The following is a 72,089-nucleotide window of genomic DNA, read 5'->3' as shown; positions in this document are numbered from 1 at the left end:
TGCTGAAGAAGCCAGACTGAGAGGTATCCAGAGAATTGTCACAGCTGTGAGGTTATTGCTTATTCCAGGACTTTGGGTGGGTAGGGTAGCAGCAAGATGGACCGGAAATTCTTGAGTTCTGATGGGTCGGCTGTGTGTTTCTTCAGAAGGGGGGCGGACTTCGGCGTGTTTCCAAACTTTAGGTAAGGTGGCTGTTTTGATAGAGCAGTTCAGCGTCTTGCGGAGCTCCGGAGCCATGGATGCACTGGCTCTATTGTAGATGTGGTGAGGACAGGGGTCTGTGGGAGCTCCAGAATGGATGCTGGGGAAACAGCCTTAACAACGCGGCTCGAGTCATGTTGTGCCTTTACAACGTGGCCTGAACCACTAATGCGTCTTTACAATGCATTCCTTTACCACTCATGTCATTACAACGACTTGCCTTAGGGAAAGTGTTGTTGGACTAATGTTGGACTTTAAGTCCAACACTTTCCCTACTGTGGCTTGACTGGAGTTGGAATAGTAAACTATACTATTTCAAAGTCCAGCGCTTTCCCCAAGGCAAGATGTTGTAATGACTTGCGTGGTAAAAGAATGCGTTGCAGAGACGCATTTGTGGTTTCGGCTGCGTTCTTAAGGCAGGCGTGCTAAAGACCTGCCTTGTTCCGACACACAACCGGATGCTGTTCATGATGATTTCAGTCTCTTCTATGGTGAGAGTGGACCAGCTGTGGACGGTTTGGGTGGGTTCTGGACGGCTGGATCAGTCGTAGGTTCTGAAGCTGGGTGGGTTCTACGGGAGAAAGCTGTCATAGATGTCCTTAATCTTGCGGTTGAAGAAAGTGGCCAATTTGTCACAGAGATCTTGTGACGGGGATGTTGGTGGCTTCAGAGGGAGGATTGGTGAATTTGTTGATTACCATAAAGAGTTCTCTCATGTGGGGAGGTGTTGATGCATTCACGGACTGCGATTATTTTTGCGTTCTTGATGCGTTGATGATGGGTAGCAGTGGCAGCTCTGAAGGAGACGAGGTCTTTGCTGGATTTGCTGTTTCTCCATTTCTTCTCTAGGCGCCTGCAGATGCATTTGGATTCTTGGAATTCAGTGGTGAACCAGCTGGCTTTTTTTGGGTTGCACTTGTCCAAAGTTGATCGGGGGGGCTGAGGAGTTGGCACATTTGGTGATCCGGGAGTTGAGGTTGCGTACTACGGCGTTGGCGTAGTCAGTGGGGGAGCGATTTGGCAAGGGTCGTGGTGAGTTGCTCGTCTGTGATTTTGTTCCATTTCCTGTGGGGTGCCCTGGGGATGCAGAGGCAGCTGTTGGGTGCGGTGATGGCAAAGTGTAGGCAGTGATGGTCGATCCAGTCTGGGGTGGAGGTATTCTTGATCGTAATCTGGTTGCTTGAGGTGAAAATGGGGTCTATGTGTGTCCTGCAGCATGCATGGGCATGGTGATCAGCTGTTTGAGGCCGAGGGTGGCGAGATTGTCACGTAGGGAAGTGGTGTTTCGGTCGCTGCGGTCCTCGAGGTGGAAATTCAAGTCGCCCCGGAGGAGGTAGTGCTGGAACTCAGGGGTTGGCGATGTCTACAATGGCATCATTGAAGGCTGGGTGAGGGCCGGGCGGTCTGTAGGCTAGGGTGCCGCAGAGGGAGGAGTTGTGAGTGGCGTGAATCAGGTAGTGAAGGTAGTGAAGGTGTTCCATTGTGGTGCAGTGTTCCTCCGTGTTGAACGTGATGTGGAGTGAGGACTTGTGTATGATGGTCAGTCCTCAGCCCGGACAGGAGGGCCGTTCCTGCCTTAGGATGTTGTAGCCGTCTGGGATTGCGATGGCAATGTTTGGTGCGGAGGTAGGGTTGGTCCAGGTATCAGTTAGGAATGCGATGTCTGGAAGGGCGGAGTCGATCAGGTCCCAAAGTTCGGTGGTGTGCTTATGGAGGGAGCATATATTCAGAAGGAGGCAGTTAATGAGGTTGTGGCAGGCGTCCAAGGTTTCAGGGTTGGGGTGTTCTGTTTGTTTGTTGTGGCTGAAACTGAGGTTGCAGTTCTGGCAGGAAAAAGGTCCGTGGGTGTCCTTAGAAGATGTGGTGCAGTAGGTGCTGAGACGTCCAGCAGTGGATGGTCTTGGTGTCGTAATTGAGGGTGGCCAGGGAATGGCTTATCGGACATTCAGGGTTCCTGACGCTGGGCGCAGTTCAGGCATGGACGGGCACAGACAGGCTTGCCTTTGGCACGCCCACTGAGCACAGCTGCCATTAAGAAGAGGATGTAGGCAGGGGGGCGGTCAGCTGGGAGGCAGGAGGATGGGAACAGTGCTTCGCAGGAGGACAATGGGGGGGCGCAGGGGCAGCAGTGGCTGGGGAAGGGGCAGGGGCAGCAGTGGCACAGTAGGGAGGAGGTGACAGAAGGGACAGAAAAGTAAGTGAAGAGACAGAAAAAGAAAAAATAGAAAACAAAGTGAAAACAGAGGTAAAAAGGAAGAACTATAAAAGCAGGAGTGAGGAGAGACAGAAGATACTTACTTATAGATGTCTATTCCTCACATACCCCAAGGCAACCATCACATCCTCTCAGCCCTCACATCCAGGTCAGACGTGTTGGTTCCCCTACACATTCGTACCCTGACAGTGACTCCCAGGCCTTCTCTCCAACATCTGAGGGCCATGCCAGTCCTGGTGAGGATCAGAGAGCCCTCAGGCACAATTTTCCTCCCTGCAACCTGCCACACCCTCAGCTGGTGGACCTGTCAGTTGCATCCAAGGCCGTCCCAGGCTGAGAGGGCTGGCAGATATTTATGGTGGAGAGTGGAAGGAGGATTTCTTCCAACAGCAGTCGGAAGTGAGGCAGGACATTTGTGCCATGTCCAACTCCCACAGTTGGTCCACAGAATGACCCAGGTATTGGAGAGGATGGAAACGTCTTGGCAAGACATGGTAAAGAGGTTAAATGATATCATGGCCATACAAGGGAAGAGAGTGCAAGACACCATGCACTGGCTATAAAGACAATGGAGGGCATACTTCACAGTCAATACATGGGGGGTGAGCCAATACATCTATATGCACCATGTCACACCCAGCCCCTGGTGACAAAACCTGCACAGTCCCCCACCAATCTCAAAGGCACCACTCCCTTTGCACATGTCCCCCACTGCACAGTCACCCCCCCCGTTCAGGTCCCCTACACAGGCACCACCACCCCTTGTCCAGGAACCTCCCCCACCTGTCCAGGCACCACCACCCTACCTGTAAAGGTACCACTACCTCCCGTCTAGGCACCTCACCCACCAGTACAGGCACTATCACCCCCTGTCCAAGCACTTCGCCACTGTACAGTCACCACCACCCTTTGTCCAGGCACCTCCCCCACCTATACAGGCACCACCACCACCCCCTTCTTAGGCACCTCCCCACCTGTACAGACACCATCACCCCCTGCTTAGGCATCTCCCCCCTGTACAGGTACCATCATCCCCAATCCAGACACTTCCCTCACCTGTACAGGCACTGCTATCCCTGTCCAGGCACCTCCCCCACCTGTACAGGTACAGACACCACTCCCATCTGCATCTCAGAACCCCAGGAAACGCACATACTCACAGCAATCCTTATCACCAAAATTGAAAAGTCACAAGAGAGACCCCCTATGAGCACTGTAATATATGTTTTCACAAAACTTTGTAAATAAAAGACATATTCCACATTTAAACTGAGTTGAGTAATAGTTGATGATGGTCAATTGCTTAATGTGTTTGTAGGCCATATATGTGTTGATAAACATGGGTAAGACATGTCTATTATTAGAACCAACTGTGTACAGAGGCATCATGTTGAAAGCATAGCTAAACCGCTCCGGACATATAGGTGGTCATTACGACCCTGGCGGTCAGAGACCGCCAGGGGTAATGTGGCGTCCGTACCGCCAACAGGCTGGCGGTACGGAGGCCCTTATTATGACCGCAGCGGTAGCGCCGCAGTCGCACTGCCGGGGCCGGTGGTTTCCTGCCGTTTTAGCCCCGGCGGTGATAATTGACACCTCTACCGCCAGCCTGTTTCTGGCGGTTTGCACCGCCAGGAAGAGGCTGGCAGTAAGGGGTGTCCTGGGGCCCCTGGGGGCCCCTGCACTGCCCATGCCACTGGCATGGGCAGTGCAGGGGCCCCCTAACAGGGCCCCGGCCAGCTTAAAAGCGCGACAGGTGCTACTGCACCCGTCGCACGGCCGCAACATCGCCGGCTCCATTAGGAACCGGCTCCTATGTTGCGGCCTCATCCCCGCTGGGCCGGCGGCTGCAAACTTGGTTTGCGTCCGCCGGCCCAGCGTGGATGTCGTAATGGGGGCCGCGGGAGTGCGGTTACCGCTTGGCGGGCGGCTAAGGTCGTAATGACCCCCATACTGCCATACTTTGATTCCAGAAAGTACAATAAACTACTTAAGACAGTGAGTTATGATTATAGAAATTATTAATACAAAATAGAGAAAAATAATGCTGTAAAATAACTGTATGCTGGGTATGTGGTAAGGAAATCAAATATTGGTCCTCATGCAGAATCAGTAAAGGGGCTTGGAGGGGGTTGGACAAAATAAATTAAACATATCAGGAAACGACAGGGGAGTCAGTCCATATAAAAGGGGTAAAACAAGTGTACAAACAAAGTCCTGTCACTCGTCATCCTGGTCATCCTCCTTTAGCACAATGATTAGATCCTCCGCCTCTGTGGCCTCCTCCTGGCTGGCCGGTGTAGGACCAGACACCCCATGGGAGTGTGACACATTAGGAGTACAAGGGGTACGAGTGGTATGAGGAGAAACAGTGTGGATAGACGTACAGGGAGACACATGGAGGGTGGTATGGGATGGATGCTGGGACATGGCAGACAATACCCAAAGAAGTGTGGTTGGCTTTGAGGGTAGCCATTTCTCAAGCATGTTCCTCTCGGAACCTGCGCAGTTCATCATGGATCTGCAGTTTGATCCAAGACGACATACCTGCCTCCCCCTCAGATGCCACCATCACTTCCTGGGATGCATCCACAGGGGTGACAATACAGGGAGGGGTTTGGGTCATACATGAAAGGTGTTGGGGAAAAGGATGCTCCTAGGGTCAACTGGGCAGGCACTTGGAGGGGGACTAGTGGCAGAGGGTGCAGCTGTGGGCCCCAATGGACTGGGGGCCTCAGGAGGGAGGGGTCAGTGGCAGGACCAGGTGTTGATTGGGCCTGCTCTGGGAACACTCAGCTGTGTCTTGTTCTTTTGTGCCAGGGGGGAAGAGTCAAATTCTTCCAACTTCTGGCTAGAGGGGTCCAGTTCGATGCTCTCCCTAAAGTGTCTTCAGCCTCCCCCCGGTCTGTAGCAGATGTTGTAGCAACTGTCCAGGTGGGCCCACTGCCCTTGCCTGATGGTGTACCACGTCCCTCCTCCTCCTCCTCTTCAGTGGATGAAGAAGGCCGTGTCTTCCGGCATCCTGAGGATGTCCTGCTCTGTCCCTGGCCCTATCCCTGGTGTTCCTTGCCATTCGGGGCTGCTGAAATAGAAGTAAGGACTTTATGTGGTTGGAGAACAAAGCACCTAACTACATGAAGCAAGTGCTGACTTTGTTCTCCTTTGATCTCACTAACCAATTAGATGTGACTTGAAGCCAAAATGTATGTGTACTATCATTGTGATGTCCTGACATAGCTCACACATTGACGTCTGTCACAATTGTGGAAGTATAAACTTTTGTAGTGACCAACCGCCATCTTTAGCATTATTGCAGTCATTGGGCCCAATTCTCAAAGGTAAACATAGATGTTTGTTCTAAACTGAGACCAAGGCCCATATTTATACTTTTTTAGCGCCACTTTTGCATCAAAAAGCGGCACAAATGCGGCGCTGAAAAAGTATAAATATGGGCCCCAATGTCTTAAGTCTACCTTTGTAAACTGCACCCAGTATTTCCTGTCCTTGCTGCATAGTCATCTTCCAATGCAAGTCTACAAGTGGAGATGGGACAGTCTGGATGGATATGTCCACACACACACACGCATGTACATATAATCATCCTGTAATGTGCAGTCCTGATAGTCTTACATTTACTATTGAATGTCATCTGATGTGTAGCATGGTCTGATACCACACAAATGCTAGATTGGATGTACATATATAAACCAGGCCTTGGATATGACTTTTGCTAAGATGTGAATCTATGTTTTGGAATATCCCTGACAACATCAGACAATCTATATGGCAAGTGCCACATATGGCATATCAATCCTGCTTGTTGATGCTGTACACTAGTAGGCATGTGTGCATAGTTAGTACAGCTAGCTAGACATTACATATGACATACAAGCCACTATTGGGAAGATGTGTGCATTTGGTGCCCTTTGGAAATGATCGCACCATTTTATGTGAGACAAGTATCCCAAAATCAACCTTTACTCCAAGGCACATGAAATAATATTTTACACTGATAAAACACACACAAAAAGCATGCATGATACAGCATTCAACACCCAAAGGCTTCTGGTCGCTACACTGGGCCTTGTCTGGCCCATTCCTTTGCCATTGCACACAGCAGTTATATGGCCCTTGTTACACCAGTCATGATGTTGGTATTGCATTTATTCATTCAGATGCAAGTGTGAGGCTGATTTCCCCTGTAGTGATCAGAACACTACAAGTCCCAGGATGCACTCTAGTTAGTGCATCCAATGTGCTCCAAAGAGGCATTGGCTTTATGACTATTGCAGCAGTTGCTCAGATTACGTGAAAGGAGACATGAGAGACACACAAAAAGCATGCATGATACAGCATCCAACATCCAAAAGCTTCTTGTCCACACAATGGACATTGTCTGGCCCATTCCTTTGCTATTGCATACATCAGTTATAAGTCCGTTGGTTCATCAGACATGGTGTTGGCATTGCATTTATTCTTTCAAATGCAAGTGTGAGGTTCATGTCCCCAGTAGTGTTCAGAATACTACAAGTCCCAGGATGCAATTTGGTTAGTCCATCCAATGTGCTCCAATGAGGCATTGGCCTTATGACTACTGCAGCAATTGCTCAGATTATGTGAACGGTGACATGAGACGAATGATGGTACAGCTCTGTCACCACTCACATCATACAACCAGTCACATTTTGAAGACCATGCACTTACCATGTCTCTGTTGCTCAAACTCCTCCAGCTGGGCATGGAGGGGCAGCCAGGCTGCCCACAGGACCCCCTCTACAGTGGTGCATGGCCTGTGCATGTGAACTGGGAGGACCTTAAGACAGGCCCATCGTTTTAGGTCCTCCCAGTGCTTGCAGCATTTCCTGGCAGCCCGGTGGTACACGGCCACTGGACTGCAGCCCTGAGCAAAGTTTATCCAGAGTCGAGCATGTGCTGCATCGATCAGCTTGTCCTCTGGACCCACATAAAGTTGAGGGTAATTTTCAAGCACCTACCACCTCCCCTGCCCCCACCCCTCCCCTGCTAGCTAATATGTCCAATTCAGCTTCACTGAAGGGAGGGGTCCCCTCTCATCAGGTCCCACAGCCATGTTGGGGGCATTTTGGAGAAACAGAGGATCTAATGTCGAGGTGGGGATGGCTAAGAATGACAATAAAATGGCTACCTGCAACTTCCTGTCATGAACTTCCTGACTTGTATTTCGTCTGTGTCATTTCCTGGATAAAAACATTGGGTTCCTACCTGTTTTCAGAATCTCTGCCCGAGTGTGGAGTACCTGCATTCAGGGCATACTCTCCACATACGAGGTGTAGACTTCGCACTCGGGACGAAAAACAAGGTCTAAGAAGTATCAAATATGAAACATGTAAAAGAAGGGCAGGAAGTTCAATTGAGGAAGGGAAGAGTGTATAGGTACACACTACATTACAACCCAGCACAGTTTGGGCCTTTGCATTATGGTACATGCAGTCAACATTTGGCAGTTACATCAAAGTAGACTGTAGTGCCTCACCAAATTTGGGGCAGGTAGTGATGTTTATCCCTGAACACATAGGGCCTTATTCACGAACAGGCAGGCCCGGACTGGGAACCCAAAGCATCACTGGTAATTTTATCAGACCAGCTCCCACTGTGAAGCACGAAACAAGAGTGTGGGGATTATGCAGGATTGTTGCTTGCTACTGGGAGGTGGGGCAATATTGCAGCACCATTTCAGAACCAACCCCCAGTAACAGAACTGGCCCCCACCCTTCCAGCCACCCGGGGAATCGCCTGATACCCTGTATGGCAGGTCTAGCCCTGCAAACGGCCTTTGCATTAGTGGCGGAGGCCCCTCAGTCATTGCACTTGAGGCAGATTATCCACAATGAGAATTCCAAGTGCCAGGGCCCATTGTGAATCAGGCCCATATATGTGTTTTGGGATTTCGCCCTTCATCAGTAGGGAGCAGCACTCCGACCCACCTTCAATACATGGAGGGGCAGACATCAATTATATGGTCATTCTGAGGCAGCCTCACCTCCAAGCAGGATCCCCTGCCATCCTGCTGCACCGTTGCACTCACCTCACCCAACATACCCGAGGACAAGGCACACACACACATTCAGTTAAACTGATATGAACATACTAACTGAGGGGGTGCTTGAAAGGTAATCTGCGTGCTGCTGGGGCCTTATTACACATAGGACAACGTTCTCTGTTTGTACCATGGTGGAACTTAAAGGAGGTGCACCATGAACAGACAGAGACTGTGTGCCCTATTACATTGAATGCACACCCCCCAGGGGAGCCGCAAACTCGTGCTGCCATGGGGACAGTGCTGTCAAGTGAAAAATGGAGCAGTCTTAAAGCAGCTGCTACATGTAGCACTGTGAGGATGTCAATCCGCACACAAATATGAGGGGGATTAGAGATGCCCTTGCAAGCAGATGCAGTGAAGGACTACACCCACCTACAAAGGTATGTCAGCGGGGTACGTAGGAACCTTTCTCCCCTACAGAGGGCTGCTATTAGGGGATGCACTGACAGTGGCCCACCTTTTATGTGGCTCACTGTAAGTGCACCTCCTGACAGCTTCTTTGCCTCTGCACCCACATCTAATATGTATAACGTGGGCACAGTATCTAATGGATCTCACCATTTACCTGGGGCTATGTCTCCATGCTAATGAGTGGACACCCGCTAGTGATAGTGCAGGTACTACATGTACAACAGCACCATCTGTATTACAGAAAGGGCAGCACAATCGTCTGTTGCCCATTCTGTACTACAGAAGTGCCTTGGGGGTGCGCAGAGCCGGTGCTCATTCACGTTCCTCACCTGGGGCACTTTGTAGAATATGGCCAATGGAGTTTTTCACTGCATGCTGCAGGGTAGTGTGTCTTTTTACCTGCAATAGGCCTAGATATGCCATTACAGCAGGATACGTCAATATTACCAGCTCAGACAGTGGCAGCCACATGTCATATATCTCGCAAGATACCTGTTGAGTTAACAAGGGACAGTGAGTGACATGTCATCTTAGGGGGGACATTAGAGCTGCATGTATGATACATTCTCCATTACACACAATACAAACTGCCTAGACATTTTTGAATGTCACCAGTAGCTGTTAGTCTGATTCATGAGGAAGACTATTTCTAATCCCACAGCTCTGCCATACTTCCCAGGTCCATTCATGATGTGCTGATCCAGGACAGATGATCCAGATGAATTCTAGGACTTGTAGTCTTTTTCATTCCATAGTGAAACAGGAACACAAGTCCCAGTTTCCACTATATTTAACCACAGGCCTCAAGTGGCACATCACATGAGCAGCTGCCAAACATGACAGTTATGAGCATGGACTAACCATGTCTTTACACTGGTCCACTTGTACCATGGTATACGTATGACAGACTTATAACCACACTGACACATGATTTGCACACACACACACACACACACACACAAAGGGGCATGGTTCGTAAAGGGCCTCAGCCCGCGTGGCAGAGGCCCCCAGTTGAGGGGGAGTCTCTGGATTTGGGGCAAGATCTCTACAATACGAAATCTCATTGCAGCAATTCTGCCTTGTGTGTAGAAACTCGCCCTCTGATGTGGCTCCTTTGCCCCGAGGGCAGAGGTCCTTTGTGAATCATACCACTCTTTTGAAACTGTCCAGGGAGGTCTCACACATGCAGACATTTAATCCCCCAAGTAAATTGAGCCCTTAGAGACAAACCACACTAATCTCCGAAATGTGCACATAAAGTATTACATGACCAATCTTCTGACTCTTGTCAACGGCTGTTGTTTACAGACATCATGTATAGCTTACAAAGTAGTCTCAGGATTTAATTTGTGGACAGCATGTAAAAAATTAAACTATTATCATTGACAACAGGGTGCAAAGCACATAAAGTCTATGACACAACAGGTTGCTCTGGTGAAAAAAGTGTCAACACACTGGTCATGCACCTGCCTACCATGTCCTATGCTTTGTACAGTGATCCAATTGCCCAGAGTCAGACCTAGATGAAGGTCCAGAGGAATATGTAAGCCATGCTTTAATGCTATGTTGTGCAAAACACAACAGGCTTCTATAATCTTGCACACAACTTGAGGGGAGTACACCAGCATCCCCCCTCTATGGTCAAGATATCTGAACCTTGACTTCAGGAGACCAAAATTGCACTCAATGATGGCCCCTGTACCTCTGTGTGCCCTGTTGTACCTCCCCTGAGGTACAGTGGCTCACGTCTGTACGGTGTGAGGAGATGAGGTGGGGGGGGAGTGTATATGCAGCATCACCTGAGGAGGGAAATGGAGTAGTATTTGTACATGTCCCTCTTGCATCTGTGCAGTACATGATGTATGAAATGGTACACGCTGTGTCTGTTGGGGGCATTTAGGTGGCATGATGATTAGTGTTGTATGATGGCTGTGTATGTTGAAAATCAATTATACATAACACACTTGTATGGTGCTTGGTACTTACCCAGTAGCCACATTTTGCCAAATCTCCTGTTGCCATCGGCCAGGGAATAGGTGACCCGCGGAGTACATAGCTTTCATGGGTACTGCCTGGAAACACTGCATGCACATCAATAAAGCTACCACTGGAATCACAGACAGTCTGCACGTTGATGGAGTGCCATCTGTGTCTGTTGCAGAAGATATGTGCACTGCAGTGAGGTGGCTGAAGAGCCACATGAGTGCCATCAATTGCACCCAGCACACGTAGGAAGCGGGTTATGAGATAGAAATCTCTGGAACGACCCCGTAGCAAGAAATGGAGGGCTGCAAGGATCTTGATGTAGGCTGGGATGGCGTGGGAACAGCAGCTCACTGAATCAAGGTCCTGCTCCCACTCACAAACCATCTCCAAGATGATATCTGGGGAAAAACGGCATCTGGCCCTGACATTTTGGCTGGACATTCCAAAGAGGTTAATCCTTTCTGGAAATCCTCTCTACCCTCCACCCCTTCTCCTCAAATCGCCCAGTCACTTAGTGAGGGGCAAACCAACAAACACATTGGGTGACATTTTGAAAAGGGTTTGTTTGTGGAAGCTCTGCTTTTATGTGTGCAGCAAGGACAGGATTGGCTGTTGGGCTAAGGTTTTTCAGCTGGGTGCGGGGATGGTAGGCACTGACACAGGTATATCGGTATGAAAGATTACCTCCTCCGGGCCAAGAGCAGATGGTTCTGGTGTGGGGCAGCACCGCAAGCCTTCTTGCAGCTCTGCCCTGCATGAAAACACAAAGGCAGGAATACGACCCAAATTGCTGCCAGGCGCCAACCCAGGCACCCTTACAGCATGGTGGAAGGGTGCCTGCGTTGCGAGGATGATTGTTTTTATGCAGGGGCACCTTCATGCACAAAAACAATCCCGAGAGGAGTTTTCCTCTTTCTAAGTGTGCTGCAAATGCAGATCAAGATCATCAAAATCAGGTAAGTACTTTTTAAGTTATGAATTTTTGAAGTTTTAATAAAGATAGTCCTTTTGTGTGTAACTATGCACCACAGAAATCAATGGAGTACATATACACATAAAATGTATTTACCAATGTCTCCTTTTGCAGGTATGTTGAGGTCATTGGTAGGCACTATGGATAAGCTGGAGAAGTTTGGGCAGCTCCAGTTTCAACGGGAGCAGCTGCAAAATATTGTTGGAGCTGGTGCCAGGCTACTGCGGGGGACCACTTGGAAAAGCACTGCGCAGGCGGACTTAACGGTAACTCCGGATCCCCTTGGGATGTCGAGGTCACAAGTGTGGGGAACCCTTAGGGCACTGCTGGATCTTCAGTGCAGAGCACAGGGTGGCCAGGTGCAGAGCGAATCGGTGAGCCAGAAGCTGTGCGCAAAGGTGCCATTGGAAGCAGGAGGTAGGTCTTTTTGAGGGTCACTTGCAGGTCAGGAGTGGCACTCTGGTGGGAGGTCATGGTGGTTCTTGAAGTCCCTCGAACGGGGCTTCCTCCTGGGCTTTTTACAGTCCGGGTGGACTGTTCTTCCTGGAGTCCGACGTGAGCTGACAGGTACTTAGTGCTATTGCATGGGTTGGTCACTGGAGGGCGCGGTGCCACCAAACTTGGTACACTGGCAGGGTTTGTCCTCACAGACCATTAGGTGGAGTTTCATGCAGCTGCAGTGTCCGGTTCCTTGGTAAGCAGTCGGTCAGTGAAGTGGCTTTCACTGGGTCTTTGGTTCCTTCTTGCAGTAGAGTGATGCCTTTACTCTGGAGGGAGATATTTGGCAATTTTCAAAGAGTGAAGGTTCTCTGGGGGTTTGTAGAGTCTGTCTAGCATCCAAGCAACCCCTCAGCAGTGATTGTCGAGTCCTGGGTGCAGCAGGCAGGGTTTGGCACCTTTTCTTGGTGCAGCAGGACTTCAGTTCTCAAGCCATGGGTCTTCTTTGTTGCTGGTATTCTTTTGTCCTTGGAATCCGATTTCTTGGTCTAGGGATGCCCACTAAATACTGTATTTAGTGGGCATTTAGGGGAGTACTTGGTACTGACCAATGGGTCAACTACCTTAGGGTGGCTACACCCACTAAGTGACAGAGGTCACTTCCATACACCTGATTGGCTATTTTCCTTCCATGCAAGATGGAGGGAAATGAAATACAGGGGTCACCTCGCATGCAACACCTTAGAGGTGGTGAAAGTTGGGGATGACCACGCCTCCTGTCCTTTGTGTGGTTTCCTGCCATTGCCCCCCCCAAAAGTGGGGGTTTGCAATGAGGGCGACCATCTGCTACTAGCAGCAGGCTTGGGGGTCAAGTTTCAAAGGTGTTAAGCCCTCCTTTGAAGCTTGCTAACAGGGCAGTGCACATTCCTAAGGAGAGAGGTGTGACACCTCTACCCGGGAAGGGCGTTGTTCTGGGACCCAGAGAACAGGAGCCCTCACCCAAAGTTTCAGACTCTTGTCTAGTGGTAGCAGGTTGGTTGTGCCAGGGTAGTTAGCTTTTGCAGGAGGCATCTCAAAGGAGATCCCTGGGTACATTTTGGAATAAATCCAATACTGGTATCAGTTTGGATTTATAATTCTGAGTTGTTTGATACCAAACAACCCAGGGTTCAGAGTAGCCATTATGTAGCTGGGAAACTCGTATTGACCAGTGTCCTGCACATACAGGGAGTGCAGAATTATTAGGCAAGTTGTATTTTTGAGGATTAATTTTATTATTGAACAACAACCATGTTCTCAATGAACCCAAAAAACTCATTAATATCAAAACTGAATATTTTTGGAAGTAGTTTTTAGTTTGTTTTTAGTTTTAGCTATGTTAGGGGGATATCTGTGTGTGCAGGTGACTATCACTGTGCATAATTATTAGGCAACTTAACAAAAAAAAAGATATACCCATTTCAATTATTTATCATTACCAGTGAAACCAATATAACATCTCAACATTCACAAATATACATTTCTGACATTCAAAAACAAAACAAAAACAAATCAGTGACCAATATAGCCACCTTTCTTTGCAAGGACACTCAAAAGCCTGCCATCCATGGATTCTGTCAGTGTTTTGATCTGTTCACCATCAACATTGCGTGCAGCAGCAACCACAGCCTCCCAGACACTGTTCAGAGAGGTGTACTGTTTTCCCTCCTTGTAAATCTCACATTTGATGATGGACCACAGGTTCTCAATGGGGTTCAGATCAGGTGAACAAGGAGGCCATGCCATTAGATTTCCTTCTTTTATACCCTTTCTTGCCAGCCACGCTGTGGAGTACTTGGACGCATGTGATGGAGCATTGTCCTGCATGAAAATCATGTTTTTCTTGAAGGATGCAGACTTCTTCCTGTACCACTGCTTGAAGAAGGTGTCTTCCAGGAACTGGCAGTAGGACTGGGAGTTGAGCTTGACTCCATCCTCAACCCGAAAAGGCCCCACAAGCTCATCTTTGATGATACCAGCCCAAACCAGTACTCCACCTCCACCTTGCTGGCGTCTGAGTCGGACTGGAGCTCTCTGCCCTTTACCAATCCAGCCACGGGCCCATCCATCTGGCCCATCAAGACTCACTCTCATTTCATCAGTCCATAAAACCTTAGAAAAATCAGTCTTGAGATATTTCTTGGCCCAGTCTTGACGTTTCAGCTTGTGTGTCTTGTTCAGTGGTGGTCGTCTTTCAGCCTTTCTTACCTTGGCCATGTCTCTGAGTATTGCACACCTTGTGCTTTTGGGCACTCCAGTGATGTTGCAGCTCTGAAATATGGCCAAACTGGTGGCAAGTGGCATTGTGGCAGCTGCACGCTTGACTTTTCTCAGTTCATGGGCAGTTATTTTGCGCCTTGGTTTTTCCACACGCTTCTTGCGACCCTGTTGACTATTTTGAATGAAACGCTTGATTGTTCGATGATCACGCTTCAGAAGCTTTGCAATTTTAAGAGTGCTGCATCCCTCTGCAAGATATCTCACTATTTTTGACTTTTCTGAGCCTGTCAAGTCCTTCTTTTGACCCATTTTGCCAAAGGAAAGGAAGTTGCCTAATAATTATGAACACCTGATATAGGGTGTTGATGTCATTAGACCACACCCCTTCTCATTACAGAGATGCACATCACCTAATATGCTTAATTGGTAGTAGGCTTTCGAGCCTATACAGCTTGGAGTAAGACAACATGCATAAAGAGGATGATGTGGTAAAAATACGCATTTGCCTAATAATTCTGCACTCCCTGTATATTAAAATGGCTGCTCTGTTCAGTCACTATGTCCCAGGTTTGGCAAGGACACAGTGGGGGAATATTGCTCATGCAATTATGCCCTCACATATAGTACGGTGCACCCTGCCTTAGGGTTGGAAGGCCTGCTAGAGGGGCGACTTACCTATATTGCATGCAGTGTGTAGTACACAGGGTACAAAGGCTGTGTGCCATGTCGAGTTTGCATTTTAAGATTGACCAGGACACTGAGCCTGCAACGGCAGTGCTGGGTGCATCTGGGTACATGACCCTAGAAGGTGGCACAATCTTTGCTGCTGCCCTAAGGGGCCTACCCTTAGTACTCCATGCCCTGGGTACCTAAGTACCATTTACTAGGAATGTTTAGTGGCAGCTAAAGATGTTGCTAATTGTGCCAATGCATCACAACAGTTTTGGGAAAGAGATTTGGTCCAGGGAACCTCTTTAGCAGGGGCCATGGGCTCTAACAACTTTGAGACTGCATCATTTACCAGGCAAAAAGTGGGGACTAAACATGACAAAAGGGACCTTTTCTCACACATACATGGTAGGTTAGCCAAAAGGCCTGGCTGAAGACTATGCAGAGGTCTCAATTGAGTGTTTTGTGCATGGGAATGGCTGGCCAACCTGTGGCCAACCACTGCTATGCATGGCCGTAGGTGTGCACAGCAGGTTGGGTGCTTGTTGACCGTTGGGTTGATGGCACTGCTGAAGGTCCATCCATCAATTATATTTATTGTATTACCCCTAACTTATGAAAGCCTATAGCGCACTGTGAGAACTATTGAAATTATTGAATGATAGAAATGTCTCAGTGATGTCAACAATGATGTCATTGAACATGTCACAAGTGATGTAATAGGTGAGGTCATAAGGAGCGCATGATGAGGGTGCAAGTTTTAGTTTGATTCAAATATACATCTATTCTGAGAGAGATGACAATGAAATGCACAATAGACAATAGATTGATACCCGGATCTATTTAAAGTTGAAACAAATTAAGAGCAAGAAAGAAGACAACAAAGGAACATTAAATTAGGGGCGTTGGTCCAAGTGCCCAGGAGGGTGCAGAGTTACAACGTATTATGAGTGGGAGCCTACAGCGAAATTACAGGGTGGACCTGGAATAGCGCACTCACTTCCCCTGGTTATTCCACTTTTCTCACTGGGCTCACAGGAGATCACAAAGGAACCACTTAATTCAGCCCCTCCTGTCTATCTAGCTGTACAAGAAGTGAAGGGGTGAATGAGGAGAGAGAATGAAAGGAGGAGTAGGAAGGATTAACTGAATCAAGCAGATGGCATAGGGACAAAGGAGGAAAAGGTCACATTTAAATGGGCGTAGGGATGGAGCGAGGAAGCAAAGAGGAGTGAGGTAAATGGCTAAGCTGAGGGGACTGAATGGCACTGCATGCATAGAGTATGAATAAGCAGACAGATTTTCAAGTTTTTTCTGATTTGTACGTTTCCTTGAGTTCGCAAGGTAGCTGTATTTATTAATAGCGGGCTATGCTGCAAAATTATGGAGTTGTAGCTTCAATGTAAAAAGTGTAAATTTGTGAATGTATAAATGTGCTCCCAAGTGCAACTCCATTTTATTATTTGTATTCAAATTTATTTTCTCCATGGGAATCATAATTTTCCACTTCTCCTAGCCGCCCCCCCTCCTTAAACAATTCCCAACCCTTCCTGAGCAGGGACTGACTTCTGCCATTAACAGGAGAAGAGACCCTAATCAGGGTTGGATAAGCCTGCTAGGGTTTTGCGAATACCCCACATGCTCACAAGCATGTGGGTGTTTACCTACTTCTTCTGGCCACCCTAACCATGAGACACCTGTCAAACGCCCCTTCGAGCAGATTTTACACAAAATGTGAGTTTACTCTCCTAAACTGAAGAATTTGTGCACAAATGTTTAATCCTCATGGACAAATAGTTTTGTGAAGTGAGTCAAACAACACTAACCAACTCAGGCTTTAGCATCACATCATGTGCTACTGATGGGTCACAACTGAGGCACCACAGAGAGATCAGACTACATTTAATAAGGGAAGAGTTTTATGAAGAAACGTTACTCCTGTGGTGTGAGCTGCACCTGTTGAACTATGGTTAAGCAGTTGCCATTGATGCAGAACATTATAAAAGCATTGATGTCTAAGGAGACATCAAGCAGAGCCATATCTCAATACTGTGGCCTCTCACTTTGTAGAACAGAAGTTTAATTGCTAAAGTGTTCTTCATTGTAATTTAATATGTGTTGCTTTTCCATGAGTCCAGGTGTATTTTATCTCAGGATACTGTTTTTAAATATGAAGGGGCGAATTTAAGAAATGTGGCCCTGCATCCAATGCAGCGCCACTTTTCTTGCACTCCCTTTGTGCCCCATAACGTACCCATGTGTGCACCGTATTGAACATACGGCACACCATGGCGGTAGTTAGAGAACTAGCGTCTAAATTTTGGACGCTAGTTTGGCGCTTTGCAGGATTATTGCCAAAAATGTTGACACTAATCCTACAAACCATATCGAAAACAATGGTGTGCCTCCTTTTAACGCCTGCTCTCGGCCGCTAAAATGTAGATTTCATTGCGCCATTTTTTCAGCCCCCCTTTCATACACTATGCCTGGCTTAGGAATAATGTGACGCAAGGTGTTACAAAGTGGCACAATGCATGCATTGTAAATATGGCGCAGCGTCTTTGCCGTAATATCGCCACATTAGTGTAAAAAAATTACCCTAATATGGCGATATATGGCGCAAGGTCCTCATAAATCTGGGCTGAAGTATTCACTTGTGATCATGCTCTGGCACTTTTGCTGTACAAGCGTTCCAATAGTTTATGGTATTATCTCTTTCGAAAGACATTTAGTAGATTTTTTTAAACCATGCAGTCTAAAATATATGATACACACAATGGATTTCCCATGTCTCAGCACTCGGGAACAGTGTAAGAACTCTAAACCCAGCTCGATGATCAACCAACACGAGTGAGAACTGTCGCCACTCTACAACCACACACCCAGCAAGCGCTTGATAAAACTGCCAATATGTTAACACTGCGGTGTATTGCTCGTAGCAATGTGCTTGTCTCGCGAATTGACCACTAAATGCATTGGTCAAAATCTACTACTTGTGAACCGACTGTGTTGTTTTGTGCAACGTTCCAGGTAGAAATTCTCGAAATAAATAAAGAGAAGTGCATAATCATTTGAAACTGTAAAAAATTATTCAAATAAGGCAATAAAATGTAATGCCATTGTTTATTGATGCCACTTTAATGCCAAGTAATGCATCTGTTAAAATCGTTAAATAGTTTTTTTATGTCGACGGCCATCTTCTTGTAAACCCTGGAGTGGGGGGAAAAGGCAATGGATTGACTATGGGACACTGTTTAGTGACGTGTGACTCAACTACAGCTCCCATATTCATCACCAGCTCTGACAGCAGAGCATCCGTTTTAAGATGCCCTGCTTTCAAAAAGTGTAGTAACTGGTGTTATGCGCCTGCTTTCCACACTTCTAAGGCTTTTAATCCAATAACGGCCCACTACTGATGGAGAATGTGACACTGGCAGTTTGTTCCGCTACTCCCGCTTAGTTCTTTTCTAGGTGCTCACTGCGAAGCCACACAACGTCTGTCAACTCCTCAGAGGTTTCTACAACTCCTCAGAGGTTTGTACATTATAGAGTTCACTACTAGTGAAACTTTAGTCTTTCACTTGTTATGATCCCTCGACTTCGGCTAAGAAGCATAAACTAAGTTCATGAATGCAATCATTCACTGACTATACCTGAAGTTTAATTCACTGAACCGATGACATCGAACACTGCTACAACTGAGATATTGCTTTCAGAAGCTGAAATTTCCACCGCTATTAACAAATCTTCATTAATTAATGGCTGAAAAGCATTGATGAATGCCAATATGCTACTATCCACAGCCGCCATTTTAATGCCCAACTCTACAGTGCTAAGTTTCAAAGATCAGTGTCCTCCTTTTACTCACTCATAGATACCATGACTCTCGCTTCGGCCATCACTCTCGCGCAGAGCTTAACTACTGCTGATGGCGCCAGCAGCCATCTGTCCCTAGGGTACACAAGAATGCTAAGGTAACTAAGTGTGTGTATCTAAATGTACACTACACATCATTTATGCCCTCTCTGCGACCATTATACTCTGTCTCTGTCTCCCAGCAGTTTTACATTCACAAATCACCCAGCATACTTAATCTCTATTCCCGACAGCTCTCTTGTCTATGCACCAACTCCAGTCTCTCTGTTCTCTCATGATCATCTAAGTTTTCTGAAATTTTCTCTACCACGTTTGTCTCTCATCTATATTGCTCACCTACCAGTTTACTCTTCTCCATGCTGTGTCTTGTTTTCTGCTGTTTCGCCTACTATAATTCTCCCTCACATCTCCTTATACTCAAACACGATCTTTCTTTATTTCCCCTTATCTCTTCTTCTCATCATTCTTCAACCTATTTGGATTAGTGAGTGTGAATTTGCAAATGTTCCTTCAACAAAGAAGATCGTGCAATGGAATAGAAACACTTCTACTCAGTGGAGTTGTGAACCACGACTCTTCGGCTGCTCATGCGAATTGTCTGAAAAGTCGGTGTTGCCCTCGCCTTCGCCTGATACCTCCCATTCTTGCTTAACTGATTAAGATCACTGATAGACCTCCGTGCCCACTGCAGGAGCTCCAGGAGGACCTTGTAACCTTTCAGCTTCTTCTGAAATAAGGTCCCAGTCTCCACCCCAGAGATCCCCATCTCCTTCTCAGGAACCTCGTGCTCCAGAGACACCATCAGCTCCTCCAGGTGGTTGGAGAAGGTCTCAACGTGAATTATGGCAGTACGGATGTCCTCATGGAAATCTGTGGAGGCTGGCGTAAAGTGCTGCTTCTGGTCCTCCAGCACTTCATTAAGAAGGTCTTGGAAAGAGCGGTAAGCTTTTACATTCAATTCCAGTCGCTCTGCCTCTGCCAAGTTACCCCACTGTTCAGTGCTGGCTGAGGGGATGCCATCTACAAAGTCCAAATCCAGTTCAATGTTCAAACCTTGGCTTTCAACCTGAAGAACAGAGATGGAGAAAAAAAATTAAAATGCAGGACATAGTAAAGTAGGACAGTTCAACAATTTTTCTCCCAATTGCATCATTATTATCTGTCTTTGGTAATCTATGCAAAGTAAATGTAAGTTTATAACACATTTAAAATAGGGCAATAATAGACCATTTACTTTCCTGTAACATAGTCTCTCCAAATCTTCACTCTCAAGAGATTACTTCAATAGCACTCCAGTTGGCAGGGTATTGAGGATGATTTTATGTCAATACTGGATGCTAGCATTGTGAATAAACCCCTTCAATGCCACTCCTAACAGCAGCATACGTTGAAAGAATCCACAGAGTACATTTAGTACACAGAGAGTCTTTCCGTGCTGCTCCTCAGACACATGAACACCTTAATTGTCTTGATAAGAGAACCTCTCGCCCTAGAAGTGATCTGTGAGTGGGGAAGGGAGAAACTACATTTATGTTACACATGGTCCAAACTGAACAGTAGAAAGCCAGAATCTGTAGAGGTAAATTAAACAGCTTCCATATACATCTACAATGTCCTTGATAATGTCTCTTCAAACCAACCTGAAAAGGAATTACAGCCGTTGGTGGTGAGGCCATGGCTCTGTTAACAACTTTAGGTTTTAAGTGCAATTATGTTGAATAAGACATTCTGTTCTACTAACTTCAAATCAGAATGGTTGCCAAGAATTCTGTCGATTATCCAACAGGGTACATTGGAAAACCAACAGTAAACAGCAGAATGAAAATGTGCAAGGGTTTTAGGCTATCTGTTAGAAATGGGGTTTCTGGTTGGCTAGAGTATACACCTAAGCCAGGCAGAACCCACCAACTCTAGTCAGGGCAAAGGAGTTACACGTCAAAGATAACCCCTGCTCTCCCCCTTGGTATCTTGGCACGAGCAGTCAGGACTATCCCTGAGGCAATGTGTAAAGCGTTTGCATAACACACACAACACACGTGACACACTATCCCTACCACAAAGGAAACACAACACCAAGTTATATGAAAATAAACTGTATTGTACACAACGCAACTATTAGACCAAACACAACATGTCAGTAATACCCTGGTACTCAAGCAGTTGTCACAACGTTACACAATAGTTACTCTGCAGAACCAGCAGTAGTCACACATAACACACAGGTTACTTATTATTCTGCAACATAAGCAGTAGTCAGGAATCACACTACTAAATAAATGCACTTGTCATAGCAATATCATAAACTCCCATATGAGAAACATTATAAAACGTATGGCAAGTCAAGAAAACATATCAGCATGTCATGCCCATAAAAGGAACATCAGCACATATATGTTGCACATCATAAAATAAAAAGGTTAACATAATAATATACCATGCCCATACCAGGAACGTTACAAATGATATATCCTTTTAAAAGTACCTGTTTTTCATGATAGGGCACTTCCAGGCCCACGAAGCTCCAAAAAGGAGGCCCGGCGCTCCTCTGCGCCAAACAGGGCTTGTGATAATTTGGGAGGAGGGAGGCGAGAAACACCCCCTCCTGCTTTTATAACGGGTCCCTCCAGGGGCCCGCAATCCCTGGGGCCCCCCAGGCCACAACTGGCCCTCCAGAGGGGCTGGCCAAAACAAGCACGACAATTGGTGCATGGTGGGGTCCTCCCCAGACTCTCACGGGGGCCCCAACACAACAAAGGAGGACTATGAGGTGCGGGGAGCCTCCGGCAAAGCTTCCATGCCGCCTGTGTCCTTCTAAAATAACTTGAGGCTCCACTGGGGCAAGGTGAGCCTCGAAGAGGCTTCCTTCCCCCCTGCTCGACTCAGAAATATGGAGAAGGGGCTCCGGTGGGGTGGGGGAGCCTCCGATGAGGCTTCCTTCCACCCGCCCGGTTTCCAGCAACAGGCTGCAGCACACTTGTGCCCCAGGGGAGCTCCTCGGAGCGTGCTCTGCCCCGGGGGCACGGTAGGAGAGCGCTCGCGTCTTTCCTTACTTTTGGTGGAGCCCCAGGGGCACTGCGGACAGCGTAACTCCGGCTCACTTACCAACCAAAAGCTGCATCGCGGCGGTGAATCCTTTACCAACAACGCATTTCCCAAAGCGCTAGGGCACTCAAATAAGCCTGGGTCGCGGTAGTGATTTTGGCAGCAGAAAAGTGCTCTCAAGTGCTGGGGGGCAATAAAACAAGGCGCTTTCAAAAGCGTATGACCTGACAACATAAGGAGCTTCTGCAGGTGCTTTCTAGGGCAATATGAAGAAGCACTCCTCTTCTGCTTCATGCAGTTGCAGGGGTCAGGGGCCACAGCACCCTGCCCCTGGGGGACAACGTTCAATGGAGCACAGGGCGGCAGGGCCCAGCAGCAGGCCAGCGCAATGTGGATGCAGGCAAGTGGCAGTTCCTCAAAGTGACCAGGCCAGTCACAGGTCAGCACAGCAGCAGCAGTCCATGGCGGTTCCTGGTGACTCCCTCCAGCAGCACTGTGTCCACTTCCAAAATGTCACCAAATTGTGGGGAAAATACCCCTGTACTTATACTCAGTTTTACAGTGTTTTTACAAAGAAGGGGAGAAGAGGTTCCAACCAGTTACAACTGGTTCTAGGAGTGCCCCCTCTCTCCTCCAGCACATGCTCCAAACATTAGTTGTGGGTAAATGACCCTTTTATGTGAGGCCAGGGCACAGCCTTTACAAATGCATGTGTGCCCCGCCTCTCCCTTCTCTCAGCCCCGGAAGACTATTCAAAATGCAGATGCACCTCCCTGTGTACAGGCTATCTGAAAAGTATGCACAAAGCCCAACTGTCACTCTGCCCAGACGTGGATTGGAGACAAGCTTCAAAACACCAAAGTTATAAGCACAGATAAATGCGCACTTTCTAGAAGTGGCATTTCTGTGATAGTAATATAAAATACACCTACACCAGTAAGCAGCATTTCTTACCACTGTCACAACCATACCAAACACGCCTACGCTACCCCTCATAAATCAGACAATACCCCTTACACATAAGGCAGGGCATTTCCAATGCAATCCTATGAGGAGGCAGCACTCACAGCAGTGAGACACCAAGTTAGGCTGTTTGCCACTACCAGGACAGGCCACGCAACCTGGCACATGTCCTGCCTTCTGCATACATAGTACCCTGCCCATAGGGCTAGCTAGGTCCTACCTTTGGGGTGACTTACATGTAGTAAAAGGGGGGTTCTGGGCCTGGCAAGTAAATTTAGATGCCAGGTTCCTATGGCAGAAACCTGCGCACGCAGGCCCTGCAGTGGCAGGCCTGAGACAGGTTTGATAGGCTACTTCTGTGGGTGGCACAAGCAGTGCTGCAGGTCCACTGGTAGCATATAATTTACAGGCCCTGGGTATAGAGATACCACTGCACAAGTGACTTACAGGTAAATTAAATATGCCAATTAGGTATAAGCCAATCATACCAACTTTAGAAGGGAGAGCACCTGCAGTTTAGCACTGATCAGCAGTGATAAAGTGCTCAGAGTCCTAGAGCCAACAGCGAGAGGTCAGAAAAAATAGGAGGAAGGAGGCAAAAAGTCAGGGGATGAACCTGCCAAAAGGGCCAAGTTCAACACTATCTAATATTTTTTCTGCTTTGCTGCATTACCATTATTTACTGAATACCGCATGCCTCCTGTATTTTTCAGAACTGTATCTAGCTGCCTTTAGATGGTAGATTGGAAAAGAGGAAATGACAGATGGTAATAGCCCAGCCATTTCCTCTGGGCAGGGTGTTGTGTATGTAAAAGGTAGGGCATTTACCCATATGTTTTTGCAAACCCTAGTAGTGACAAACAGCCTATTAGGTTTTCACTACTGTGAATGCTGCTTCTCTCACAGGGTTGCATTAGGAATTGGGAATTCCCTTATATATGTCTTAGTGATAATTTCTGTTCTGTGAGGAGCAGTGTGGGCATGTTTGGTATATATTAGAACAAAGGTATGGTAGCAGTGATTTGCTGAATGTCGCACTCCCCTTGAGTGGACACACTAATTCCTAAGTAATTATAGCAGACTGCTCAACAGGTGAAAGCACTATGCTACCAAACTAGTGCCACAGATAGTGAGAGGAAATCCCACAATTACATCAACAAAGAAACAACTAGAGCAGATCAATAGTTCCATAAATTATTGGACAACCATCTAGTAAGTCAAGTTCAGATGCAAATTCAGTAGTAAAATTAAGATGTTTATTTCATTGAGAACAGGCAGCCGACACGTATTTTGTCTTTGACAACATTTTCAAGGCTGCAGAAATACAACATTGTACAACATAAATGAACACAAAATAAGAAAACTTTTTTAGGTAAGCCCGAACCTCACACCAAAAACGTGTCTTTGGTGTGTGAAGACCAGCAAAAGCTAAAGCTGAGAAAGGTGTGGAAGAGTGAATAGTTATTAGGGATAAGTAATCTAGGAAACCCAAAGAATGAAACCCGATAGAGAGTGTGCTAATGATAAATATATAGAAAAAGTGTATGTCAGACAAGAGCATTCACCAACCAACCAGGCACCTGTCGTGATAAAAAAGTCAAACAAGTCAAAAAGGTGCCACAATTGTAATCACCGCTATGTAAAGTTCCTGTAAGCACCAAGCGTAACCACTGTGTAAACTGTAGACGAATGGGCAGTATCGGCAGAAAAGTCCGCAAAGAAGGCAAAGCCAAGGTGCAGGCTCCCACAAAAGCATCAATTCTAAGCGGGAAACGGTCAGGACAGGAAAAGGGTAAAGGTAAAAGGAGGAACCACTCGCAAATTAAATTCAAAGCTGTGTGTTGAATGGGACAAAGCCCGGTAGGAGAGTATCATATAGCATACCTTACTGACTCGAGTGGAGTTCCAAAAACGGGGTCAAGGTAAAGCGATTTGAGGGAAAAGTCCAGTTCCTTCACTCCCAGGACAGAAGCAGCAAGCAGCAGGCCAGCACAACAAAGCAAGAGGCAGAGTGGCAGTCCCTCCCATAGCATCCACTTCTTCGTCCAGGCAGAATGTCCTCAGTCCAAAACTGTTCTAACTATGTGTTGTCAGAGGTCAAGTACTTATACCCATTTCTGTCTTTGGAATAGGCAAACTTCAAAGATAATTATTTGTAGTGCCCAAGACTGCCTTTTCCTGCCCTGGACCCAGACACACTCCAGGGTGTTGGAGACTGCTTCGTGTGAGAACAGGCACAGCCCTATTCAGGCGCAAGTGTCAGCTACTCAGACCACTCTAGCTCAGGAAGACCCATCAGCCTGGTGATGGTCCATCAGGATATGCAGGGCACACCTCAGCTCCCTTTGAGTGACTGTCTAGAGTGAATGCACAAACAGCCCAACTGTTATCCTGACCCAGACGTGATTTCAGCAGAGAGCAGAGGAACACATAGAATGGTTAAGCAAGAAAATGCCAACTTTCTAAAAGTGGCATTTTCAAACTCACAGTTCAAAAACCAACTACACCAAAAGATATATTTTAAAATTCTGATTTCAGAGACCCCAGATCTCTATCTGTTCCCAATGGGAAGAAATTACACCTAAAAGATATTTCAAGGTAATTCCTATGTTACCCTATCAGAGAGAAAGTCCTTGCAATTGTGAAAAGCAACTTTAGCAGTATTTCACTATCAGGACATGTCAAAACACCAGTACATGTCTACCTTTTAAATACACTGCACCCTTCCCATAGGGCTGTCTTGAGTGTACTTTAGGGGTGACTTACATGTAGTAAAAGGGAAGGTTTGGGCCTGGCAAGTGGGCTTTAGCACTAGTCAGCAATGGTAAAGTGCCCAGAGCCTTAAAACCAGAAAAATTAATGCAGCACACAGTCAAAAATAGGAGGTCAGGGGCAAAAACTTTGGGGAGAACCCTGCAAAAAGGGCCATTTCCAGCACCCTGGTGCACTTATGCTGCCTTGTGCAAGGCACACGCCCATGCTTGATGTGCAAGGGTGTATGCATGATGATAGACAAAAATTGGGAAGAAAATTAAGGGAAAGAAAGCGCTCTCGACATTCACCTCCTTAGTAATAAAGATATAACCAGTTCAAGGCACGGTGCTCCTAGCCTGGAGGATCTTCCCCCTCCTCCAATAGTGTCTCACAGAGACAAAAGAAAATTACAACAAAGACCAAGGCACTCGTGAAATGCAAATGTAAGATCAAAAGTTCATAAATACTGCATTATCAAAAACAGTAATCAAATTTGGAGAGATCGTATAAGTGAACAAAATTTTCAATGGAGTCCTTGGGATGGAGAGTTCATCTTTAATGGAACACAAAAAACAGCCAACACGTGTTTCGTCATGGTAGGAAATACCCCCGTGACTTCCTCAGGGCTGCAAAGAATATCAAGATACATAAAGATTTTGTAAACCTGAGACAGCGCCAAAATCTAACGCCAACCCCAGGGGTGGTGTTAACAAGGCACAACGAGGAGGGATACTTTTATTCCTCCTAGTTTTTTTATTTTTCGCTGCGTGCTGCATTCTGCCGCACGCATAGAAAGAGCAAAATGCCAGAAATGATTGTTTATGTGCGGGAAGGTGTCCATTCCTGCACATAAACAATCATTTCAAAATGACGCTTTGGCACTTCTGTGCGTGCTGCATTGTGCAGCACACACAGAAATGCCAAAGAGCCATTAGTGATTGTTTATGTGCAGGAAGGTACCTTCCCGCACATAAACAATCACACCCCTCAATGCAGACATCCTTGCATGATGGTGCATGGATGCCTCCGTTGGCGCTGGAAGTTAAATTCAGCGCCAGCGCAGGGGACAACACAGGGATGCAGCATATTCACTTAAATACGGCGCATCCCTGCGTTGTGAAAATGATGAAGTGAGGCGCTGGCAATTTTGGCGCAGCGTCAAGCTCTGTCATTTTCCCATAAATATGGGCCAAGGTTTTTGTTTCCAGAATTTAGCACTTTAAATCCCGATGGTGTTTTCCCACTTTTTTCTGCTTTGCAAAATGTGCATTTCATTGTTTACAGACATCAAAACAAAAATAATTAGGTGGGCGAAATTTTCCTTGTGTTTCTGAAAAAATTGTGGTGCAGAACTGGCTCTACTCTGGCATCCCTAGGCAAATTCGTTTAATTTCTAAGCCCTAAATTACAGAAATTGTACAAAAATGGATTACTACATCCTACAACACTCACACTTGGCATACTGCCATACCTTACTTCACAAACACAGCACCATTGTCAGTGTCCTGCCAGCCCTAACCCCCAAACAGCTGGCATGGCATATTCCAGGGACCCTGCAAGTCAAAGAAGTTGGAACTAGTGAAAGTCTACAATCCACATGGCTGTGTGGTAAATCTGGGCCAAAGAAGACCGTTCTCATTAGAAGGAATCATGAGTTGCCCGCTGGATCAATGTGAGTTATAGCTTTTAGAGCACTGAATGCAAATTGACACAGTTTGGGCAGACAATGGGATTAAGCCACGGGCATAAAGGGACAGATTTACAAGGCCCTAGAGCTTTCTTGCACCACACTAGTGTGATTTTTTTATGCTAATTTGGCTCAAGGAGCCATTTTTCATCACGCCATATTTACAAAGTGACACAATGCAGGCATGCATGGCGCCACATTGCGACCTCTTGCACCACATTATGCCTGAGTCAGGAATAATGTATGCAAGGGGGGCGTTCCGCCGTTAGGAGGCCCGCAAACATATTGCAGTGAAATCTACAAGACTTCACTGTGCCATTTTTGGTGCAATTTTTAACACCTGCTCGGAGCACCCATATCAACCCATGGACCTCCTTGCACTTTGCTCCACTAGCGTCAACATTTTTGATGCTAGTGGAGCAAAGCACGACAATAGCGTAAAAAATTCTGACGCTATTGGACTAACGTGCGCCCTGGTGCAGTTAGGTGGGGCAGGGACAAGGCAAGAAAACTGGCACATCAGTACCTATGCGCCAGGTTCTTGTAAATCTGGCCTAAAGTGTTTTGCCCGCAACGTTATGATGTGTTGTACCAATGTCTCCATGTTTCCTAGATATATAACATTGCAGCAAAACTCCATCTTCTCCCGTGTAACTCCAAGCAAACCACCCAAGAAATCACTAATGTCAGAGCTTTTAAAAGGCTCTTACAAATTCTGTCAATCAAAATTTCGAAAAATGCATTTTGACAAACAGATCATTTAATATTTTATATGCCAATTGGAAACACAGAAAACCACAGAATGACAGAAATGGTATATGCACTCACTTTTAATATTCTTAACCTGTAAAATACTAGGCGGCTCCAGAGAGACGAATATTTGCTAATTCTCCATCTATTTGAAGACAAAATATTAACCTAACATTATTTTTCCTAATGTTTACCTCGTTTACGAGTGTTCCTTAATAGTTAAGCAATAGCTATCAGCTGAAACATACACAATAAAGGTAAATGTGTGTCTTATTCTGAAATAAACCTACTATTGATCTGCATGAAAGGATTGTATTCTGCAGCTTCTAACATAAAGTGAGACGGCTATTTTTTTGAAAAAACAAAAAACAGGGTTAGCAACAGATTCGTTTCCCGGCGAAGCATGCCTCTAACAACGAATGCTGGAATCACCTTTGAGTAAACAAGTGTTACAGAGAGTGACTGTAACTACTAAGTGTTGCCTCAGGAGGGCGCCAAAGCAGTTTCCATAAAGTGAAAATATGCATTGCATTGCATTGTTTTGTAAATGAATTTATATAGCATTTACTGCTTCTAACAAGGTGTTGAAGTGCTTTGCAATAGGCAGCGCACTTCTATGGATCTCAAGGCTAGTGGTTTAACCAATGTTTGTTGGCTGCTGTTGGTTACTGGGATAAGTCTTGCGTTCTCAAAGAAACCACTCGCTACAGTGCCAGTTTCTTTTTGTAAATAAAGTAATATGAGTTAGGTGTAATTATTAGTGAGCTATTTGAGTTCAAACAAATGGTTGCCGGGATGAATAGCTAGGCTGGGCAGATTAGGTATTGTTAGGTTACAGGAATATAGTTTCACTGAAGGAGAGGTTGAGGTAGGGGCAATTTACAGAAAAACAATATTAGAGAACAGGCAGCCAATCATGAGACTCAGAGAGAGGTGGCATGAAGAGGATGGAAGGTAACACAAAGAGAGAACACAAAGAGAGAAACAATCAATAGTTTTAGGCCAAGCTCAATTTCCATGTAGTGTTTTAGGAATGGGATGGGAGGAGGCAGCATGCAATATGATGATGTAATAATGTACCGATAAACAATATAATTCACATGTTAGATAGTGAATTTCATTCCAGTCAGGCTTTTAGCAGTTTTCAATTCAAAATTTGAAGCTGGAAGGCCTAGCCACACAAGGACTTTTGATTAAAGGGCCTGTGGGTAATTAATCGAGCAATAAACCTCCAAGGACTTAACTCACAAGGGGTGCAGATCAAAGACTCTCAGTCATATTCAACCTATGGTAGAGGATAGGGCCAAACTACCTGCGTTTCAAGAAACTAAAAAACAGAGTTATGGATCCTGACCTTCATTAGTGGACCTGCAAAGTAAAGAGCAGCTGGGGTCTACTACAATGATATCATAGTCATACCCTGCATAGGTCAGCCCGAGAGATTTGTTTACTGCATACACTGGTTGCTGAGCATTCTAAAGTGCTTGGAATGCAAAACGCAGCATTTTGTAAATCTACTACTTCAATATGTGGACTACAGCACCCCCAGCTGCGCATTGTAAGCATACAGCAAGTCACCCAGGAGTTCTATGACCATATTAATGGGCAACTTGCAACATCGCTTTACATACAGTTTGGAGTACACACTTCAGAACTGAGACTCTCAAGGGAGCTCTTTCCAGAGACTAGTCACAATTTTGGATTGTCCCAAAATGCTGTACAGGAGGAGGGTTGGGGGAAGGATGATGTAGCATCCTAGGATTGACCAGATGTGCCCTACATTTCCAACTTTCCATCTCACTTATAAACCCTTGCACATTAATGTGCCATAATTCTCTTATATTATTACCGGTGAATCCCTTTTGATCCGTATCCGCAGATAGCAGACAGAGTTCCCTTGCTACTGCAGGGGATGTACAAGTAGTAGTGCGGCCATGTCATCTACAAATGGCATCATAAGTGATTTGGACCAATTTATGGTAAGGCTTGGCCAATGCCCAAAATCTGTGATCTGAGCTAGGATGGGATCCAAGTTATTGCTAGGGTCTCTAACAACTAATATGTCATCGACATTGAGTGACAGCAACACTCTGCGCATCCCAAATTGAACACCATTGTGACCCTACACTTTGCAGAGCACACTAACCAGAGGCTGGTACTGGGGACATCCCCGCCTTGTCCCACATCGTACTGTAATTGGAGCAGAGATGCAGTCATTCACATGTGCTTGTGCTGTCAGTTTGGTATGAAGTCAAACACCTTGGCAGTGTCTAGAAACACCATCCCAGCTCGTAGCTCTGGATTGGTCTGGTGAAGGACTGCGAAGAGGGTCTGAAGGCTGTCAGCGTTGCGGTATGCACCCCGTCGTGGTTGAATCCCGATCGCTCTGGCAACACCAGGCCATGCAGCAGCGGTGCTAGCCGGGCTGCCAAGGGTTTTGCCAAGATCTTATTGTCAATATTTATTAAGGATAGCAGTCTCTATGACCCACATTCCTATGGCTGGTTACCAAGGTTAAGTAGTGTGATGGCCACAGCTTCCTGCACATGTTGTGGGAGCTCATCCTTCTGCAGGCCATCATTCCGCATATCTAGCATATAGGGGCATGGAGATCACTGTATTCTTTGTAGAATTCTCCAGGTGTACCATCACTGCCCAGTGCTCTACCACTCGTTATATATGGCTTTTAGAACACTTCTCAATATAATGGCCTTAAGGGCTCTGATACAACTTTGTCTGCCTGAGGTCTCCGTTCGCACAGTGTGGGGAGGGCTGTGGGGCGTGATATGAAAAAGCAAAGATTCAGTGTTTCAGCACTGAGTCTCACCTTTCTGTTTTACAATAGGAGAAAAATAGGACTGATGCTCATTCATCCTCTGGCCAGTGTTCACAGTCTGTGTTCTTAATAGTTGTCACTTCACTACAATGGAAGAAGACACGTGGGAAATGACCATATTTAGCTCAAGCTCTGTGGTCACTAGAACTAGGAAAACCACATCTCTCAAGATCAGCTACCTGGAGACCAGCAAGGACTCACTTCTTGTGTCCTTCTCACAACAAGTCACTTGTTGGAATACCGTCCTTTCCCTCAGAGAAGAGGTAAGGGAACAATGTCCATTCAATGACCAGTTAGCCACCTAGACAGTGACCATTCAGTGACCAGTTAGCCACCTGGACACTCCTGGGTCTTCTATAAAAATGATACTGACAAAGCTTGAATGCTCTCACATTGACAATGCTCCTTTGTCCCATGTCCTGTGTGCAAGAGAACTATTAAAGCTTTGCAAGATTGTAAATGGTTTCTGGGTAAGGGACCCAGGTCCTGGCTGCAGGAATCTTTGACACAAGCCAACCAAAGGCTGGGCACACTTTCAGTTTCAAGCAAAAACCTTACTTGTAGGGACTAGCTTCGCGTTACAGAGCAGGTAGGTCCTCCACTCAGCTGGAGGCTTTGTATCAGCTTGCTGGCTAAACCATTCAATACAGTGGAGCATCTCGGCCAAAGGAAGCTACAGTTTTCCCCAGCCTGTTAAAGACTGCTGTGCAAGGAGCTCCTATCTTCACCTCAAGAGCAGAGGATAGGGATTTCTCCCCAGTTCAAGAGTCGATTCTCCAGGCCAGTCTGTCCTAGAGTGGACCGACCAGCTGTGGAAGCAATATGCCTTTCACCTCCACCACCCTTCATATACTGGAGTATTATGATCCCAGTCTTACTGTCTGTACTCTCCTCTACCAAATTCTAACTACTTTCTGAATCCCAAAGTGCAGTATCAGTTACCCTATTAACAGAAAAGCACCTCTGGGTATTCACTGGAACTCTAACCAGGACTTCAGGACTGCAGGATCTGCCTATAAACATTCTACCGAAATTGGTGAACCCCCTGTCAGAATACTAGGAAATAAAAACTACCTAATCCACTGCATTTGTTGGAATTAGGGGAGGTCTTTGCCTCTTTCATGTAAAACCAGTTCTGACAGACCCCAACCCTTGGCCTCGTGAGAGGTTGGCTGCTTTCCTCCGGTTGATGCCACTCTTTTCCACTGGTTTTACTCGGCAATGAATATTATTCGTCAAATGGTGAATTATTGTGTTTAGTTCCTATTCTGGGTAGGTTGCTGTGGACCTCACATGGCCTTCTTCTGCCTATTGGACATACTTCTGCACCCTGCTGCTATGTATCAATTCTTTTAAAAGCTCACTATTATCAGTTTTAAATCATCCGAATGCTGACAAAACTACAAAAATGAAATACAAATACACATATGTGAATCTGCAGTAATCGATCTAGCCTTCGAGTTATTTCAGTGATATATCCAGATGCCTTCCATATCTTATTAATCTTCTTACTACTGTTCCAGATATGATTCAAACTAAACTTTCTTCATATTTAAATAAACAGTATACTTTTCTATCTCTAATACTTCAATGAGGCGCAGTCTATGTTGAGATAATTCTTCCATCAGAACCACCTCCAGTACTGTTTTCCATCACAATGCAAGATGCAACGCCACTGAAAACTGCTAAGTGATGACATATCTATCACCCAACTCTGTAAACCATCTTTACCAATATGTAGCCAAAGTGAAGCCACTGGTTACTGCATCTGTTGCAGTCCAATTTCCTCGATAATTGCTGTTGTGTTGTGCTTGAGCCTGTAAATTGCCTCCTGTCTGCATGGGGCAAGGTCTCTAGGACTATTCTCACTTCTTTCTAGCTTTCGGCCTTGAAATGCTTTGTGCTCTTTGAGGTCAGTATACCTTCACTTGAGGCATTCTGACACTGCCAGATGGTCCACCTTAGAACGGCCAGTGAATGGACTAATATGTTTTTTGTTCCAATGGATCGTGTGAGGACCAAACAAATAAAATAACACACAGCGACCATTACAAGGTGGATCATCATGCAATGCCAGACTGCCTGAAAGGCTAGTCTAACACTATCTCTCCAGCAGCATGTATCTGGGGACATGGGGTTTGGAGGTGAACACGCTTCCGAGAAAGAAAGGGTTTTGGATGGACAGTGATTACGGTTCTCTTCAAACTGCTCACCTGGAGCATTCCCATTATCACAATCTACCCTTCGGTCTCCTAAGAAATGCCTAGCTTCTTCTCGCAGTCTAGGTTTTTCTTCATTTTGGAGCCACAGACAGACAACTGTCTTCACTCTGCTCTCTAAAGATCTGACACCTTTAGTCCCAGGCAAAGAGATGAAGGCAGCCTCCAATTCCCCAAAATGTAATGCTGTACTAAGCATTAGTTGAACTTTACATCTTCAGTGCTAAGGCTATTTGGAAACAGCAAAATTGTACCAATCCTAAATGCTGGACAACAATGTAAGAAATACTCTTGGCAGTTTGAGGGATGAAAGTGGCAAAGGACGCTCGGGAAGTCATATGCTGTGCAGCAGATAAAGAAGTCCGCGGAGCATGGAGCTCCCATCCACCACTGCTATTTTTCTAAATTAACTTTAGTGATTAGTGACTTTGCCGCAAAAACGTATGCAGAAAAGCAAAGAAATGTTTTTTATTCCGAGTGTGATCATATGGAGTCCCTGAGTCAGCACGATTCTCAACTTTTCCTAGACGATGCACAATCGTACTCTTGTAATCATAGTCCCCATCGTTCAATGCAAGGGGGCATCTTGGCTTTTGGTTTGCCAAAGATGGTCAGCAAAGCTTGATGATCAGCCACCAGCATAAACAGCTTTCCATAGAGGAATACATGGAAATGTTCACAAGCCTATACCCTAGCCAAACTTTCTTTCTCAGGCTGTGAGTAAGCCATTCAGTTTGAGACAAACTTCTGCTAGCATAGGACACAATATGGCATCGAGCAGTTGGGCGTCCACTATGCTGTCCAAGGACAGCACCTAACCCGACCGGGCTAGCATTGACCACAACCTCTGTATGGAGCTTTGGATTAAAGTATGCCAGTTCTGTAGCATTTTCAATGGTGTGTTTGATTCTCTTGAAATGTGTCTTGCATTCGTGTGACCATTGAAAAAAAATGCATTTTTCTTTGTCAACTCTCAGAATGGAGCACTAACAGTGGCAAAGTCTGGTAGGTATCATGAAAAGTGAATGGTCATGCCAAGAAAAGAATGTACGATTGAAACATCTTTGTCAGCATTTGACAAAGCTTGTACTTTTGCAGCAACAGGTGTCATACCCCTATCAGAAAAGATATGGTTAAAGAATTTCAGTTTTGTCTTGTTGAACTCACACTTGTCTGCATTCTAATTCAGAACTGCATCACTGAGCAATTGACATACTTGTGTGAGAGTTGTGTAGCTCAGAAAACTGATATGTCACAGCTATAATTGCACGTGTTCACCACAGGCTGTATGCGGCATCGAATGACGTCTTGGAAACGTTCTGCAGACGATGGCGCAGCAAGACCAAGGGTCTGATTTAGATATCGGCGGACGGGTTACTTCGTCACAACGGTGACAGATATTCTCTCCATTGAAATCTAAATCTCATAGGAAATAATGGGATTTAGATTTTGGTGGATGGGATATCCGTCACCATTGTGACGGAGTAACCCATTCGTCAAGTTCTAAATAGGGCCTTAAGTCTTTTATATCCAAACAGACAAAGATGTGTAGAAAAGGCTGCACCGTACCTGCAGCTTTCTTCAAGTTCCAACTGATTATAACTTTTATTTAAATCAAGTTGAGGCAGGACCTTGGCACCATTCAATTGCGTTATCATGTCAGCCATGTGCGGCCCTGGATGTCGTTCTCGTTCAACTGCTTTGTTTGCCTGACGCATGTGTTTCTTCACTGTCCTTTCTGGGCACTACTAATTTGGGAGAAACATATGAAGCTGGACCAGTGGAACACTCAATAATATCATGCTTAAGTAGTGGTTAAAAAAAAAATTCAACAGCTTCTTGTAAATGAAAAGCAACTTGTCCGTGTCTCTGAGCCACATGACTCAATAATATACAGCTTTACTTTCATAGTTTTTAACTTTCCCAAACCACGAAACAAGGAAGGGAACTGACTTACTATTTCATAATGAGCATTCACGTTGTAGTGCACAAACATTAGCCCCATGTCAGCAGCCGTGTTGAAACTGAGTAAACAGGCACTTGCCACCGCACCTTGAAGCACGTGGATCGGTGCTTGTACCTACGGTTCCTTATGTTTCACTGTCGCTACAAATGACTCTTGACTCTTCATGGGCATCGATGCAGCCCAAGTATACACTTTGGTCTTTGACAGCTGAAGTGCAGTAGTGGAGACAGTTAATTGTGCTTATATTTATCGATGCACCACTGTCGATAATGAAAGGTATTGAACATCCATTTATTTCCAATGAAATCTTTGGACAATGTTTGCATGATTTTGTTGCTTTGGCATGTCAACTTTTCTTTGACTGACAAATGAAACAGAATTTCTTTATATGTGTAGTCTTTTGTTCTTGATTACTTTTCACAATCATGACTGAGTCGCTCTGGGCATCTCTGGCATCCATGCCAGCAGCTTGTTTCTCAGCATGTTCCTCAGCTATTTTCACCTGAATGAATCAGACAGGCATCCATCAATAACTCTAAGCCCCATGGCTTCTTTATCATTAAATGTACTGAACTTGCAGTGTTGATGAGTGTGTCAAGTCTTTCCACAAATTAATCAATTGTTTCACCAACTCTTTGACATTCTTGATAGAAAACGTGTAGTTCAAAATCAACATTTGGTACTAGATTAAACTTGTAATTCAACACATTCTTAATCTGATGGTGACTTCTTTATTAGTTCTCAGCATTTTCTTTATGACTTCTTTCACACCATCACCAGCAAGATTTTTGAGATATTTGATAATCTATCTGTTATCCGTCTCTTGAAATGCATCAATGGAATCTTCAAATGTAACTATCCGTATCTATCCAAACAGTCCATCTATTGCCAACATTTTACTGTTTGGAGGTGTTGAAAGGTGAAGATGGTTTCAGGAAGGCAGTAGCATTGTAATGATTCATGGGAGTGGCTGACACCGAGGGTGGAGCTCTGTCTAACTTTGTTGGGTGTTCCTGGGGATGTACAACATCACTAAGGTCCAACGATGGGTTCATCCAGGACAGTCTTTGGAGTTTTGACCTTCTTCTTGGTCTCCATCGGAGCCTTGTGACTTGTGGAGACCTCTGAAGTTGTTCTGACCTGCTACTTGGCAGCTTTAGTGGAGTGCCTCTTAAGCTACTGGACAGCTCAGTAAGCATTACCCCAGTGCTTCTTCTTGGGTCGCCCTGCCCAGTGCTAAGGTCGTAATGCTCTACTTATCCAGACTCTAGTAAGTAAGATTTTGGCAGCAAGCATCCATCGGGGTTATCAGCAAATCACTTCTGACCAATGTTCCCTCTCATTTTTTCCCTTTGACTGGCAACTAAGGCCCTCTGGGCACTACAGCCAAGGCCACATGCACCTGCACCTCCTGCTTCTTGCTTGCCCAGTCACCCTCCACCCGCTCTTTATTTATAGAATGGTTGACTTTACAACACATGTTTTTATGTTGTGAGGTTAAGATAAGTAAAACACCTATCTATCTATCTATCTATCTATCTATCTATCTATCTATCTATCTATCTATCTATCTATCTATCTATCTTTCTATCTATCTATCTATGCAAGAAAATTAAGTTTATTTATTTTTTCTTATTTGGGGAACCCCGCTCCCTAACACCGCTATTTTTTTTAATTAATTAGCATTTTTTATCTTTATTGAGAAGGAAACACCACATCCCCCTTTCTTAATTTACATGACCACCCCATATCCTTACCCACACCTAAGCCCTAAAGTCCATAAGCCCTAATAATCACCTTAGCCACCTCTATACCTTAAAATCCCCTTATTACCCATACCCACCCCTATAACTTAAGAATACCCTTACTACCCATACATTTATTCGCCCCAAACCCTAAAAATACCCTTACCACCCATACCCTCACCTACCCCATAACCTAAAAATACTCTTACTACCCCTACCATTAACCCCTCCTAACCCCGAAAAATACCCATACCACCCTATACCCATACCCAATTCCAACCCCTACAAAAATAGCCTTAACATCCTATGCCCTACCCATCCCTATACCCTAAAAATACCCTTACCACCCTAAACCTCTTAGCCAACCCTATACCCTAAAATATCCTCACCACCCTCTCTCTGTATGTATGTGCATGTAGACAGAAAGACAGACATTACTTTAACTACACTAACCTGGCATGGATGGTAAATGATGCCTAGTAAAGGCTGTTTCTCTCTGTTATGTTGATGCCTCCTCCCAACCCCCACAATTCCCCTGCCCCATCCCAACCTCCTGTCTGCCACAAAAGGATTAAACAAAAATAAATAGCACTCATGTACCTGAGAGCTATTTGGGTTTGTCAAAGCTTTTTTTAGACATATTGAGCAGCATCACGGGCGCCTTACAGTGTGTCCCCTGTAAGGTGCGCGCATGCGCACCCTACACTTTGACAGCTCCCATAGTCTCTGCAGGAACACACATCAGATTACTGGCACAGAGAGAAAGACTCCCCCAGTTACTCATTCAAAAAGAATGTAGCAGTGTGAAAGAAAGCTTTCTCTTCGTGTGCGCTCCCTGCAAAAGAGAATCCAGTTCAAAAGAGATCTTGCTGGGCCCCGATCAGTATTCTGATGGGGCCCCTCAAGCTGGCAGTGTGACGAGGTAGCTCTTTAATTTATATGCTAATGCACTTAATACCTTTACAAGCCCTTCTGCTCTCTCCCTTTGCTGGAAAGTACTAGATGCATGCATTAACATACCAACAGGCTGCAGGGGAGACATGCAGGTTCGCTGGTCTATAGGGCATTCAGACTGGTCTTACAGGCATATTTTTTTTATGTTTGTGGCCTGTCTCTGTTTTTTACCTGTTTTGTGGACCTGGTTTTAGGTTTCGCCTGCGCATCACTTGTGCGATGCTTGCATAGTCTTATGTTGCTAGAAAACATTCTTTAAAGGGACTTGGAACCCACCCCTACTTTGCCCCTTACTTACCTGAACTTCCCAGTTGTTCATTCGAACGTTGCTTAAATTTACTTGCTCTTTATTGGCTAGCAGGTCACTTCCTGCTATGCTGTTCTGCTTTCTCTTTTGCTTTTGCCATCGCATGGAGCATGGCCAAAGTACAGCTTCTGGTGTTTGGTGATTGGTTACTTGTTAATGTTTGTATGTACGAAAAGATTAACTGAAGTCAATTCACTTTCAAATGTGTGTAAACATGTTGGCTATCTTGCAATGGAGTATCCAGTGCAGATGGAAAGCAAGCAGCGAGTGGGTTCATTATGTTCTGTTTTTCATTAGTTAATAACTACATTTTGGATGATTAACAGTTGTAAATATTAAAATTATTTGTGTGTTTGTTTCTTAAATTACCACTCACTCATTTTTAAAGTAAAGTCATTTGTATAGTTGGGCAACATTTTATTTTGAATTGTTATTCTCTTAGTGAGTTATTAACAAGCAGTCACAAGTGCAGTAATCTTCCAGGCACTAGTGTCATGTTCTGAATGGTGCAGCAGGTGCAGTAGCACCAGGGCCGAAAGTTGTCGGAACTGCTCTAAACCCCAGATATTGCTATATTTTACTACTGAACAGGCAGTCACAAGTGCAGTTACCTTGCAGGCATTTGGGTCATGATTTGATTAGTGCAGCAGGTGCAGTGGCACCAGGGCCTCAGAGTTTCAGATCCCCTCTAAATACAGATTATTGCTACACTTTACTACTAAACAGGCTGTCACCAGAGCAGTTATCTAGCAGGCACTAGGGTTGTGATTTCAATGGTGCAGTAGGTGCAGTGGCACTGGGAATAAAAGCTCTAGGCACTCCACTAAACACTTATTATTGCTACATTTTACAACTAAACCGGCAGTCACAAGTGCAGTTATCTTGCAGGCACTAGGGTCATGATTTGAATACTGCAGCAGATGCAGTGGCACAGGGGTCAAAAGTTGTGATAACTCCTCTAAATACCAAATATTACAATATTTTTGTACAGCTAACTTGCAGGCACTAGGGTCACGATTTGAATAGTGCAGCAGGTGGAGTGGCACCAGGCCCAAAAGTTGTCAGAACTCCTCTAAATACCAAAAGTTAACTTGCAGGCACTAGGGTCACGATTTGAATAGTGCAACAGGTGGAGTGGCACCAGGCCCAAAATTTGTCAGAACTCCTCTAAATACCAAATATTGCTATATTTTACTACTAAACAGGCAGCCACAGGTGCAGTTCTCTTGCAGGCACTAGGGTCATGGTTTTAATGGTGCAGCAAGTACAGAGGCTCAGGTGCCACAAGGTGTCAGGACCACTTTAAACACAGGTTATTGCTACATTTTACTACTAAACAGGCAGTCACAAGTGCTACCTTGCAGGCACTAGGGTCATGATTTTAGTGGTGCAGCAGGTGCAGTGGCACCAGGGCCAAAAGCTCTAGAACCCCTCTAAACACCAAAAATTGCTATATTTTACTACTAAACAGGTAGTAACAAGTGAAGTTACTTTGCAGGCGACGGGGTTTTGATTTGAATGGTGCAGCATGTGCAGTGGCACCAGAGACAGAAACTGTCATAACTCATCAAAGCACCAAATATTGCAATATTTTACTACTAAATGGCAGTCACAAGTGCAATCATCTTGCAGGCACTAGGGTCATGATTTGAATGTTCAGCAAGTGCCGTGGCACAGGGACCAAAAGTTGACAGACCTCCTCTAAACACCAAATATTGCTATATTTTACTATTAAACAGGCAGTTACTTGTAGTTAAAAAGGGCACAATTTAAAAGGTACAGCAGGGGCAGTGTCACTTTGCTAACTACACATTGCTATACTCTAATACAATGCCATATTAAATAAGAGTGCAAATTACAAGTTTGGAACCCTGGGATATTAATTCAACATACAACACAAACCACAATTAACGGTTAATCAAATTTAAAAGAAACTTTATTATAACCTTTTTCTAATATTTATAATCTAGTTAGTAAGACAGAATGCAAAAGAAAAAGAAAATGCAAAATCTATTGGCTTTGCCAATGCTTGTTACTGCTGAATCCCTGATATTATCACAAGTGCTTGCTGCAGAAAACACAAACACTTGGAGTCTCACATAGATTGCAAACACTTATACAGCGTGACTTTACATGTTCAAAACTGCCCTAATTTGCCAATGTGGGCTACTTTTTTAGCTGTCTCATTCATTAATGGGGCCATTTGCTGCCTAGTCCAAACCTGAAGATGCATTCATGGCTACAGGAACAAGCATTGACAAAGCCAATAGTTTTTGCCCATGTGAGATCTATTGGCTTTCTAAATGTTTCATTAAATATGTTGCACAGCAGAACCGGCTTAAAGTAAAAGGAAAAAAAGTGCTATGACGCAGTCAGCATTGAGTGCGTGATAGAGCTTTATTATTCCTCTTTAAGCCCTGTTGCATAGCAGCCTGTGCGGCTCAATATGTCTAAAAAAGCACTGATAACGCCAAATAGCTAAGAGGTATGCGAGTGCTATTAAGCTTTGTTTAATGCATTTGTGGCGGACAGGAGGTTGGATGGGCCAAGGGGGACTCGCAGGGGTGGGGAGTGGGCATCAACATAACAGAGGGAAACAGCCTTTACCACGCATCATTTACCATGCATGCCAGGTAAGTGTAATAAATGTAACTATGTCTTTCAGTCTACATATACACATATACATAGGGTGGTAAGGGTATTTTAGGGTGTAGGGGTGGCTAAGGGTTTAGAGTAGTAAGAGTATTTTAGGGTATGGGGATGGGTAGGGCACTGCATGGTAATGGTATTTTTTTAGGGTTTAGAAGTGGGAAGGGGTATAAGGTGGTATGAGTATTTTTTGGGTTTAGGGTGGGTAAGGGTATGTTTAAGTTATGGAGTAGGTGAGGGTATGGGTGGCAAGGGTTTTGTTAAGGATGGGAAGGTTATGGGTAGTAAGGGTATTTCTAAGTTTAAGGGGTAGGTAAGGTTATGGTTAATAAGGGTATTTTTAAGGCATAGAGATGGGTAAGGGTATTTTTAGGGGCTACGGTTTGGTAAGGGTATGGGTGGTAAGGATATTTTTAGGGCTTAAGGGTGTTTAAGGTTATAGGGTGGTAATATTAATTAAGAAAGGAGGGTTGTGGGGTTTCCCTCCCAATGAAGAGAAAAATAAGTTATAATTTATTTAAAAATGGGGGTGTTGTGCTGGTTCCCCCCAAATAAGGACAACCATCAACTTAATTTTAGATAGATAGATGTTTTACTTACCTTAACCTTGCATGGTAAAGACGTGTTGTAAAGTCAGTCATTCCATAAAAGGACGGTGGGTGGAGGGCGGATGGGGATGCAAGACGAGGGAGGTGCCGGCACCCGCGGCATTGTCTGTAGTGCACTGAGGGCCTTCATTGCCGCTCAAAGAGGAAAAACATTTGAGGGAACAATAACTCTGAAAGTGGACTTTATGGGCTTCCAATATCACCACTGGCTCATTGCTAAAATGCTAGTGAGATGGGATTCTGAGCACTGCTTTAGACATGGAAAAAGAAGTACAGGTACCCTTTAGGGTGAGCGGGTGAGGGGGACTCGTAGCTTGGCTGCGGACAAGGGAGGAGAGGTACAGCTTAGAGACCTGTTTAATGGGTGGTATCTAGACCCCTGCTTTGGGGTGTCTGTCTTACCCCAGGCTGAATTTCTAACATGTTCATATATATGGCAGGCGCCAGGCCCTGCCTCACAAATACTCTGCCATTGATAATGCAGGTTTTGAAAGGACTCTGTACTGTCAATCTCATTATGACGCAGGTTCTTCGACCCCGAGCAGCCATGACACAGTGCAAGTTGGCCACTGCAGAATAATGCTACAGCTCAACTCAGGGCAATGTAGACCCGGGCCCAGCTGCTGCATTAATCAGCAGGGTCTCGTCTGCATTGCATTAACAGCACTGGGCTGTCAGAGAGGAGCACAGACCCACCCTGCTCTCACAGCCACATGGCGGAGCCTGTCGGCCTGCACCTGTGTGTACTGGTACTCTCCCTGGCCAAGGAGAAGATCTGGCACACAAGGACACAAGTCAGAGGTGCAGCTTGTTCACAGATGCTGGTGAAGCAGGTTAATCCAATGACAGCCAGTGATAACCAGCAGAGGGGGCCCATGGTAAAATTATTAGAAGATTGGGCTGAAGGAGAATGCCATTAATGTTACTAATCTAGCCTAAAAAGAAAGCCAGAAATGCAATTTATGGATTAAGACAACTATATGACAAGCTGCGGGCTCCCATTATGTTACCTCTGTTGATAATGGCTAGAGCTATTCACATGGTTGCCCATCTGTGTGATCCATCGCATTTTTCGAGGCAATTGTTCAAATTGTACGACCTAGCCCGTGCTTGATGTTATGGACGATTGTTATCTGCGTAAGAAGATGATCAAGTGAGTGTGAACACCTGTCAAATGTTACTCGAAGCAACACACGAGGCATTCCACTGAACTCTGACGCCACAGTGCTCGTGCCCGCCGCCTGCGTCTTTGCCTGCGTCCTTGCACCCTTGCGCTTCTATGCGCTCCCACACTCAGGCTGCTCTATCGTGAAAGAAACCTTGGGAGTCCTGCCTGTAAACCTACTTTTATCAACTGACCGATGATGGTATTACAGAGACTCAGATGAGAAGAAAAGAAGAAAAGAATTTGAAGGTCTGTGTGCTTTTGCATCATAACGCGCTCCTGCGCTTTAGGGCTCTGTGTCCCGGTGGGAGCCGCAGAGGCCACAGAAGTGGCATCAACAGTCGCAGGAATAGGAATCAGGAGCTGGAATTATGCTGTTTCAGTGTGTTAGTGCTTGCCACAGAGTTTCTGCCACGGAGTAAGTCCGGAGCCATTTTTCACCTGGGACCGTGTGCTAGACTTGATTTAATTTTATTCTTGCACTTGTGCTGTACAGATGCACAGTATTGGAGTAAATTGCATTATTGCAATTAAACCTGACCCTGTGAGCTCAGAGCTCCTGGCTCTTAGCTGCATGAGTGGGTAGGGATCATGGGGGGTAGAAAAAAGCGCAAAGAAGAAGCACTAAGGAGTTTTAGTGGTGCTAAGAGACAGTATATAAGTAGAGGAAAAGCACCAAAGAGATAAAAGGCCAGCAGGATAGTTGGAAACAAGGAGTGGAAGAGCTGATTAGGAACGTGGACATGTAACGTGGTGTGTGGAGGCGGCAGTAGTTGACATTTGGAGGTAGAGGTAAGCCCTTTTCATTTATACAGCCTTATCGCCGCCTGTGGAAAATTAAACATATAATGACCCCGAGTAAAACACGGACACTTGGGGCCTGTGCCCCAAAGAAGAGATTAAAAGCCACCACCGGGGAAAAAGGGTAAACCTAAGGAGTGCCAATTCTTAGAAGATATTGGTATTAGCAGCGAAGGAGGAAATATGTCCCCTATTTTGCGAACGAAGACGCCCTATCAGCCATTAGGGAAGAAGCTGGGGTAACGCCTCTGGGCCAATCAATTACATTTGTGGGGAAGTATTTTAAAAGGAATGCTGATGTATCCCAGCATATTGCAAAGGAAAAGTCACAAAATGTTGGACTGAGGGAGGATGAAAGGATGGGGACCTATCTTTAGGGGAAGGGATGCGTAGGAATATAGGGGAGCATAGGGGGGTATGCTTACTGGAGACAAGGTTATTTTGATCTCCCCACCTTTCCCCCTACATGGTGAATAATTACATGATGGGTGAAAGATCCACATCTTATGCTTCAAACTAGAAGGAGGGATTAGAAGAGGACGGTAGAGATGTCCCCGGAGTGGATACTCCCCCCCCCCCCTGTTACCATGCAGTCTGCATTAGGAATAGATATTACTGCAACCCCAGCAGCATCTCTATTAGAGGTAATGTTCTTGATGCAGAAAACTCTACAGGTCATTTTAGAAGTATTGACAGTGAATACTGGGCTGGGCAAGTCACATAATAACCAAGTACAAGGGATTAGGAAGAATTAAAACAAATAAACAGTTGTATGCTGGCCCTCGCGCCCAGTACCAGAGAAAAGGGATCAGGAGGTGGGCGTGCCCATAGAAAGTAGTGAAGGGGGGCCTATAAAAACATCGAATTTACCATCTGCATATATTTCAAAACAATCTATGCTTGTGATGAAAAGGGGTCGAGATTGGTTGGTAAGGGGGCATATACCCTATTTTTTAGGAAGGAATATTAAAAAGAAATGGCTCACAAAAAGAGGGGGGAAGACAGATCAGCATAAGACCTCCAGAGTAGCCCCACGGCAAAGGCAGGAAATGGGCATTTGTAATGGGGGGGTGGCTCAAAAGGGGCCTAGAGTAGCAGACACAGAAGACATGCAGTTAGTAAAGGAGGACAGGTACCCCCGAGGGAGGGTAATGGAGGAAAGTAAGGAAGCTGCTGGTATCAAAACAAAGGTAACTACTGCAAAAACAAAAGGGAGTAAGAAAGTATAGAACAACTGGGGAAAGACAACCCCACCCGTTACTTAGTGGTCATGGAAATTTGAGGAATGTAGATGGGTTTAATGGAAGAGAGAATCTGTGGGTATATCTGGAACCCTGAGGAAGGGAGATTGGTAGGAAGCGCCGGAAGAAGCTTAAAGCCCTGAATTGCGCGCACCTATTAGAAGTTATGGGTAAATGTCCCAGTCTGTGCACGATCGGTTCAGAGGATATAAGGCAAATGAAGTTCACGACATATCTTGCAGGAAATGAGGTGACAAAAACCCTTTTTTTATTCAGGATGTGTTAGACAATTAGTATGGAGGGCAGATAAGGAATTAGAGAAGGAGGATATAAGACTGGTACAGATGAGGGAGGTGGAGAACATAGAGAGAAGTTGCAAAGCCCTCAATTGTCATGCAGGGCTGCTCCCAGAACAAGTACAATACAGTTCAGTAGGTACTCAAAATTGAAGAATGTGTGTGAATAGAAGCAAGGGCAGGCTAAGTGTGACCATAGGAGCCTACCCTGAAAGCCCAATGTTGAGGAATTACTTTGAGCCCCTCGTAAAACCCTCTGAGGATTATAGTGGGGGGTGGGGTTGAGCGATTTGGACTAGGGATTAGACGCTTCGCACAGCCATCCAGCTGTTTCCTGGAATCTAAGAGGACATAACAAGCATTTAAATCAAGATACATTTAAAGAGATGTTGGAAAAACATGATATAGTGTGCTTCCAAGAAACTTGGCTGTGCGAAGAACTGGTGCCAGTAGGTGGCCTCTCAAGACCCTTTAAGGATGCTATGGGTCTTTACCCAAGGTGGCCTTCAGGTAGCCTAATCACCTTGATCTTGAATGGAATAGTTAACAGATTTACAAAGATAAAAACAAAAAATATCGTTGGCTATTAGCTGGTCTGGTAGACCTCTATAATGATGCTGGAGGACCGAGGCAGTTTACTGTAATTAACGTATATATCCATCCAAGGAAGAGAGCAGATTATGACACTCAGCTGGGTCTGTTAGAGGAAGATCTGGAGACTATGGTGGTCATTACGAGCTGGCGGTAATGACCACACCGCCGGTGGTGGCGGTAATTACCGCCGACGGCATGGTGGTTCAGATCGCCATATAATAAAAACAGTAGTTAACTGGCTGCAAAGCAGACAGTTTACTACTACCCAGCGCCAGGCCAGAATCGGCTGCCGGGCCGACGGTAGCCACTTTTGACCCAGCGGTGGAGGCCAGAACGCTAGTGGGATAATGTTCCATTTCCACCAGGGATTTCCTGGCGGGTATATGGCAGGATACGCTGACAGGTAATCCATGGCGGAAAGCATACAGGTGACAGGAATTCTCATTCCTGTCACCTGTATGTGACACGCCAAGCCCTGCCCCCTTGCCACAACCCCCACCAACCCCCCAGCCCCTAGACCCGGCCCCAACACCTACCCCCGAACCCTGAAAATCGACCCCCATTCCTCCTCCCTCCAATCTCCCTGTTGGCCCTCCACAACCCCCCCATACCATGCCACACCCACCTCCGTTCAGGTCCACCCCAACCTCCACTTACACATGCACCCATATACTGACATACACACATGCATTCATACACGCAGACACACATCCCCCCTTCATAAACACACACCTCCAAGCATACACTCACTCAACACACATCCCCACCCCCCCTTCCCTCTCGGCCAGCACTTACCTGTTCCGTGGGGCTGCTTCGGGAGGGAACGGGTTCCTAGGATGCTGCTCCGCCAGCATCGCTGTGTTTCCATTCACCGTCACACCTATGACTACATCATTATAGGCGTGGCGGTGTCTGGACTGACGTGGCGATGAGGGTGGAGCAGCATCCACCCCGCCACCGACCGCCAGCATGGCACTTAGCGGCCCTCACCGCCATCAATGGCGGTGAGGCTCCAGGCACCATTATCAGCAGGGTGCCTGACACAGCCACTAGCGGTCTTCTATTGACAGTCAGCATGGTTGGCGGTGGGCTATCCCGTCTAGATCATAATGAGCGCCTATATGTCTAAATAAAGTAGTGTACTGGTATTGATTTTGGGAGATTTTAATCATAAACTAAACCCAAAAATTTGTGACAAATCGTACAAAGAGTTGTTGGACGCTGTGCAACTGCTGCAAGCTATCTTCCCCAGATCAGAGGTTAAAGCACACGATAGGGCGTTAGTCAAAATTTTAGTCTCTATAGGTCTGTTTTGTGTTGACAGAAATGTGGATGCAGACCGCCCTGCAAAACAGACTTTCCATGTAGGTAACCAGGCTTGTGCAATTCATTACACTTTTGTAAATGTTTGGCATTTCGAGGAGGTGGTGGGGTTTGACGTTTTGAACCTAGAGGGTAGTGATCATTGGCCCCAATAGTTAAGACTTAAGGCAGGGAATAAAAGTGCTTATTGACCTGATGATAAATTATAGGGGTCTCAGCTTGGCTGAAGACCCGAATGATGTGTTTATGGGATATGAAAGAGTAATTGAACAAGTGGCAGATTGTTTGAAAGCAAAACTTAAAGCAATGTATGTGAATAAAGAACAGGGCCAAGTTAGAGGGGATTATAAAAATACCTGGTTTAATCGTGAGTGCAGGACCCTGAAGTTAAAAGTGCGGAAGTTGGAAAGGGAATTTAGGAAAAGGTGTGATAAGGGAACTGAACAGAAGCTCCGTTTAGCCAAACAAGACTATAAAAACATCCTGAGTAAATGTAAAATGAAGTACATAAATATGAATTGGCAAATTATGTTAGATGTGATAGGAACCAATAATATTAGGAGGTTCTGGCAGTTGGTAAGGGAGGGGGAAGGCCCCCGGGGTATGCGGTGTTTAGTAGGGGAAGATGACTGGAATAAGCATTGAAGCAGTCATAAGGTCATACTTCTCCCTTCAGAAGATAAAAGAAATAATTGTGGCTCCTAAGTTAGCTATGGCAGCTGGCCCAGATATCCTTCCAGCCCTTATAATAAAAAACAATGGGGATTGGTGGGCAAAACACGTTTATGTTACCTTCCAGAAAATCTTTGATTCCAGCTGTGTCCCTGAGAGTTGGAGGGGTGCAATAATTAGGCCAATTTATTTGGTAAATTACTGCTGGGTCTAATAAAGCCCTGGGTAGAATTAAATAATTTAATTCCAGTAGAGCAAGGCGGCTTTAAGGAAGGTCATTCGACAATAGACCACTGTTTTAGTCTCTGGGCATTGGCAAAGAAGTCAATAGAGTTGTGAGGTCATCTATTTTGCTGCTTTGTCGATTTCTGAGGCGCCTTTGACCTGGTGGGTCGGAGTTTGCTGTGGGATTTGTTGAGGCAGCTCAGGATGGACTCAGCATTGCTTTCTCTTCTCCAGGGATTACATATGCAAAATTGGGCCCAAGTGATTTTAGACACTTGTGGGACTTTATCAAAGAAGGCCCCAATAATGAATGGTCTGCGGCAAGGTTGTGTGTTGGCCCCATTATTGTTTGCCATATTCCTGTATGATTTATAAAACATATTAAATGAGGCTGAGGGCTTATGCCCAAAAATGGATGGGACCCATGTCTCTTGTTTATTATCCGCTGATGATCTAGTGATAGTTGACATGACAGAGTTGGGATCGCAAAGATTATTAGAGGTCTTCCATAACTACTGTCAAAGTAAAAGGTTTACAGTTAATCTGGATAAGACAAAAATAATGGTGTTGGGGAAAAAGAAGGGGGTGTTTTCCTGGTACCTAGGAGGTGAAACAATAGAAATGGTTGATAAATACAAATATTTGGGTATGTGGTTTGACTCCAAATTAAGATGGCGGGAACATACTGAGTCACTACAATCTACTGCATTATCATTGGTTTGGGGATTAAAGCAGTTTAGCTGGAAGTATGGAGGCCTGTCTCTCCGTCCTATACTTGACGCCTTTAATGGCATGGTGCGGCCACAACTCCAATATGGAGTGGAAGTTTTAACCTTCGCTGGGAAGTTGAATTGGGATGCAGAATTATGATCCAGGTTTAAGAGCTGAATGTCAAATGACGGCGTGGAGTTACTTGGGAATGCAAGCTGCATTGAAATTTTGGTTCAGACTGACTGAAGAAGGTATCCCCAAAATTGCATGCCTCTGTAAAAAGGAAATAAGGAAAAGCGACTTGAATTGGGCCTCCCTAGTGAGAGGTAGGCTGGAGAAGATTTGTGTTACTTTGGGTTTAGTAGCCGATCAGTAGAGCCAAGAACAACAGATCCCTAAGCAGGAGCTGCATGCCACGGTAAATAAAGGTGCCAAAGAAGAGGATTTATCTTTTCTAGAGGGTAAAATATCTACCCAGTTTATGGTGCGTGGCTGGAGAAATGAGGCTATGTCTCCTTATATAGAGGACCTGCTTAAACCTAAGTTAAGGAATGCAGTATTAACATTTAGGGTTTGGCTAAACCCGTATTGTATGGATATAAATACAAGAACTACAATGAGGGACGAAGAGGGCCTATGTACACATGGCCTCAAAGAAAAATATAGCAGCTAACATATTTTATTGGACTGTTTGTGGTTTTTAGATGAAAGGAAAAAGATTGTAAAGCCATTTTTTATGGAATATAATGTTATTAACGGGGATCGGGCTCTTAGCCTATTGATAAGTATGAGATTTTTAAATGTGGTATGTGCATTAGCAGATTATTAAATGAAATATGAGGTAGGTCATTTTTAACTAAGGTTAGTTTTTACAAGGATTAAATTGATTTCAATTACTAATCAAGTAGTAAGGAATATGTAAGTGTTATTAATATGTATTTAGGATTAGGAATGACTCACACCTCCAAGAAATACAATAAGTTACACATTTGGGTGTTGTGAGAATTGTTTTGTTGTAGTGTACAAAGTTACTTTGTAGGTTTTACTATATTTATGAGATATGATGATATTTTTATTTTATTTTATATTTTGAGTTGTGTATTGTGTGCTAAGTAATGATCTAATTGTGATTTTAATTGATGCATGCTATGTTTTAGGGTTATGCCTAAATAAATCTTGGAGGTTTTTTTTTAACTTGATTGTTATCTGCCCAATTCAACTGTTCGGGCCCAAATTTGTTTGGGATTGTTTGGGATTTGACCCACAATAACAATCACTTGTGTGCTGGAAAACATTACTACATGTCAATATAATTAGATTATTCGAAGGACAACTTTTCTTTGCAGATCCCTTATGAACATTATTGAAATATTTCAGAAAGACTGGGACTCATAAACTCTACTTATGGATAAAAAGCAAGGAACTTGATAAACGTATTGTAAGTCAATCAAACGTTAGGGAACAGAAGATGGATAAAGTAGTGCACCTCTGTAATCCCCCCTTGAAAGGAGCTGGAGAAATAGAAATAGTGTACAAATTCAACAATCGAAGGTGCCTGCCCCATATAGAACATAATATAGCCTGTTGATCTCAGAATCTTACCACTGCGATCAGTATGTACCCTATATGTTAACACAGCCTGAGAGAAAGCAGATGTTAGACCTGACAGCCTAGGGTTGTCATACCCCAACTTTTTGCCTGCCTCCCTCGATTTTTCTGACCCTGTTTTTGCTGGTCTTATGACTTTGCGCGCTTAATCACGCTTTATCACTGCTGACCAGTGCTGCCCTCACACCAAGGACTGATAACCCACCACAGGGATCCTGGCAGACAGGACTGGGCTGAAAGGAGAACGTGTGCACTTCAAAACCACTCTTTGAAGTTTCCCCCACTTCAAAGGCACTTTTGGGTATATACACTGGGTCTCTGACCCCATGAAATCAAACACTTCTGGATCTACACCAGGACTCTGTCAGAGGGACTGCCTGGCTGCCCGAAAGACTCATCTGGATTGCTTTGCTGAGGAGGACTGCTGCCCTACTTGTTGCCCTGCTGTCTGCTGGCCTCTGACTCTGCTGGAAGGACTCTGCCTTCCCCATAAGCGCTCTCCAAGAGCTTGAATTGATCTTGTCTCCTGTTCTGAAGTCTGAGGACCACAAAGACTTCACCCCAGAGAAGAAAATCCCAGTTCGTCGGAAAATCAACATGCCTGCAGAAACTGACACAGCGCCTGCCTCACGGTGGAAAAATCGCTACATTGCCTCCTGGATCGACAGTGCCTGCTCCTTCTACCAGCGCATCAAGGATTTTCAACACATTGTCCTAGGGCATCAAAATATCCCTGCATTGCAGTGACGAACCAAGGCTGCACTCCTGGTAATTGACGCATCACCTTGCAGCGTGGAAAGAAATGACGCATTGTTTGTGCCACACCAGAAAATCTGACGCAGTGCCTTAGTTTTCAACGCATCTCCTCCTCTGCGGCCCTGTGTCTTGTTATTTTTGAAGCATCCCAGGTACTGTATGTTACAAGGATATAACCACTGATGCTTAAGGATTGATACCCATTTAAACATTTAAAAAGTGATATCTTGACTTGCGCATATTGGATGTTTGTTGTTTTGATCTTATTTTATTCAGATGAATAATATCTGTTAGACCTGACAGCCTTAGGGTGGTCACCCCTAACTTTCCGCCTGCCTCCGTCCACTTTTTGGACACTATTTTTGCTGGTTTTTAGAACTCTGCGCACTTTACCACTGCTAACTAGTGCTAAAGTGCATATGCTCTCTACCTTAAAACATGGTGACATTGGCTCATACCCAATTGGCTTATTTAATTTACTTATAAGTCACTACATGTGCCCAGGGCCTGTAGATTAAATGCTACTAGTGGGCCTGCAGCTCTGGTTGTGCCACCCACATAAGTAGCCCCTTAACCATGTCTCAGGCCTGCCATTGCAAGGCCTGTGTGTGCAATTTCACTGCCAATGCGGCTTGCCATTTAGAAGTACTTGCCAAGCCTTAAACTCCGTTTTCCTACATATAAGTCACCCCTAAGGTAGGCTCTAGGTAACCCATAAGGCAGGGTGCTGTGTAGGTAAAAGGAAGGACATGTACCTGTGTAGTTTATATTTCCTGGTACTGTAAAACTCCTACATTTGTTTTACATTGCTGTGAGGCCTGCTTCATTCATAGGCTATCAGTAGTGCTACCTGTAGGAAGTTGGCTCTGTATGCACTATTTCAAAGTAAGGAGTAGTATGCACAGAGTCCAAGGGTTCCCCTTAGAGGTAAGATAGTGGCAAAAAGAGATAATTCTAATGCTCTAATTTGTGGTAGTGTGGTCGAGCAGTAGGCTTATCAAAGGAGTAGTGTTAAGCATCTGTTGTACATACACAAGCAATAAATGAGGAACACACACTCAAAGACAATTCCAGGCCAATAGGTTTTTGTATAGAAAAATATATTTTCTTAGTTTATTTTAAGAACCACTGGTTCAAGATTTACATGTAATATTGCAGGTAGGTACTTTGGGAACTTTGAATTAGCAAAATAGCATATACACTTTTCACATAAATCAAATATAGCTATTTTAAAACTAGACAGTGCAATTTTCAACAGTTCCTGGGGGGAGTAAGAGTTTGTTAGTTTTTGCAGGTAAGTAAACCACCTACGGGGTTCAAGTTTGGGTCCAAGGTAGCCCACTGTTGGGGGTTCAGAGCAACCCCAAAGTTACCACACCAACAGCTCAGGGCCGGTCAGGTGCAGAGGTCAAAGGGGTGCCCAAAACGCATAGGCTTCAATGGAGAAGGGGGTGCCCCGGTTCCAGTCTGCCAGCAGGTAAGTACCCGCGTCTTCAGAGGGCAGACCAGGGGGGGTTTGTAGGGCACCGGGGTGACACAAGTCCACACAGAAAGTACACCGTCAGCGGCACGGGGGCGGCCGGGTGCAGTGTGCAAACAAGCGTCGGGTTCTCAATAGGAATCAATGGGAGACCAAGGGGTCTCTTCAGCGGTGCAGGCAGGCAAGGGGGGGCTCCTCGGGGTAGCCACCACCTGGGCAAGGGAGAGGGCCACCTGGGGGTCGCTCCTGCACTGGAGGTCGGATCCTTCAGGCCCTGGGGGCTGCGGGTGCAGAGTCTTTACCAGGCGTCAGATCTTAGAAGCAGGCAGTCGCAGTCAGGGGGAGCCCCTGGATTCCCTCTGCAGGCGTCGCTGTGGGGCCCAGGGGGGGTCAACTCTGGCTACTCACGGTCTCGCAGTCACCGGGGAGTCCTCCCTGAAGTGACTGTTCTCCACAAGTCGAGCCGGAGGCGTCGGGTGCAGAGTGTCAAGTCTCACGCTTCCGGCGGGAAACGCAAGTTGTTTCAAAGTTGCTTCTTTGTTGCAAAGTTGCAGTCTTTGGTGAACAGAGCCGCTGTCCTCAGGAGTTCTTGGTCCTTCTAGATGCAGGGCAGTCCTCTGAGGCTTCAGAGGTCGCTGGTCCCTGGGGAAAGCGTCGCTGGAGCAGTGTCTTTAGAAGTGGGGAGACAGGCCGGTAGAGCTGGGGCCAAAGCAGTTGGTGTCTCCGTCTTCACTGCAGGGTTTTTCAGCTTAGCAGTCCTCTTCTTCTTAGGTTGCAGGAATCTCAGTTCCTAGGTTCTGGGGAGCCCCTAAATACTGAATTTAGGGGTGTGTTTAGGTCTGGGGGGTTAGTAGCCAATGGCTACTAGCCCGGAGGGTGGCTACACCCTCTTTGTGCCTCCTCCCGAGGGGAGGGGGGCACATTCCTATCCCTATTGGGGGAATCCTCCATCTGCAAGATGGAGGATTTCTCAAAGTCAGAGTCACCTCAGCTCAGGTTGCCTTAGGGGCTGTCCTGACTGGCCAGTGACTCCTCCTTGTTTTTCTCATTATCTCTCCTGGACTTGCCGCCAAAAGTGGGGGCTGTGTCCAGGGGGCGGGCATCTCCACTAGCTGGAGTGCCCTGGGGCATTGTAACACGAAGCCTGAGCCTTTGAGGCTCAATGCTAGGTGTTACAGTTCCTGCAGGGGGGAGGTGTGAAGCACCTCCACCCAGAGCAGGCTTTTGTTTCTGTCCTCAGAGAGCACAAAGGCCCTCACCACATGGGGTCAGAAACTCTTCTCTCAGCAGCAGGCTGGCACAGACCAGTCAGTCCTGCACTGAACAATTGGGTAAAATACAGGGGGCATCTCTAAGATGCCCTCTGTGTGCATTTTTTAATAAATCCAACACTGGCATCAGTGTGGGTTTATTATTCTGAGAAGTTTGATACCAAACTTCCCAGTATTCAGTGTAGCCATTATGGAGCTGTGGAGTTCGTTTTTGACAGACTCCCAGACCATATACTCTTATGGCTACCCTGCACTTACAATGTCTAAGGTTTTGTTTAGACACTGTAGGGGCATAGTGCTCATGCACCTATGCCCTCACCTGTGGTATAGTGCACCCTGCCTTAGGGCTGTAAGGCCTGCTAGAGGGGTGACTTACTTATGCCACAGGCAGTGTGAGGTTGGCATGGCACCCTGAGGGGAGTGCCATGTCGACTTAGTCATTTTCTCCCCACCAGCACACACAAGCTGGCAAGCAGTGTGTCTGTGCTGAGTGAGGGGTCCCTACGGTGGCATAAGACATGCTGCAGCCCTTAGAGACCTTCCCTGGCATCAGGGCCCTTGGTACCAGGGGTACCAGTTACAAGGGACTTACCTGGGTGCCAGGGTTGTGCCAATTGTGGAGACAACAGTACATTTTAGGTGAAAAAACACTGGTGCTGGGGCCTGGTTAGCAGGGTCCCAGCACACTTCTCAGTCAAGTCAGCATCAGTATCAGGCAAAAAGTGGGTGGTAACTGCAACAGGGAGCCATTTCCTTACACTACCCTCATATACTGTTTGAGTGCTAGATTCTGATCTGAAGGGAGTAACAAGGCCATATTTAGTATGGCCAGAATGGTAATACAAAATGCTGCTGACTGGTGAAGTTGGATTTAATATTACTATTTTAGAAATTCCACTTTTAGAACGTGAGCATTTCTCTGCACTTAAATCATTCTGTGCCTTACAAACCACACCTGGCTGGGTTATTTGACAGCTCCCTTGTACATTTCACTCAGACAACCCCAAACACAGGATGCTCAGTCACATCTGCACACATCTGCATACTGAATGGTTCTTCCTGCGCTGGGAGGGTGGAGGGCCCGACACTTAAATGTCAAAGGACAGTGGCCTGCCCTCACACAATGGACTGCGAAACCCCCTACTGGGACCCTGGTAGACAGGATGGAACTGGAAGGGGACCTTGTGCACTTGTATGCCACTCTTTGAAGTCTCCTCCACTTCAAAGTCACATTTGGGTATTTAAACAGAGCCTCTGACCCTACCAGCTCAGACACTTCTGGACAAGATACCACTGAGGAAGAAACTCTGAACCAAAACCTGCAACCTGCCAAGAGAAGCTGCCTGGCTGCCCAAAGGACTCACCTGACTGCTTTGCTGAAAAGGACTGCTGCCTTGCTGTTGCCCTGCTGCCTTGCTGCCCTCTGGCTCTGCTGAGAAGTGCTCTCCAAGAGCTTGGATTGAGCTTGCCTCTTGTTTTCTGAAGCCTCAGGACCAAAAAGACCTCATCTCTGCAAAGAAAACCTTGCACAGCGAAATTTTGACGTACAGCCTGCCAGAAACAACGCACAGCCTGCATCGTGGTGAGAAAATCACCGTCCGCCGAACCGGAACGACGCAGCCCGGCTCCCCAATTGGAGATCGACACATCGCCAGCATTGCGACCGGAACTTCGACGCATGGCCCACTGGATAGGTGCATAGCCGAGCCGGAACAACGTAGCCCGACTTCCTTCGAGAAGAATCGACGCAGCACCTGCCGTGCAACAGAAATTTCCCTGCATCGCCCACCGGATCGACGCAGCTCCTGTGACTTCGTCCTGCATGCCCAGGATTTCTCTGCATCGTCCCCGGGGCATCCAAATACCCCGCAACCCAAAGAGGATCCAAGTCTGCGCGCTGGAAATCTACGCAAGGCCCTGGCTGCATAAAAAATATCAACACATCGTCTGTGTGCGCCCGGAGAAACCAACGCACACATCCCCGTTTTACACGCATTTCCTGCTCTGCGGTCCCTTGCGATAATTTATATGCAAATCAGGTACTCTGTGCTTGCAAGAGACACATTGCTTTTAAGAACTTGACTCTTTTTAACATTCTCTAAAGTGAAATATCAACGTGTACTTGGCAAATCTTGATCGTTTTGACCTTATTTTACCAGATAAATATTTGATATTTTTCTAAACCTATGTGGTGTATTTTTCTGGTGTTTAAACTGTGTTATGGCATGATTTATCGCACAAATACTTTACACATTGCCTTCTAAGAGCCAAGCTACCAGAGGGTGGGCACAGGATAACTTGGATTGTGTGTGACTTACCCTGACTAAAGTGAGGGTCCTTGCTTGGACAGGGGATAACCTGACTGCCAACCAAAGACCCCATTTCTAACATTATCCTTTTTTCTTAACTGGTGTGGAGTACTTTTTGTGGTGTTTTAACTGTGTTACTGTCTGAGTTATTCCACAAATACTTTACACATTGCCTTCTAAGTTAAGCCTGCCTTGGTACATACCTCTGCCAACTAGAGACGTAAATCTCTAACAGCGGCCTGTTTCTACAAAAATACAATTGTAAATATCGCCCGAAAATCCTAATGGTGGGAACCCCAGACATTCGCTGTATCGTCAGTGAGATATATTCAAATTTTCTGACACCAGAAACATTAAAACTTCCTTCTGTCAGAGAGAACTGTAATGACTTCCTCTCATCAGGCGTTATATATCAGACATACTTTATTTAACATAGAAAGTACTCACATCTTTCTCTTATTAGAGAAGATATGTATATCTTCTTACCCTACCTGACACATGCATTGCCTCACTAATCAGATACAAATATCCTTTCTGCGTATCCAGGCAACGGTTGCAGCCTGTTTAGTCCCTTTAGGCACAACCTGGATGGAAACATGGCAAGCCCAGGGCACAAGATATTCCCTATGGGAGAGCAGCTTGCTTTCAGTCAACACTTGTGCGGAAGGAGCTAAGAGATTACCTATTCAGCAGCAAAACCCATCTGAACCTCCTGAATTCTGGGTCCAAATTTTGAATCATCGAAAAATGCGCTATGCTGGACAGTTAAACAGATATATTTAATCCATCTTTAGTGTGACAACAGAGAGCACTATGTTTTAATCTGGTCTCTGAAGAGAGAAAAGGGAACCGCGGAAGCAGTCGAGTGAATGACATTAAAGCATGGGAGTAGGTAATTTAGAGCAGACATCTGTGATGAATTTTGGCTTATTTGGTGTTTTAAATAGCTGAAGAGCTCCAGTAGTGGAATTTTATCACATTTGTCAGTGGTAAATAGTTACTTCTTACTGCCACTTTGGCTGAAAATGGCATCGAGCTGAATAAAAATAAATGTTGCCTAGCTGCAATAGAAAGCAACACAACACCAAGAAGACATAATGTAACATAACCCCAACACAGTAACTCAAAACACACAACAAAATATTATGTTGAAGCTTACTTCTATGATACACCTGGAGACCTAAAGCAAATAACTTCCCTTTGTTGTTACCTTCTCATCCATAAGTTGCTTTTGCTGTGTATGCCCCCCTCCAAGTCCCCTCGACCTCCCCTGGGCCGAACCCACATGGCCACTTTTCTGGGGTGTGTGGAATCCTGCTGAAAGAATACTTACGGGTGGTGGATCGACATCCTAACTCTTCTCTTGAGTCTGTGAAGACCCAGGGAAAGGAGATAAGACAGTTGAAGTGATGGTTCACCATCTGTCTTTCCAGTGCTTCCCTTATTTCTAGGAATATCTCAGGAAGCCGACAGGAGAAGTTACGGATACAAATCTGCCAATTTACAGCTTTGTTTGGGTCTGTGCAGTCTTGGGGGTGGTGGGATACTCAGTAGTCTGATGACCACCATTCACCCACTTCCTCGATTCACCAGAGTCCAGGTGGAGTCAGATAAGGCAATAGAAGCCATGGGCCACCATCTGCCATTCCCATGTTTCCGTCATGTCTGGAGGAAGGAGACAGAAGCGACTGATAACTATCTGCCGGTCTTCCTTCTTTGTGCCTGTGGAGACCTGCGGGTGGCAGGGAAGACTGTGGAGGCGCCGGAGCTTGCCTTTCACCCACTTCCTTGGGTTGTGCAGTCTAGGTGGACGCAAATAAGACAGTGGAAGCCAATGGGCCACCATCTGCCATTCCAGTGCTTTCCTCATCTCTGGAGATACCTTGGGAGATGGGAAAGTGAGAAGGGGTGAAGTGTCGGACCACCATCTACCATTCCAGTGCTTCCCTCACACATGGAGATACCTTAGGAAGTGATAAGGGGTGAAGTAACCAACCACCATCTACCATTCCAGTGCTTCCCTCACACCTGGAGATACCTTGGGAAGTGAGAAGAGGTGAAGTGACGGACCACCATCTGCCATTCCAGTGCTTCCCTCACACCTGGGGATACCTTGGGAAGTGAGAAGAGGTGAAGTGACAGACCACCATCTACCATTCCAGTGCTTCCCTCACACCTGGAGATACCTTCGGAAGTGAGAAGAGGTGAAGTGACGGACCACCATCTGCCATTCCAGTGCTTCCCTCACACCCTGGAGATACCTTGGGAAGTGAGAAGAGATGAAGTGACGGACCACCATCTACCATTCCAGTGCTTCCCTCACACTTGGAGATACCTTAGGGAGTGATAAGGGGTGAAGTGACCAACCACCATCTACCATTCCAGTGCTTCCCTCACACCTGGAGATACCTTGGGAAGTGAGAAGAGGTGAAGTGACGGACCACCATCTACCATTCCAGTGCTTCCCTCACACCTGGAGATACCTTGGGAAGTGAGAAGGGGTGAAGTGACGGACCACCATCTACCATACTGTGCATTTAATAAACCATGGAATCTAGTGGAGCTAGAAATATCAATACAATGTGACACTGTGCACTGACCCTATACAGGAAATGACAACGGAAAGACACAGCAAGAGAAGTGAGGGTATTTAAAGAGACTTCGGCGTCAGGGTGCCCCTGCAGAGACCCTCTTCAACCTCCTCCCTCTAAACGCAACTCCGGGGCTCTCCAAATCTCGACCCCCACCACACACACACACACAGCCACCACCATCCCTGCACACCCTCCTCTTCCTCACCACCCACTGCAAAAGCCCCACCGTGCCCAGCCCTTAAGACCTCGCATGCATCCATGCACACAGGTATTTTAAAAGATTTATACATACATTAAATGACCAATCGTGGACGTGGAAATGTTTCTCAACACTATTACTCTGTTTGAGCAGTGTCACAGAGAGTGATGTGCCGGACGAGTCCAGCATGAACCGGCCACCAAAGCAGCGCACACAGCTGGCACCATCGAGGGCCGCCGTGGAATGCCAAGCGTTCATGTACGGTGCCAGGGGGCACCCAGGTCACAGCACCGTGCCCTGCTGAGTCACCCATGCGCAAGAGGCCTGTCGCCATTTTCTCCAGGGGCCTGTGGCCTGAGCTATGTGCGTCATAGCATCTTCAGCACGCTACACACCTATGGACGAAACGCACATTTTGCCGCCGCACTTCTTTTCGTGCCGCATATGCGGCATGCCTACCAGCGCCACAGGAAGCGGTTTCACTGAATCCGACCTCGCGTGGATTAAAATAAGTGTTGGGATCTTCCCTCGTGGCCTCTCCTTGGACACAATAATCGAAGTTTCGGTGCAGGGTTTAGGTAAACAGCGTGACGCAGCTCTGTAAACACCCCGCGGCAGGCCTATCAACAGCCCGTGCCACCCTGTTTACCCAGAGCCGCTCTTCATTCAGTAAAGCGCTGCTCCTCTGAATACCCCTCAGTAACGGGAGTCTGCAGGCAGAGGCGGGCCAAGATCACACAACGCGCCCAGTGTCTGCGCAGGGACTTAGAAACACAAGTCGGTGCTAATTAACAGCGGCTTGGCCTCTAAAGTCGGGCGGAATGGGCGGGGCACGGAGGGGGACGACGTGCCCATACTTATTTTAATTTAGGAAAAACCTTTCCCCTATGTTTTGAGAAAAGACAACCGTCCCGGGACTGGTAATTCCAACAGCTGAAATGCTTGGACTGAAGTATAATTCAGAGTCTCCTGTGCTGGGGAACCGAGGGAGGGGCACACCGCTAAACAAGCCATCTCGCCAGAGTGCCTGCCTGAAAGAAATGCAAATGTGCGCAACTGGTTATTAATCTGCAATGAGCTCGCGAGAACTGATGGAACCACCTGAAGTTTTATGATGACAAAAAGCCCTCTTTTCGCGTGTAGTGCAAGGGAGGTACCAGCTGAGCTGTGAAATGCTTGCTTTTAAGGGACAGGTATATATAAAAAAAAACATTATGCGCAGTTTATGAATCACCAAAATTTGTATTTTAGCAGCACCATTTTCTCTTAAACCTTTTAGTGCATTTTGTAGCAGTCTATTTTACACTGCGTTCACAGACGGGAACTTTGTAGCACTAAAAATACAAATCGACCAGTCACTAATCTCCACTGCACCAACCAAGATTTAATTCTGTGGCTCCCTTGTTACACCCAGAACTCTGCAGTTCATTAACTAACAGTGCTTTCCTAATGTACTATAGTGCATCTATCACTGATTAACAACATGTTTTGTTTATTTCTCGTTTAAGCCCTGCCTTAGTTTATAAGTAGCTTCCTGAAGGTGAAATATAAAAAAAATACAAAATATTTTGTTTTTTAGCCACACCTTTGACCCCGCCCTCACGCTGTCTGACCCCGCCCCATTGAATGCAGCATCACAGTTCCCATACTTTTCGTAATGTGCTTCTATCGCTGGGACAGAGTGCGCCTAACTTCATTCAGTTTGAGGCACATGTGGGGTCCTCGCATTTTAAAAGTGATTTCGAGGCACATATTAGGGAAATTGATATTTTGAGGCAAAGGGCTTAAATGTGCTGGAGGTACATGAGATGTGCTGGAAAACAACGCAGAAGGGAGTGTTCTCGGACATCAAGGCAGGGGCTGTTGTTAAAATCTGCGTAGGTCCAATTACATCACCCATAAAACCACAGAGAGCTTAATTCTTCTTTATGTTTTGCTACAAAAAGGGATAATTTTACACATTCCAGGCAGATTAGTAAAAAATCCGTTTCGCCCGTTTCAACTGAGAGGAAATTAGATAACGATTTGTCTAGGATCACACGATGTGTCTGGAAAGCTAGAATTAGAATCCGGGTTTCCTGTACATGTAGTCAGTTCTCAACAAGACCAGTATATGCAGGATACTGAAATCCCAATCAGGCCCGCCCCACACACCCGCCATCATGTGTGAACAGATTAATTGCATTTGTAGGGGAAAAATCAGGGTACTGACGTTTTCATTAACTAGAATGGAAGTGGGTGTGTGGGGGGAGGGGACGCTTTTAAATGAGAGGCGAGTTAATTAAAAGACGGCATTCTGGCGTAAAGTGGTCGGATTTGCCTCAAGTGAATCGTCCCCATCACACCTCCCCCTCCCCCGAAACACGCACCTGATAGGGAGATGTGAAGCAGTGATTTAAGGCAGTTAGGTCCATGTCGCAGACCTGGGACACCAGCTTCCTGCAACCACATAATACACAGACTGGGGACATCCCACAGAGTCCGGGCAGATCTGGGATACCAGCGTTCCTGCAGACACTCTGAGCACGGGTTGGGGGGGGGGGATCCCATGGAGTCCAGAAAATCTGGGATACCAGCATCCCTGCACACACACTGACACAGACCGGGAAGATCCCATGGATTCCATGCAGACCTGAGGCACATGGATCCCCCTCACACACACACTACCCAGACTGGGGACATACCATGGAATCCAGACAGATCTGGGATACCAGCATCCCTGCACACACACTATGCACAGACCGGGGAGATCTCATGGAGTCCATGCAGACCTGTGGCACCCGGAACCCCTCATACACCCTGTACAGAGACTGGGGAGATCCCATGGATTCCATGCAGACCTGCGGCACCCGGATCCCCTCACACACAACATACAGACGGCGCACACGGGATGCGCGCTACTCACATAGGCGTCCAGGAGGCGGGCGAGGTGGGCGCGCATGGTCCTGGCGTGCTGGATGGCCGGCTGGTACAGCTCCCGGCGGCGGGTGGGTGACGGTCCGGCGGGGGCCGAGGCCATGCTGCCCCCCGCACCGGCTGCCTGGTGCTCCCTCGGCGGCGGGCACTGTATGCCCTGGAGGGGGAGAGAGCCGGCTGCGCAGTCCTGCGTTCTTTATAGCGGGGGCGCGCACTGCCCAGCACCCCCCTCCACTCTGGATTCCCGCATCTGACGAGGGAGCCGACCTGGGATTAGCAGAGGCGGCCCTGGCTGCGGCGCCTGTGCCTGACAGACGGGTCCAGACTGTCTGTGTGAGCGGCCAGGATCACACCGTGTGCGTGTCAGCACGCCGGGCTCCTAATGTGTGCGCCTGATCCAGGGGCGTAGCTTCAGAGGGGGGTGTGGGTGTTACACCCCCTATTAAATGTATTTTGTGATAAATAATTGTGTGATGGTGCTTTCAGTCTGGTATGGTGATGGGTCTGTCGGATTTCACCTGGAACTTTTACACACAGACAAAAACGCACGCACACTCTCCGTTTCTATGTTTGAAAATACTTTAAAAATATTGGTTATTTTAAAAAATAATGCACTTTCTCTCACTTTGTGCTCCTACCAATACACATTCAGCTCTCTTTTCAGTGCCTATTGCGCCCCTAACCTGCGTCCTGCTTGGTCATAATGTATTTTACCATCATGTGCCAGGCTGATTGTCGGGCAATATGAAGCTAACACCCCCGAATCATACTGACAGGATAAGCCCCTCCAGACAGGCACAGGAGCGCCTGTGTATGTAACAGCCAATCACACGCAATGTGCGCCTGGCAGAGAGGGCCAGTGCGTGCCCGACTGGCAGCCGAGGGCGCGCCATTGGCATGCGTGGAGTGGGCTGTGGAAGTGTGGCACAGCCAGGCTGTATAGTGCGCGTGCCAGCCGGACGGCCAGAGTGCGCACTGTGTGTCCAGCGAGTGACACTGCGCACGCGGACAGCAGCATTTCCGGACCGACAGGGAACTGAAAAGACATTTTATTTACTCACTTGTTTGTTGCTTTTCCTGTAGCTCAACCATGTCCCAAGGTCATTAGACCCCTTTTTCACAATTACATACATTGGATAATGGAAACCATCGTCACGAATAAACAGATAAGCATCGAAGCAAGACAGCTGTAAAACAAGAGCTCAGTCCGTCGTAGCCTTTATTAAAGGAAGAAGTGCAAAGCATTAGGAAATACCAAAAACAGTAAATACGAAAAACGCACAATGCAATAAAACCAAACACCAATTCATGTGTGTGTTATATTTTTATCTTTCAATGGGCACCTGAAGGACAAAATTCCATTCTAGGGATCCAGAGATGATTCTTAAAAGAAATAATAAATCATTACCTTTCACTCAATGTAGTAAAATATTGCGGTCCATCGTGATAGCGGTTAAGAGTTAACCTTCGCAAACTAGTAGAACACTCCTATCTAGGTACTCTTGGATGGGTTAATTCCACTAGGGAACCAATCAGAGGGACCAAACAGGTCCAGGGGGCAGTTAGCTGCCAGTTTTAGCAGTCTCCAGTCTAGTTTCGAGTCCTTAGGCAGGACCACTATTGAAGGTAATGGAAGCGGTCCTGATGCAAGGGATACAGGTTGCTGAAAATGCTCTGGATGATGAGTTGGTGTGGTGAAACTTCTTGTGGCCACCTCTTGGTCCTTAAACTTGGGTGGATCGTCTTTGTTCTCAGGGGTCAATCTTCGATGGTGTCCAGGCAGAGCGGGCCTTTGCTAAGATAGCGCCCTGGGCATGGGCGGAGAGAAATTTGGCGCCCTTGCTGATGGTAGTGCATTAAGTGAGACAGCAGGGCTGTCCCTTTTCTATTCACTGGTCAGTACCTGGATGAGCAGTGACTCACCCCTGAACACATACATCCTCGGAGCTCCCCCAGCTCACCTAAATCACCTATAGCTTAGCTGCCTCACACAGATGATTGTTCTGTTGATGTATCAGCAGGGGTCAGAGCGTGAAGGGAGGACAAGGAAGGGGGCTAAAGGTGTGTTAAATACATCATCCACAGTGCGATAATGAAAGACTAAAACCACTTTAACCTGGCAAATCAGACAGAAATGGACAGGCTGGTGCAAGATGAGAAGGGTGCTGCTGTTGGCAACTGTGGGCAACTTCTCCACGAGTGGGGCACCACAGGCATAGTCCTCTCTTTCCCAATATTAAGGTGCAGTCCAGTCTTTGGTGCACCCTCTCCAGTCAGAGATGGCCTATCTGCCAACACCTATTCCCCTTTGTCTCACCATCTGGGAGCAGTATACAAAGACCAACCGCCAGCTACGCATAGTCATATGACTCAGGATACAGGCTGCAGGCACCAAATGGTACGGACAAGATAATACCAACTTTCTAAAAGTGGCATTTTCTGAATTGTGACTTAAAATCCAAATTTGCCATTAAAGAGGGTTTTAAATTATAATTCTTTGGACACCAAACTTGACATTCCTAATTGCTCCCAATTGAAAGGTAGCACTTAATAAATGCAATAAGTGAACCCAATGTTATCCTATGGGAGAAGTAGTGAAAACAGGATTTAAGAGTTTTTCACTTCCAGGACATGCAAATTTAAAAGTACGTGGCCAACTTTTTGATTAAACTCCATCCTGCTCTATTGGCCGTTTGGGGCTCACCTTAGAGGTGATTTATATGTATTGAAAAGGGAGGTTTGGGCCTGTTAAAAGGTTTATTTTGCCAGATCGAAATGGCAGTTTAAAACTACACACACTGACAGCAATTGCAGGCCTGAGACCTACTTAAGTGGGTGGCAGAATGAGTTCTGCAGGCCGACTAGTAGCATTTAATTTAAAGCCTCTGGGTACATGTAGTACCACTTTACTTGGACTTAAAAGTAAATTAAATGTGCCAATTGGGTGTAAGCCAATTTCACCAAGTTTAAAGGAGAGAGCACAAGCACTTTGGCATTATTTAGCAGTGGTAAAGTGTGCAGAGTCCTAAAGCCAACAAAACCTAATTCAGCAAAAACAGGAGGAGTATGGCAAAGTTCTAACAAGTATTTTTTCCAAGACAGTGGTGGTCTGAGGTCTGGGTGCCAGGGGTGACACTTATATGGCTCCTATGGATGGCAGCATCTAACTCATTATCCTTTTATCCATATCCATTTATTGGTTGACCTATGACATAGTGGATGAAAGTCAATGTGAAAGGAATTTGAAGGTGATTGGATTAAGCAGCTGAGATGGAGTCCTCAAATGTAGGTCCCCTCCCTCCTGATGACAAGGTCCTGTGAAGTGGGGTATCTAGCTATCCCAGAATGCACTATTCTGCCACTCCCAACATGAAGATACCCTTCTCTTGGTGTGTGGAGCTACCTAGCCCAACCCATAGGTGTAGTTACCTGGGGGCTACATTCCCATTGAAAAAACAGTTTGACAACAGGTTCTGACTCCCTGCCTCAGATGCCAGCTTGTCTGCCTTAACAAAAGAGCAGCCCTTTCTTAGTGTGATCTAGTGTGACTACCACTTGCCATTCAAAGGCAGATTATACACAACCTGGCCATCCTGCCAGGAGGAGGTCCCACCTTCTTCCTCTGCAGGTCCTTTGTTCCTCTTCCTGAGAGTCGTTCTCACCTCTACCCTGGACTGAAGCAGCGTATCTCAACGACAGCAGCTGTTTGCAACAGAAACAGCTACTGGAAAACCTTAGCAACAAAACCGACAACTTTCAAAGCTGCCATTTGTAAAATAGTTACATTATATTCGACTTGGGCAACAAGTTGAGTTTAATGCAGCAATTCTTTTCATATTTTGAAGTCTCAGATTTAGTAGTCTGTAAGAGGGGTGGGCGGAAATATGGCATCGGAGGCTTGGTTGATTTCTGAATCTTGGTCTTTATTTGGCTACAACAACAATTTTGACAGATTTCGCAAGTAGGGATGGTCTCTACTGGTATAAATCTAATGTCTCTGTTATACTCCTTTTAAACCGTCCCCAGCGTGAAGACTTTGTCTCCCTTCTCTCGCTTTGCAGGATTTTCCCCAGTTGGATGCCGCCGCCAGCCCCTTGGAAAAAGAAGCACATACAATGGAGTAAGTATAGTGTTTTTATGTAGGTGGTGTCACCCTCACCATAACTCCAGAGGTTTCCTGTGACGGCTGGCTCCCTACTTCTGTGGGTGGTGGTAAAGAGCAGAAAATGGTGTACGAGTCAGGGATAGGAGTATAGCATTAAGAGGAAGGGACACTCCATGCACCCAGTGTTGTGGAGAAAGAAAATAATAATAAACATAGGGGTACTACCACTTTTTATATTGTAGAATGCGCTGTCCACTTAAATACCCTTAAGTACAGGTCTCCCACTGCTCTTCTCATTTACATATCATCCTTGTATTGCAAATCCCATTGTGGCCAACATTCCCCCCCCCTCCCCTCTCACTGTGCTAGCCACAACACTCTAGAGTTGTGCCGGGCTCTGGGCTTCAACTGGCGGCATCTACTGTAGGAAGCTGGCCTGGTGTGTGGTAAGCACCTATTTTGTTATCACCTTATACCAGTTCCAGGTATTCCCTATTAGTGAGGTGTAGTCAGTGGTTAGGAAGCCAGGGTCTCTAGAGGTAGCTGTGGATGAGCAGCCAGGGTGTAGTATCGGACGCCAATGATACTCAAAAGACGTAAGTCCATTTGGTTAGAAGTCGGATTTATTCCAGGTTTAAGCAGATAAATAAACCCTAGCCACCAGCGCCACCAACTGACGCCTCTCTTGCTTCTCGACTCAACCTTCCCCCGTTCTTTCATGGAATCTCTGCAGGTTCCAGTTCTGAGTAGAATGCCACACCGGGCTTATATAAGAGACATGAAAAGAGTATGCAATACCACTATATTTACACAGTACTTACACACAGTTGTACAAAAACAAAGGTACTTTATTATGGTAATACAAATACCAAAATACTATGTAGGCAATACCCCAACTGGAAGTAAGAAAACACACTATTATATATAGATTAGGAGTCAGTGATTAGCATAAAAGGCAATCGGAAACAGTGGGAACAATAGTAAGTACTGAAGGCCCGGGGGGGACCAAACCATATACTAAGAAAGTGGAATGCGAAAGTCAGGCCCCCACCCAAAGAAGTGGAATTGGTAGAGGCAGTGCTTTAAATGGGCCGGTACTCTCCGGTACTGAGTACCGGCACTTTTTTATTTTGAGAGAGAGAGTACCGGCATATCTCAAGAAAGACGTAATACTTTTAATTGGAGAGTACCGGCACTTCTCAGAAACAAGCAGGTACTCTATTACACAGTACCTGCACTTCTATTTTTCCATTTAAAGCACTGGGTGGAGGGGAGCTGGAGGAGCTAGGAACCCCAAAAAGGTAAGTACCAGAGTGCCCCCCAGCGACCAGGAGAAGAGAGGTAAGTACCTGGTTCTCCCCAAATCCACCAAAAGGACTCCAGAAGATGATTTTGCAAGACCCAGATAAGAATGCAAGAAACCAAAGGTGGATCCTGATAGAGGAGGACCTGTTAAGGAAGGGGACCAAGTCCAGTTCACGTTGGAGTGTCCGGTGGTGGCAGGAGCCACTACCCACCCATCTGTGGATGCAGGACCAGGTCGACAGTGGATGAAGACAGTCGGCAGTGCAGCACTGGAACAGCTGAAGGGTTCCTGAAGTAATGCAGTTGACGTCCCATGTTAGAAAAAGGATTTCAGTCAGTGGTGTGGAAAAACCACCAACAAGCCTTGGCAAAGGCAAAGATCATGGAAGAAGAAATGCGGAGCTGCCTGGGACCAGCAGTGAGGAGAGTCACAGGAAGAGGAGGCAGCCCCCACAGGTGACCCACAGGCAGCAAGCACAGGAGTCGTGGGGAAGCTCACACAGCACACCTGGAAATGAGTACCACGTCGCTAGAGAAGCACGCAGAGGGCTGTGCGTCACAGGGAAGAGTACTGGGGGCTGGGGCTACACAGAACCTGAAGATCCCTTGGAGGAGATGCCAACAAGCCTTAGTAGCTGCAAGAGACAAGGGCTCACCATTGCCTAGTTGGATAGCTGGTAGCTGGTAGAGAGGACGACAGGGACCACCAGCCATTGTGCAGGATCCACGCAGCTCATGAGAAGAGGAGATCCACGCAGCCGGTCATAGTTGCAATTGGTGCCTGCGGATGAAGGGAAGTGACTTCTTTACTCCCAGGGAGATTCCTTCATGCTTCTCATGCAAACTGAAGACTTGTCTCCCTCAGAGGATGCACAGCTGGGGAAATGTTTAAGTTGCTGGAAGGAGCCGTGGAAACAATGTTGCAAGCAGAGTCGTCGCTGTGGATGCAGACTGTCGGTTCCCGGAGGGTTCAGTTGCAGCTCCAGTGGCCAGAAGGTGAAGTAAATGATGCATAGGAGTCCTGTTGGAATGTTGCACGTTGAATCTGAGGACCCACCCAAGAGGGAGACCCTAAATAGCCCAGGAAGGGGGATTGGTCACCTAGCAGGGTGACCACTTATCAGGAGGAGGCTGTGATATCACCTCCCGTCCTGGCCACTCAGATGCTCCCAGAGGCCTCTGCCCATCTTGGATTCAAGGTGGCAGAATCAAGTGGCCACCTGAAGGAGCTCTGGGTACCACCCCTAGGATGGTGATGTACAGAGGAGTGGTTATTCCCTTTTCCATTGTCCAGTTTCATGCCAGAGGAAGGACTGGGGGTCTCTGGACTGGTGCATACCAGTTTATGCAAGGAGGGCACCAAGTGTGCCATTCAAAGCATACCAGAGGTTTGGGGAGGCTACCCCTCCCAAGCCATGTAACACCTATTTCCAAAGGGAGAGGGTGTTGCCTCCCTCTCCCAAAGGAAATCCTTTGTTCTGCCTTCCTGGGCTTGAGCTGGTCATGCAGCAGGATGGCAGAAAACTGTCTGTAGGATGGCAGCAGCGCGGCTGCCCGGGAAAACCCTGCAAAGTGGTAGGAGCAAAGCTGGGGGTCCTCTAAGGAGCCCCTAGAGTGCATGGAGTCATACAACCAATACTGGCAACAGTATTGGGGTATTATTCCGACATGCTTGATACCAAACATGCCCAGGTTCAGAGCTACCATTATGTACCTGGACCTGTGTCCAGTACACAGGTAAAATGGTTTCCCCGCACTTACGAAGTCCAGGAGAATGGAGTTAGAGGTCGTACGGGCACCTCTGTCCATGCAGGGGGGCCCTCACACACAGGTACCTGCACTCTGCCCTCTGGGCTAGAAGGACCTACCATAGGGGTGACTTACAGTGACCTGGTGCAGTGGCCTGAAGTGAAAGAGTGCATGCACTTTTCATGCAGGCTGCAACAGTGGCCTGCAGACACATTTTACATGGGCTTTCATGGTGGCATAATACATGCTGCAGCCCATGGCGAACCCTTGGTGCCCCAATGCCTTGGGTACCTGTGTACCATGTACTAGGGCCACATGTGGGGTGTGTGAAGTCCCAGGCAAACAAATTTAGAGGGAGAGAGCACAGTCACTGGGGTTCTGGTTAGCAGGATCCCAGTGAACACAGTCAAAACACACTGTCAGCAGGCAAACAGTGGGGGTAACCATGCCAAAAAGAGGGTACTTTCCTATGTCCACCAGTCCTCACACCAAGCTTGCCTTACCTTCTCATTCTCAGCCTCAGTCTTGGCTTTCTCGTCCTGGGGATAGTGCGGGCAGCTCTCCTTCTCACCCTCCGCCTCATTGCCAGCTCTAAACTCTGCTTTCTCTCATCGCTTCCCGCAGGATTTCTCCTCGTTTCCCAGAAGTCTTCTCTCAGCTTCTTTCTCCACAAACGACTTCTCCTGCAGCAGTCCAGTGGGCAGGGCCTTCCCGTCCGACTCACCTGTTCATCCTTGTAGGCTCTCGACTCTTCCCTGCGTGTCCGGAAAGGACAAGTTCTTCATTAGTGCCAGTGACCTGGCATGGGTTTGCTTCCTGCTCTCTAATGTTTTGTCTGTCCCTCTTCCCTTTCAGATGTTCATGACTTAGGGCCGCGGAGGAGAGGAGACAGGTAATCTTGGCTGGACTATCAGGTAAGGAGGGAGCGCGGGAGGGAGCTCGGGAGGGGGTCTCTTCCTATAGTCCCATTTGGAAGTTAGCACCACTGGGTTGTCAATCCATTCTCGCTAGTGACTACAGTATAAACAACAATGTAGTGTTTTTAATGGCAGGTCATGTAAAGTCATCAAAACACATGTCCTTCATTTTAAGTTAATGCAGCCTGCCTTTAGAGCATGTTAGGCCTACCATAAGGGTGATTAATTAAAAAGGAAGGTTTGAGCTTTGCATGGGTAAATGGCAAAGTCAAGATAGCAGTTTAAAAACAGTCTACTGGTCTGCAATGGCAACCTGGGAGTCTAGCTCTGCTTTGTCATACTCGTGGCAGCACAATCAGTGCTTCAGTCCATGAGGGAGAGTTAACTTTCAGTCTCTGGTGCCATATATTAGGGACTTATAAGTAAGTTAACTTATGCTAATTGAGGGTAAACCAATTAAGCATATACTTTTAAGGTTCAGAGCACAAGCACTGGGTTTTGGGTGGCAGGTCTCAGTGCACTTTAAAAGTAAAAAAGCAACAGAATTAGTCAAAGCCTGGGAGGGTGGTGCAAAAAAGAGGCATTTTCTTGTAGGCGTAATGTGGTAAATTTCTTGTGGCCTCAAAGAAAGTATGTTGCTGCATGAAGCACTGCTCTGAGGAGAGCTAAAGAATCTTTAGGGATCCAGAGAGCAGCAAATACCAGCAGCCCACTCTGGAGAGAACTAGTGCCTGAACTACTGACTTTAAGTCCTGGTCTGGAATGAAATGCCTGATGCCCCAGGGCAGTCTGTGTTGGCAGTGAGCTGCCCAAGGCCAAGCTAGATGGTTTAGGATTGTTCAGCATAAAATTCAGCTATATGGTATTTGCAATGGTCGGGTTTCAAGCCAGGAAAGTAAAGGTTTCCATCCACCCTTGTGCAGGAATACTTGATTTGTTCAGTGCTTGGGTTACGTTGTATATGGTGGATTAGTATCCACTTTTGGGTTCCGGCCAAGGTGTTCGAAAGTAGGACAATATAATTCTGGGATAAAATCTTCAGCTAGATCTGGGTATCTTCCACAAACATGATAAGAATCCCAGAGTTTCGGCAAATGGTTCTAGGTATAAGGTGGACAGATCTGGTGATAGATTCGAGCCCAATGGAAACTTGTTTTGTAGTCTGACTTTACTAGATAATGAGTTCTCAATTCCTGCTATTTATGGACAGTTAGGAGGTGAAGCAGATTAGGACTACCCACTCAATGCCCATTCATTCTTTCAGGATGGTAATCCAGCAGAGGAGGCTAAATATAGCAAAGGCAAGTGAGAGATCAAGGCGCACAAGTAGACAGGAGTTGCCAGAGTCGAGGATGCGGAGTGAGTTCTCAATAATTTGTAGAAAGGCAGTCTATGCTGTAGACTTGTTTGCATTCTGATAGGAAACTGTAAAGAAGGTTGTGTGCTGGGATCCGGAGAGAGAGCTGGGAGGCCACAGAGCTTTCTATCACCTTTCCATTGCAGGGTAGAGGCAAGGTGTAAGTTATTCAAGTCATTGGAGTCCTTTGATAGTCAAGAAAGACTAAACCAAATTTTAAACTGTCAGGAAAAATATCTTGATTATGACAGGATGACAGTGGATAGAAGATGTATGGCAAGTTCTTTGCTGGTAGAGCCAGATAAAGTTTAAGAGGTATGGTTGGATTCTTTACCCTTAGTTAGTGTACGCACTAACTGTACCTCGGATACTACGTCAAAATGTGACCAGGACCACAGTGTTTTATGAAAAAGAAGTGATTTATAAAAAAATAGTTTAGGTACTTTTTTTGAAGAGGGATTTGATTTTTGAGGACTTATCTCTTGAGATGTGTGATTTAGAGTGCTTTATGGTAGCTCTTCGTCTATTAGGATTGGACAGAGAAGGGGATTGTTTGCACTCTTTCTTGAGTTTTCTGAGGCATTTTTTCAGCGTATAGATATTTTGAGAAGAAGGAAACATACAGTATTGACCTCTTCATCTTGCTCTTTAGTGAAACTAATTTTTTCGATCAGGATCTCCATGTACTTCTTAATGTCACCCATTGTGGCATTGATGTCTTACTTTGAATCTGGAGTGGGAAGATTCCAGCACACCTTCTTATTAAGAGCACTAATGTTGTATTTTTTGTGAAACCGTATCCTTTTTCTTTGGTTGGCCTCAGACATAGTGGATTAAAGTAAATGTGCAAGGAATTTGAAGGTGATCAGACTAAGCAGCTGAGATGGGGTCCTCGGCTGTCAGGAGTG

The 72,089-nt window shown here is 46.1% G+C and overlaps 1 protein-coding gene across 1 annotated transcript; it reads right to left on the bottom strand.

Annotated features, from left to right (window-relative positions):
• Positions 1-18,340: 18,340 nt before the first annotated feature.
• CNTF (ciliary neurotrophic factor) lies at positions 18,341-62,107 on the bottom strand. Its single transcript, XM_069227830.1, has 2 exons — positions 61,738-62,107; positions 18,341-20,173 (listed from the first exon to the last, which is right to left on the bottom strand). Exons 1-2 carry the CDS (start codon positions 61,849-61,851, stop codon positions 19,655-19,657), a joined length of 633 nt encoding a protein of 210 aa, XP_069083931.1. The 5' UTR covers positions 61,852-62,107; the 3' UTR covers positions 18,341-19,654.
• Between the last annotated feature and the right edge of the window lie 9,982 nt (positions 62,108-72,089).

This window comes from Pleurodeles waltl, chromosome 4_1, assembly GCF_031143425.1.
Source record: "Pleurodeles waltl isolate 20211129_DDA chromosome 4_1, aPleWal1.hap1.20221129, whole genome shotgun sequence".
NCBI classification, from domain to species: Eukaryota; Metazoa; Chordata; class Amphibia; order Caudata; family Salamandridae; genus Pleurodeles; species Pleurodeles waltl.
The sequence above is the reverse complement of the archived record's forward strand: the minus strand, read 5'-3'. Positions and strand labels throughout refer to the sequence as shown.

Bases quoted from the DNA above. Each gene is read 5' to 3' on its own strand.
- CNTF (XM_069227830.1), bottom strand. From the start codon at position 61,851: ATGGCCTCGGCCCCCGCCGGACCGTCACCCACCCGCCGCCGGGAGCTG. The intron at 20,174-61,737 runs GTGAGTAGCGCG...TCTGTTCTTCAG, and splicing joins CCCGCCTCCTGGACGCCTAT to GTTGAAAGCCAAGGTTTGAA.